This window comes from Schistocerca serialis, chromosome 2 (assembly GCF_023864345.2).
Source record: "Schistocerca serialis cubense isolate TAMUIC-IGC-003099 chromosome 2, iqSchSeri2.2, whole genome shotgun sequence".
Classification (NCBI taxonomy): Eukaryota; Metazoa; Arthropoda; class Insecta; order Orthoptera; family Acrididae; genus Schistocerca; species Schistocerca serialis.
In genome coordinates, this window is record NC_064639.1 from 437,944,336 (window position 1) to 438,016,424 (window position 72,089).

The 72,089-nt window shown below is 40.4% G+C and overlaps 1 protein-coding gene across 2 annotated transcripts; it reads right to left on the bottom strand.

Moving 5' to 3' along the window:
- Positions 1 to 5,915: 5,915 nt before the first annotated feature.
- Positions 5,916 to 52,237, bottom strand: LOC126457308 (translation machinery-associated protein 16 homolog). 2 transcript variants are annotated; one of them, XM_050093493.1, is made up of 7 exons: positions 51,463 to 51,505; positions 50,288 to 50,322; positions 48,444 to 48,535; positions 32,204 to 32,344; positions 19,425 to 19,573; positions 11,942 to 12,099; positions 5,916 to 6,330 (listed from the first exon to the last, which is right to left on the bottom strand). In XM_050093493.1, the coding sequence occupies exons 1-7, from the start codon at positions 51,488 to 51,490 to the stop codon at positions 6,187 to 6,189; spliced, it is 747 nt and encodes a 248-aa protein (XP_049949450.1). In that variant the 5' UTR covers positions 51,491 to 51,505; the 3' UTR covers positions 5,916 to 6,186. The 2 variants fall into 2 exon arrangements, with proteins under 2 accessions (XP_049949450.1, XP_049949451.1); XM_050093494.1 differs by lacking the exons at positions 50,288 to 50,322; positions 51,463 to 51,505 and adding an exon at positions 52,162 to 52,237.
- Positions 52,238 to 72,089: the final 19,852 nt, after the last annotated feature.

The following is a 72,089-nucleotide window of genomic DNA, read 5'->3' on the forward strand; positions in this document are numbered from 1 at the left end:
TTTTGAAACATACCACACAAAGAACTTTTAGCCAAGTTGCGACAGAAGCCCTTACTTCTGAAAAAATTACTTAAAAATTAAAAATATAAAAATAATTACAAAAATTTTAAAAAAATTTAACTTCGCCATTGCCGGTCCAAAGCCCGGATGAGAAAGAAGGATGGGAAATATAACTGTGCAAAAATCTGCAAATTATCTGAGCTTCAAGAGCCTCTCCAGATGAATTACTTTGCTGACAAACACCTTATGTACGAACATGTGAAACATCCAGTCTGTGCTGGCAAACACAGACTGGATGCTTCATATGTTCATCCAGAAGGTGCAAAAATGAAAACTTAATACAAATCTATGGATTCTTCCATAACTTTTTGGTAGAAGTTAAGCCTTAAACTAAGTCCAAATATCATTAATTAAACAAACAATTCTAGCATTATTATTACAACAAAATTGTAGCCTGGGTTGTGGTGAAAGATATTTATTTAAGTGGTAACTAAAGTGCGCATCATATATCTTGGCGGCCGAGTTTAGGTTCGTTCTGCGCATCTGACGTCACAAAACACAGTCAGCCAATGAACAGAGAACAACGTTGCCACATCTCGACTGCAGTGCAGAGCACGGACGAGTGTCTTCAGTTTTAGAAACGTTCAGTCATAAATAAAGTAATAGAACAAAAGCAGTGTCTTGATAGCAGACTTTCTTTTACAGAAAGTTTGGAAAAAGCATTCTTTATACCAATTGCTTCATATTCTATTAATTAAACCAAACAAGCAATAAGACTCCTAATTCAGGCGATAGCAAGGAAAGGTGTTTGTTTCAACCTCACGAACTGCTTTTTCGCAATAAACAACAGCGGTAATTGTTTATTTCCTATCGTACTTCGACGAAGCATGAGTAATTCATAGTCATACCAACAGTGTCTATAAGTAGTTGCGTGAGGTGTTAGAGTCCTTATGGACTTACACTGTCTGACGAGGTGAGATAGCGGAATGGTTATGGTGTTGGGCTGCCAAGTGAAAGGTTATGAGTTCAAACCTTGTGCGATGCTTAATATTTTCTTTATTTAAAAACAGTATTGGAGTGGCTTACTTCACGAATTTTATTCGTTTGAATGAAATTTCTAGTGCTTTGCCTCTTCATTAACTTTTTCGCTGCTGCAGACACGTGCTCCCCGCATTCCGCGCTGTGCGCGATTTTGTCATCACTGCACTTCTCGCCTGTGCAGACACATGGTGTTCCCACTGCTTTGACACACTTATCATTCGATTTCCAAAAACTATTTGGCCAAAAAATTTGATTTTTACACGTCTTCTTGACTGATACCTTCCCCCCATAAATGACTTAATTTTGTTTTGATGTGCAGCATTAAATGTAGTAAACCATTGCACGAAATTTTGAAGAGTTTGCAGAGGTAAAAGTCCATAGCGTATACTTTCCATATGGTCGATTTTAGTTGCCACAATGTTGAGAATGAAATGTGGACAACATACCTAAATTTCATATAATATTTACTGTATAACAATATCTCATTTAATTTAAGTACCACATAGGTGTTGTATGTAATATTGAGAAATATTCCATCTTTCGCGACTGTAATAAAAGTTTTATTTACACACGGCGCGTTTGGCTTTATTTTAAAGCACTTCCATCGGTGAAAGGTATGGCATATACACAATGGTATTCATGTTCTATTTCTTGTTTTTGTTCCACAGTCGCAGTTTTACCAATGGTATTGAAATATATCCCTCTTCTGCAACTGTAATAAGCGACTTATTTAGACCAGACGCGTTTCTCTCTTTTGAAGCATCATGTATTTTGTGTCCTCCATTGCCAAGTCACCTTTCGTAGTTTTGTGCTGCGGTAGCACAATATTCAACGTTTGTGTTGGCTCATCAGTGTTTTAGCAAATAAATGCTGTTTGTATGTGCCACAGACAAAATTATATTTGACATAGCTCTGAGCACTTCACTGACAGACGGTATATTCAAGTCCTAATGTTTTTGTAAGTCCACAGTTTTGTTCAATGTATTTTGTCTACTTCCTTTTGATTGATCGAAGTGCTTTAAAATAAAGCCAAACGTGCCCAGTGTAAGTAAAACTTTTGTTACAGTCGCGAAAGGTGGAATACTTCTCAATATTACATACGACACCTATGTGGTACTTAAATTAAATGAAATATATAGGTATCTTGTCCACATTTCATCCTCAACATTGTGGCAACTAAAATTGACCATCCGGAAAGTATACTCTATGGACTTTTACCTCCGCAAACTCTTCAAAATTTCGTGCAATGGTTTACTGTATTTAATGCTGCATAATAACTGCATTGAACATCGAAACAAAATTAAGTCATTTATGGGGGGAAGGTATCAGTCAAGAAGATAGGTAAAAATCTAATTTTTGAGCCAAATAGTTTTTGTGGAATCGAATGATAAAGAGTGTCGAACACAATGTGTCTGCACAGGCGAGCAGTGCAGTGACCAAATCGCCCACAGCGCGGAATGCAGGGAGCACGTCTTTGTAGCAGCGAAAGGGTTAATGCGGCCGTGGTGGATTTACTTCACGAACTGCGCGCTCCCCCCTAAACGTAAGCTTGCGAACTATGCTATACTATGGCGCTGCTTCTATTGGCGCGTGTCGTGTGCAACTGGCAACGCAGCAATCTCCCGCGTCTAGGCGGGCATGCGCGAGCCGCCAAGATAAAAGAATTGAACTATAGTTTCAAGCAAATCCCATTTTCAAACTACCATGTAAAACAAAGACAGTGACAACCACATTATAGCTGTTAATAAAACCATAGGAGATGGACAGCTATCGATATTTTATGGTTTTATTAACAGCTGTAATGTATTTGTCACATTCCTTTTTGATAGGGTTGTCTGAAAATGGGATTTGCCCGAAACTAGTTGCCGCTTAAATAAATATCTTTTATCGCAACCCAGGCTGCAATTTTCTAGTAATATTCAGTAATGGATTGCTGTCCTATTTTTCCAGGACACTGGATTTGTGAAAAAATTCTAGGCCTACACTTAGAAAGGGCGTCTCGGCACACGTTGGTCAGATGCACACACTCACCTGTTTCTGAAGCACAAAAGGTCATTAGGAATTTAAGGTGACATTTCATTACATAATTTAGAAATGAGTATTTCCTTATCTAATCCTTAAACAAAAGTTATAAATCATTGTTTATTTCTACTGTACAATAGCAATAGCATCCCATATAAAAAGAATTCAGAATTGAATTTTTGATTTTGAAGTTTTCTTGGGGATAATTTATTGGGTTAATGCTCTCAAAATATAGTGATTAGCTTCAAAAGTGTGTCTCAGCATCCAGACACTTCCCTCAAAGGTTGTTTGCAGGTGAATTACTGCGCTAGTACAGAAGAATGTCGACGTTTGGTCGTTACGGATTCTACAGTGTTTACATCGTAAGTTGCATACAAAAATCTGATAATTAAGTATCAGTATGCCAAATAAGACACAGCTGTATACTGAGACCTTATGACGATTCTCAAGAACTAATTGCAAATGAAAGAAAGCCTTTGATGAGTTACATGTTAGCAGTGTAAGCAGTTTCAGTGTACATTAGGTCTGTCGAGCAATTCATCTCCAGATTCAAAGCTATGGAATAAGTATCCAGATATCCTGCGTTTATTTCTAATGTTGGCGATCATACTAACTGCAAGACTGTCACGACCGCTGTGGTTCCAGAAATACTCAGGCCAGGGTGAGGATGGCTGATTGGAGAGCTCAGGCACACACAGTAGTCCGCGTAAGTTGCTGCCAGCGCAGGTACACAGATTAGGGACCCCAAGGGCATGCTTGACACGGCCAGCCGCACGCGCCGGTGCAGCACTCAAAGGGTTAATGATTTGCAAGACTCGGCCATAGAACCTAGCATCTTAGAAGAAAGACATATGTTTGTATGCTAAATAAAGTTCAAAAGTCTTTAATTGTTGTTGCATGAAATGCAGATAGAGGTCGGGCCTTAATATGTCATTTACAACACTGTCAACCTAAGCAAGCAAGTGTGTGGTAGCCATTACTGAATACTTTGTGTTGTGCTTTACTCCTTGTGATTTTTTTTTTACTAATCTTGGTCCATCACAGAGTTCAATTATGACCCTCACAACACCAAAACAAATCGACAATTCTTATGACCATCCGCTCTATCACTCGTAATTCTAGTTAGTTTACATCTGCAACCCACTGCCAGTTTGTACTGTCCACACACTGCTCTGTAGCTACTGGTAAACAAAACCTCTCCATGTATTTCAATCACACCTAAAGTCGTCCTGTAACGTGTGAATAGTTTTTGATTCTAGTTTTGCATTAAGTGAGTTTTTGATTCTACCTTTAGTATTGTGAAGTATGTGTCACTTGCCTATGAATGCCCAAGAAAGGTCCAAATTAATGTTTTTCAGATTCTGTAAATATCAAATTGGGTTGGAAAAGAAAAATAATGTCAAGAAACACCTTAAATCAGAGAAGCACTCAGTGCACTGGGAGGAAAATGCTGATGCTGCTCAACAGAAACAATTTGTTGAAAGCTTAAATGCAGCCAAAAAAAGAAAACCATCGAAGACCATTTAAAATAACTGTTGAACTTTTTGCAAAAACAAATACTCCAGTCAAAATACTTCAACACTTTCTTTTAATTTTTTTAAGAGTCATTTTCAAAGCACTATGGTAGTGTCTTCAAGTGTATAGTGTGACAAACTTTTAATTTTGTGCATCTAATCATTTATAAACACAAGTTACAGGCAAATTACGGCAAAAAACCTGTCAATTTTTGCCAAAAATAGATGTTAAATTTTCAAATCCTATATATACATAAAGGACTAAATGCAGTTTAAGCAGTTAATACCCAAGAAGATTAATCATAGGTATGGTAGCCCTACGTAAGAGGTTGTCTGCAAAACAGACAGACAGACAGGTAAAAAGCAATCATTGTGCAAAAGTCAGATGCATGTCTTTAGTTTTTAAGATTGAGTGAACAATAACTCTATAATGACCAAACCACGGAGGGCTGCCAGCTAGGTATGAATATTAAGAGTAAAGTCTCACGATTAGGCGGACGCATACAGTGTCAATCGCTTTCACCAGTTCAATATTGAGTCATACACATTAAGAAACTGCCGTTGATTGATGCTCACTGATTATAAACTGGATGCAAAAAGTGACACACAGGCGCAAAATCAGTATATAGAGGTCACCAAACGTCAAGCAGGACACAGTTACAGCCAGTAGCAAAGTTCGACCACACCGATGCCTTGGATGAGCAACAACTGACAGCAGAAACTATGTGAGTGAGTTTACACTGTCTGTCACTCCCAAGGTGGCATGCAACTGAACCTGAGAGTTCAATTAGAGCCATACAAACTGGCTCCTTTTTACAATTTGAGGTCTCTAATACCACTGTTACACGTTACTATGCGCAGAATGTTCAGCCAGTGTCTCTTTTTGTCCTAGTAACTGGCTACTATGAGTGTGAGGCTACACACATCACCTACATTTTACATGTTCATTAAGTGGGTCTTAGGACTCAAGTGATAACCTAGCATCTCTGCTCTTCAGCACGATCATCTAAACACATGAAGAAACATTAAAAGCAAACGAAAAATTAACACAGCGTATCATTTCCTTATTAACACCTTATCTACCTCCTTAGCCTGACATTCAAGTCATTTTGTACTTCTCCAACCACAAAAAATCTCAGCTTGACCTTATCAGTGTCTCACTCCCATTTCACCTCCAGTCAAATTGTGGGATTCAAATTAAGACCACCCCCCCCCCACACACACACACACACAGTTCTGACATTACATAGATAATAAACAGTAAGAACAGAGCTGTGAGTATAGTATTTTAAGCAATGAGTACAAGTTTAAAGGTACTAATAAAATAAAAGATATATAACATTTAAAAAATAAACATGTATTTACAGTAGCTATTAACATTTCAAGCTTGAACAAATAAATACTATATATATACTGAAAGCAGGAATCAGAGGACGCCCAGAGTCACAAACTCAAACATGCATATCTTTAATAATATCAAGACATTGTCTGTCCACAATGACGTGAATAATAACTGGACTGATGAGTTGTGTCTGTCTTCATGCAGCATACCAAGATTATCCTGGTATAACACAGAATGTAGCAGCATGTTTCATATCCTGCATAAGGTTCAAGTGTCAGTTTCCATATGTTCCTCTGCAGCCTCTGTTTTATTTGGTGCAATCTCATTTCCGTCATTTGCTGGTAATGTTGAATCTTTGTCTTCTTCAGGGAGGATATTTATACTGGTACTTTCTGATGAGTCACTTTGATTCTGCAACAGTAAGTTACAGAAACATGTTTAAAACTTACACATGTATGAACCTTAAAAGCTGAAAAATATTTTAGCATTCTACCAGGAATTGTCATATTTTCTACATATCTACTATTTTATGTAATTATAAAGATTATAACCTGGATATAGCAAAATAAAGGTCATTCAAAAACAGGAGAAGTGTTTGCTGACTGACCAAGATTTTGGCAACATGAACACATAGTAAAGAAAGAACATGGAAGAAAAATATGTTACACGAAAAGCTGAGTAACATCGTGTCTGGCAAAAAAGGAAATCTTAAAGTGATAATTTTTTAGTAACAAGCAATTTTTTGCTGTTTTTGCTATCAAGAAACTTAGTAATGGTTTTTTTGTTTGGTTGATTTTAGTGAGTGAAAACAACTAGAGTCATATGCGCTCATGTCAGAACTGTAGAACATGAAGACAAAGAGAAGAGTTAAAAACAACTACACGTTAACCCAAATCGATGGAAGAGAAGACAGATAAAAACAGGGACATGATGGAAAAAGGTCTATAAAATATGTCATAGACAAACGGAGGTCCTGAACTAAAAATCAAATGTCCTTTGCCATATTGCTACAATGGATAAAAAGTGGAACGTGGTCAACAGTGCAACCTAGCTAAAACGATCCCCTCACGGCGAGAGTGCCGAGTGGAGGTCGTCCATGCCACTGGAAGAGGCTTAGTAACTCTGAGCTTGTTCCCATGAAGGGAGGACCAATGGTGATGACAAGGCGACACCATCTGCTGACAGACGGCAACACAGAGACTGAAGGGAATGTAAGAATGTGACCAGGAACCCATAGAAACATCACAGTGGCTCCATCAAGACTGAGCAAGTGACAGCTTTCTTGAACCCGTTGCACTAAGGTATGCAAGGTGTACAGCACACAGAGGCTTTGAAGGGCACTGAGAGAGTCGGAACAGATGACGCAACTGAAAAGCCTGTGTCGCCAGATGTATAGTGTGGCCTAATACAGGGCAAAGAGCTCTGCTGTAAATACTGAGCAGTGTTCCAGAAGCAGACACTGAAAAACACTGGTGCCAATGGTGACGGCATACGCGATACCACAGTCAGATAGTCATCTGTGTACACAAAGGAACTATTGCCAAGTTCCACGCAAAGTTTGTGAAACTGAAGGTGATAGAGCGAGGCTGGAGTAGTGTCCTTAGGAAGTGAACGAAGGCCAAGGTGAACACAGGCTGCCGCATAAAGCCAAGGTGGTGAAAGGTTGCAGGTTGAGTGAAGTTAAGCTGCCGGAGCAAGAGCTGAAAGCGAACTCCAGGAAGTAACAGAGAAGAAGGATGCACCCCATACTGGCGATCAAAGGAGTCATCGAAGGAGGTGGCATAGGGTAGCTGGTCACGCATGGCAGATAAACTGCATGCATATCTGGTGAGGAGAAAGTAAATACACTACGACAGCGGTAGTTCAGCAGCTTCCGCATACAGACTCTCAACTGGGCTAATACAAAAGGCGCCAATGGCCAAACATGAATCCTACGAATTTCTTAGTTTCAACGAATGGAAGAGCAACAGACTCAAGATGTAATGATGGTGGAAGAAAGCAACTGCACCACCAGAAATTCATACAAATGGTTTTGTCAGTGGAAACACAAAAGCCACAGCCGATGCTCCATGAGTGAAGGCGATCGAGACATTGCTGAAGATGCTGTTCAATGAGACAAGTCTGTGGAGAACTGCAATAGATGGCAAAATCATCAATGGAAAGGGATCCAGAGATGCCCAGCGGGAGACAGGCCATTATAGGGTTAATGGCAATAACAAAGAGGACAACACTCAGGACAGAATCCTGAATTACACTGTCTACCTGGAGAAAGGTGTCTGACAAGGCAGAACCCACAAGCACCTTGAAAACTTGTTCGTTTAAAAATGCCTGAAGGAAACAAGGCCACGGAAGCCCCACAAGTACAGAGGATACCAACCCTCCAGCAGGGGCCGTAGGCTTTCTCCAAATAGAAAAACATGGCCACAGTCTGAGATTTCCGCATAAAAACATTTGCGACATTGATCAACAAAGTGACGAGATGGCAAACAGCAGAACGGCGTACTCGAAATCCACACTGTGCAGTGGTTAGTAAACTGCAAGACTTGAGCCACCAAAACAGCTGGACAGGAATCATATGTTCCATCACCTTGCAAAAACAGCTGGTGAGAGAACTAGTGCAGTAGCTATAAGGAAGGTGTTTGTCCTTACCAGGCTTTGGTATGGGTACGATAGTCGCTTCACACCAGTATCTGGGAAATGTGCCCTCTGCCCAGATCCGAATGTGAACATCGTCTGGATGATGATTTTGTGGGCGCTCAACTGCACGGTTATAAGCGCAGGTACAAATTCCCAACCTTCGCTCAGTCCATTCTCACCACTTTCATGAATGATGATGAAATGATGAAGACAACACAATCACCCAGTCACCTCGAGGCAGGTGAAAATCCCTGACCCAGCTGGGAATCGAACCTGGGACCCTGTGCTTGGGAAGCAAGAACACGACCGCGAGACCATGATCTGCGGACTCGTTTCCAATGGAGGAAGGCACAGTGATAGTGGGAGGAACTAGAAATCTTCAAAAAATGCCGGTCCAAGGTATAGCAACAGGATCCACAGTGATATCATCTGCTACTAGTGAATGAAATCCAGCTAGCTGTCCCAAAGAATGTAATGACACTGTGCAAGCAATTGTTTATAATGAACACAGTTTACCATCATAGGATGACTATTAATTTCAACATCAACCCTAAAGACTTAAATTAATCAAACTAATAACCTTCATGCATTAAAGTCACCAAGCAGCAGAAAGTGGTGAGGTAGCTCCCCAATAAGCTGGAGGAAGTCTGTCCTGATAACATCGAATGATAGAGGAATGTAAACAATACAAAGGGGAAAGGTCAAGTGAGGAAGGAAAAGGCAGACTGCAACAGCTTGAAGGGGGCTAGTCAGGGAGATGGGTCGACTATGAATGTTATCCCGTACGAGCAGCATGACTCATCCACGAGACTTAATGCTATCTCCGGTGTGGGGTGTCAAAATGGATTGGAAAGAAATGCGAGAGCTCAAAGCAGTCTTGAGGACACAATTTTGTTTCCTGGAGGCAGAGAACAAGCAGACACTGCAATTCTAATAGCAGCTGTAAATCCTCTGTTTGATCGAAGGCCACGAATGATCCATTGAAGGAGAGTCATAATGAGGAGAGGAGAGAGGGGAAAAGTTGAAGGGGTGTCACCTCAGCAGCTGCCGAGTGCCAGCCTTCAAAGACTCACTACCACAACGTGCAGAGGCTCGAGGATCCAGCACCATGATATCCACAGAGGTGTCTGTATTCTCCCCCTGTCTATCTGCAGGGTCCAGGGCAGAAAAACGGTCGGCAGTGCGCACCAGTGCCACGGAGTTGCCTGGGCAAGAGTATCACGTGACGACACCGTCAAAGAGGATCTCAGTCGGTGAAGGAGAAGAACTTTTGCCTTTGTTTGACTTCTTTGAGCCTTTCCAGTTGGTAGAGGAAGACTCATATGTTTGTTGGCTGGAGGGACGTAGAAAGTCTTCGTGGGAGTATTCCTTCTGTCCTTTCCAGCCTGCTTGTTATGTAGCAGGTGACTTCGCCCAGGGAAGCGAATGTTCGGTGGCTTGCTGCACAGCTGGAAGAGGAGACAGCGATGCTACCATGACACTGGATAATGCTGAATTTGAGGTCGCACATCTGCATGGCCATGTTCTTCATGGAGCAAGATGTAACAAGAACAAGAACAAGAACAATACTGTAAGTGCCAGATGGTAGAGTGCAGGGTGTGAGACTAACCAATGACCAGTGAGCGACCGCATAAGTCACTTTTTCCTTTACCCAGATATCCTTGATAGCCCACTCATCGAGATACATGGGCCAATCTCGAGAGGAGGCGGTATGGTCACCATTGCAGTTGATACAGCGGGGGCGGAGGGGGGCAGTTGTTCTGATGCACATCCTACCACAGGTTACACATTTGTTTGGCTGGGGTGTCAACAAGACATTTGAGTATGGTTCAAATAATGATGCAGGTAGCAGCACATTGTGTTCAGAATGTACTGTCGGACTGTGATAACTTCATAGCCTGGTTTGATCTTTGACAGAAGCACCACTCTATCAAAGGTGAGCAAAAGTGTGTGTGTGTGTGTGTGTGTGTGTGTGTGTGTGTGTGTGTGTGTGTGTGTGTGTGTGAGCACTAAGGATGCCTCTACCTTTTTCATAATCCTATGGACGGAATGGCACCCTGATTAGAGAGGTATGTTTGGATTTCTGCCTTGGTCAGACCATTGAGCAGCCTAGTGTAAACACCATGGCATGAATTAAGGGTTCTAAGTGGCTCAACATGAACAGGATAGCCATGGAGAAGTGAAGGGGCAAGCAGTTTTTGTACTTGAGAATCAGGAGTATTCTCCAAAAGTAAAGTGTCATTGTGTAAATGAGAGCAAGATTTCACAGGGCCAACAATTGCATCAACACTTTTCTGAATGAGAAACAGATTTACTGTTGAAAAGTAATGACCATGAAACCACGAGGAACCATGCTGCAGCTGGGAGGGTCTTTGAATTGGGAGTTTCATTTCGTTTACATTTGGTAGACATGGGCTGTGAAGACAATGATTGACTCATTGCGAGAAAATGCCTCATGATTGCCAGTGTCTCCCTCAGAGGGGGCTCATCCATCTTACGTGATTGTTCAAACCTCAGGTCACACCTGACAGAGGGACCAATCAGCAATTTTGGAAGGTAGCAGCTCAGGTAATCACCCCTCCCTAGGCCTGGCCTGTACCAGGGTGCGCATGCGAACCCTACCTGTTGACCCGCTGCTGGGAATTACGTGTTACCCAGTTACCTGTTGCATGTAGGAAGCATGGGCCAGCATTCAGGAGCGCACAGGAAGCATGAAGAAAAAGAGGAATCTCAAAGCCTAAAGCAGAGGAAGGATAGGAGAAGGTGAATCTCACCAATGAGCAGCAAGGGAAACAGCACTGTGTGCAACAATATGAAGTTGTACCACTCCTTGGGTGCTCCAGCCCCCCATTCAACGGCCCAAATTCCACGAAGTCTGGTATCAGAATATCACCAACTTTATCAACCTCTGTTAGTGGACAAGAGAACTGAGGTTATTCTGGATTTATTTCTCAATGGGCATATAACCTGAATGGCTTTAAGTGTACTCACAGTGAGATCCCATGTCCTCAGGATTAACTATGCCTCTGCAACCAGAGAGAATGAATTCATTCATTCATTGAGTCTAAAGGACATAAAACAGGCATCCTAGGTTGTCAACTCGCTTGGAACCATCAGTATAGATTAGTGTATTATGGCTGTGTTGAGAAAATAAAAGACTTTTCCGACTGTATCTCACTTATGGTACATTATATTTTTCATCCACATCATTCCGAGAAAAAAAAAAGGTAAAGTAATACTCATAGAAATTCTTATTTACTATCAGTGTGAACCTGGACATTAATTCTGACCAACCATTTCTACCTGTAATAACCGTAATATGAATTAAATGACCTCCTACCTGTAACTGAAAAATCTAGTAAAGTTAAAAATTTATTTGACATACCTCTGAGTTAGGTTTCTCCTTTGACACTGATTTTCCTATGATGGAGGACAAGAAACGTTTTGAAAACAGTCTAAGTCTGAACTTTTGTAGGAAGCGTAACTCGCCTTGCCACTGACGTAACAATGCCAACTGGCTGGTTGCAAGAATATCAGGTAGTTCTGCATCAGAAAGAAAGAAAACAATTGGATCTGTGAAATTATCACCACCAGAAACAGTGAATTCATTTGTACAAAATGTCAAAGACAGCACATTATTAACATCCTGTAACTCATCAAATATATTACTTTCATTGTATTACCTCGTCACAAACGGAAGGTGAATTTCAGCATGTCATTTCTGCTCATATTTTAGAAATACACTAAATTATCAGGTGACACAAGTACGAGTTTAATATTTTGTCATTTCTTTTAAAACACACGGTAGGCTCAAATAATATTACATTCTGCATTAATTTTAATCTTTATTTTATCAATGAATCCGATGTTGGCAACTACAATAACGTTCATTGAAATTACAATATCAAGAAGAATTCAACAATTGAAAAGAAAATTATACCACTGATTAATAACTTTGCAAGAGAATATTTTTTCGAACATTTTCAAGGTTTACAGATCCATACAATGAACAGTTAGTTACTTAGTTAAGTATTTCGTAGATCATTTGAACAATTCTTTTATCAAACGGATGTCAAATGAGTCACTTTTTCCTGCATGTCTCGCAGCAGTCCAAGATGCCAAAGGTGTTTTCTTAAAGAGTTTTGAAAGGTGGTCACATTAATGTGACAACAGGTTCCACATTGGACTCCAGCTGTCTGCTCATAGAACTGGTCATTGAATAAAAGGTAAGTGGAATACAATACATGTTGAAACAGGTTAGTTAATTCAATGCAAAACATAACCTCAATTAACTGTAACAAATTAGACAAAGGAACATGGAGATACATCAAAACTTACTAAGATGCCAGAGTAATTCAAAAGCAATCCATCTAATTGACATGAGTAGCAAGGTATTTTGCTACACGGTATGCTGGAATGCCAATGTTACTGACAACAGGCCCAAGAGGAACGCCTTCCTTGCTTATCTTTGGAAGGCCTTACAATCAAAGGGGGACAGCAAAATAAGAGCTAAGAGTCCTGACAGCTCTTGTAACATGGAACTTTTTTTTTCCATATTTTTTTTCCAGGAGATTGCCAGTCTTCCTCTTCACCCTTCTTGTTGGGTCGGCATAGTGTGATACACTGGAATAGATAGTAATCCCTGCATCTTTTGAACATACTCCTGCTTGTCAACACAACCACATCACTGCTCTTCTTCACATGTAAGATACCAATACTGTATCAGAATCCCCCTTAAGTGAATTGACTACACAGCTGCTGTACTATTTCTTTGTGTTGACTGAGGCATGTTCACCCAGGGGATAAATAAGACTTTAAAACTATACACAGTGTTGGAAAACTAATTTACAATGGAAATACATGAGTGGAAGTGTGTATATCAGTGTATTTTTATCCCTGTGGTGTTCCGTAACTTGGGGCAGAGACCTTTGTACTTCTTGGAGAAAATGGGGTAAGGTACATGAACTGAGCTGAGAAAGCTTTAATATTAATGAAGAAAATAAATAATCCCACCAATTAAATACCAACTGGCATCTATTTCTAGATGATGACATCAAATATAAAGTGTTATTCATTAGTGCCTCCAGGATTTCAAAATATGACTGCGCGAAAACTAAGAAACACACAGAAAATAAAGACGCATATCACTAGATAGAGCATATCTCTAAGTTTTAAACCCACACTGCAGTTGCTCAATATGGGCATCATTTGTGATGTGGCAGAAGGTAAGATGTGTGAGTAATTCATTGACACTGCTGTTGCTGCCGCCACCGCCACTGGTGTCGCGCAGGAGGTGCGATAGCAGCCCTCTTTGGAAACCTGTTCATTGAATTGCCTATCTGTAGATGCCAACCAAATAGATATGACATGTAGTGGATGGTTTGCCTACATGTTCTGACACACATATTACAAATTGAAACTTGGGGAGATGCTCTATCCAATAATGTGTTCCTTACTGAATGTCTTCTAGTTTTTGCACAATCATCTGAAACCTCAGAGGTACTTATGGAAAACCTCGTACATGCTAAAAATTTAATTAATGTCCCCAAGCAAATTACATCCACCAGTCAGTGCTGTACAAAGAAATGAAACTCTGGAATTCAAAATTCATTACTGCTGAACAAAATTTAGTGAAAAAATGATGAAAATGGAATTGTCTTGTAAATCGGACAGATTTTGTTCCCTACATTGAAAGTAAGATCTTTAAGGATGGGTGGAACATGTCAGAAAAACCAAAGTACACCACACCTGTTTACAAAAGAATTAGGTCAGAAGTGAAATGATCTTAAGTGAAAAGATTCTCAACGCTGTAGTTGAGACACACTTTTCTTCCTTTAATTCATGTCTATGGTCACTTTTTTTTTCATCAGACTACCGGTTTCGGTCTATAATGGCCATCTCCAGGTCTGCAGCAAAATATGGGAAAAAATACAAATACATTAGCAGATTGTATATAGCCTAAAACAATAAAATAAACCATAATGAAAAGTACTACTGACATACATGTGCATTTGTGCACTTCAAATATGAAGAGGCATATCTGTTTTACAAAAACACATCCTAATACACTGGAGCCGTAGAGAAAGTCTAATATTAAACACAAAATTAGCATTGTGTCATCAAATATGTATAAATAACAGCATATGCAAGATTCATCTTGACAGCAACACTGCTGTTCAAAACAAACAGACAAACAGCTGTACAACAGCCACAAAATGTTTGTGTTGCAAGTTCACCAGAAGTTGCTTCTGTAGGCACACACACTGTCTTCATTGATTAATTGTACAACGTAAAATAAAGGGGAATACAATCAGCAAAGTCTGTAATGGCCTTATAAGGTGCAAGATATATTACAGTAATAAAAAGTGATGAAATAAAACATGTCAAAAGTTATAATGTTAAATGGGGAAAAGCTAAGAGAAAGTAATTGACATAGGCTCAAGTGCCAAGATTATAGATAATGACATAAATAATGAATAGCTTTCAGAGTGCACAGAATAATACAAAAATTATAAAACAAATAGCTAAAGAAGCCACAATGAAATAAAAAAGACTGCCACTCATAATCAGTGCCCTCGGTTATTGCTAATGTCAGAAAGCTGCATAGATGAGAATGGATTAGAGAAATGTGAACGCCAGAATGACCCTCGTACCCTGCGGCACACTATTGCAAGAAAAGAATGATAAAACCCCATACCAGTGCAAGTGCAAAATTATCTAGTTAATGAAGTATACTATATAAAAACAGAAGGAACAAGAAAACACAAGAGTTGTGTGGACAATGTAAGAAAATTAAGTAAATATGTAAGGCACTCTGTACTGGGTGAAACTATCAGCAAACTATACAAAATGGAGGCATTCAGTGATTAAAGCAGAACATTGTCGAACAAAGCAAAGTAGGCAGTGGGCATGAAATTGCTCAGCCAATTAAGCAGTTTTGTTAATTATTTCTTTTTCGCTTTATAAATTTTAAGCTCTTCTAACAAATTAAGAATGTGGCCTTTTTCCACCCCAATGTTTCCTATATAATGACCAGTTTCAGATAAATGCTGTTCCAAAGCAGTTTTGTTCCATGGCTCTGAAAGCTATTTAAACCTTAAGTTAAAAGAGCAGAACATTTGACCGATATAATATTTGTCACAGTTACTGCAATCAATCCTGTATACTCCAGAGGCATCAAGTTTGTCATGCGTCCTTTTCAGTTTATGTTTTACTCGCAGTTTTAGGGTGGTGTTAACCTGAAAGCCACATCTGACATCAAATTTCCTAAAACATTTTTCTATTTTCAGGGACACTTTGCCATTAAATTTCATAGGAATGTTTTTCGTTCTTTCTTTACTGGTTCTATTTTGAGTGTGTGTGTGTGTGTGTGTGTGTGTGTGTGTGTGTGTGTGTGTGTGTGTGTGCGTGTGTGTGTGTGCGTGCCTGCTGTTTGTTATACATTTCTTCAACCTACTGGAAGGACACGTGACATTTACGGAAAAGCTGTTAGCTACCACAAAATGCTGAGTTCTTTACGAATTTCGCTTTTGGCCAAACGTAAATAAAGGAGCCGGTGAATCGTGGAGGTGAAGAAGGCCTTTTTTTGTATCAGGGAGGATGGCATGAACTGGCAATGATGAAACTCTCTGCACAAGTAGGTTCCCTGAAAATTGAAAACTAGTTTTTATAAACATTCCTAAGGGCAAGGTCATTGTACTTAATAGAGATCTCTTTTTCAACTTCAGTAGGAAAAGTTATTTTTGGGTGCATGCTAGCAATGGCTTGGGCAAATGCATTGACCTCACTGGTGTCACCTAAATGTCATCAACATAACATTTATAATAAATCACTTTATCTTTTAGATGTGGAAACTTGGCAAAAATTTACATTCTAAATCATTCACAAAAATATCTGTTTAAGTACCAGCTAGGATATTACCCAACCCAAGCCCATCTTTTTGAAAATATATTTTGTCATTGAAGGTAAAAAAATAGTAAGCTCAAACAAATTCTAGAAATTCAACTACTTGAGTACACTCTGCAGTACTAATCTTACTATGGGATAGGAGATTATGTCTGTGAAGTCAATACTTTCTTTTACTGGGACATTGTACATCCGTGATCGCATTTGCTAGCTCCAAACTGTTTTTGACCCCAAAATAATTATCTAATGAGTAAACTGATTTAAGATCGTTGTTAAGAAATTTATTTAATTTATAGGATGGTGATGACATATTTTTCACGATCAGATGAACCAGATTTCACATCTTTGTGAATCTTAACTTGAGACCGAAGCTAGGGAAGTTTGCAATTCATCATTTTAGGTGATTTCTTTCCATATTTGTTAAGAAGAAACTGGGAGCTGTCAATCTTTCTTCGCAAACCAGACAAACTTTTCAGTTGGGTCTCTGTGAATTTCTATAATATCGTTTTCTGCAAGAAGCTCTTCTGTTTTCCTAATGCAGTCATCTTCATATACAAGAACTGCCATACTCTCACTGTCAGCTCGGTTAACCAATGCTTTCTCCTTCTCTAACTTGATATTAAGACCCTTTAAAATACGGCTCTCATGATTCTCCATTTTGAACAGATAAAGCTTTATTGACCTTAACAGCGGTGTCCACAATTTCAAATTTTGTCATCCCAGCCACTTCACATGCCATTTTACTTTCAACAATTACTCACTGAACATCCGCCTTACCAACATGTGAAGTGATGTGTTGTAAACCTTAATTCAGTAAAATATTTTCCTCGGTACACAGAACAATGCTCAATAAATGAAAAGCACCAGTTTGCTTTTGTTCTACAATATTGTAGAACAAAAGTAAACTGGTGCTTTTCATTTATTATAATGTTGTTCTACCAAGAACCGACAGAAGATTCTGTTAACAAGAACTATTCTTCGTAAGTTAGCTACCCTAAGTTAACAACACCCTAAAGCTGTGAATAAAACACAAACTGAAAAGGATGCATGACAAATTTGATGGCTCTGGAGTATACAGGATTGATTGCAGTAACTGTGACAAATATTATAATGGTCAAATGGGCTTCTCTTTTAACTTAGGGTTTAAAGAGCTTTCACACCACGGAACAAAACTGCTTTGGGACAGCATTTATCTGAAACTGGTCATTATATAGGGAACACTGAAAAAAGTATGTGGATTCTCCACAGGGTGGAAGAAGGCCGCATTCTTAATTTCTTAGAGGAGCTTGACATTTATAAAGCGAAAAAGAAATAATTAACAAAACTGCTTTATAGGTAGAGTGATTCCGTGCCCAACGCCTACTTTGCTTTGTTTGACAATGTTCTGTTTGAGTCACTGAATGCCTCCATTTTATATAGCTTGCCGATGGTTTCACCCAGCACAGAATGCCTTACATATTTACTTAATTTTCTTACATTGTTCACACAACTCTTGTGTTTTCTTGTTCCTTCTGTGTTTATATAATATATTTCATTAACTAGGTAATCTTTCTCTTGCACTGGTATGGGGTTTTATCATTCTTTTCTAGCAACGGTGTGCCACAGGGTACAGGGGTACCTCTGGCAGTCACGTTGTTCTAACTACTTCTCGCCTATGCAGTGTTCTTTCATTAGCAATAATAGAGGGCGCTGATAATGTGTGGCAGTCTGTTTTATTTCATTGTGGCTTCTTTAGCTATCTGTTTTATAATTTTTATATTATTCTGTGCACTCAAAGCTGTTAATTATTTATGTCATTATCTATAATCTTGGCACTTGAGCATACGTCAATTACCGTCTCTTAATTCTTCCCCTTTTTAACAATCTAACTTCTGTCATGCTTTATTTTATCCCTTTTTATTACTGTAATTTCTCTTACACCTAATAAGCACTTCACAGACTTAAGTGATTGTATTCCCCTTTATTTTACGTTGTACAATTAATCATTGAAGAATGTGTGTATGCCTACAGTAGACACACCTGGTGAACTTGCAACACAAACATTTTGTGGCTACTGTACAGTCGTTTGTTTTGAACAGTAGTGCTGCTGACAAGATGACTCTTGCATATGCTGTTATTTACACATATTCGACAATGCTGGTGCTGATTTCATGTTTAACATTTGATGATGGCACTATGGCTCCAGTACATTAGGACGTGTTTTTATAAAGCTGATATGCCTCTTCATATTTCAAGTGCACAAATGTACATGTATGCCAGCAGTACTTTTCATTGTGGTTTATTTTATTGTTTTAAGCTGTAGACAATCTGCTATTGTATTTGTATTTTTTCTCATATTTTGCTGCAAATCTGAAGATGGTCATTCTAGACTGAAACTGGCAGTCTGATGACAAAAATTGTGACCATAGATGTGAAGTGAAGGAAATTTATTCTATATTTCGGTCACTGTTTTATTCACTACCATGTCACAACTAGTGAGCCGCACTTTTCACTTACATATTAAAAAGCTTACCACAAACATCTACACATTAGTTAGTTCTGTGATCCACAGATCATATTCAGTTTGAGAACTACTTTCCTTTACAAAAAGATTCAATATAGAATCTAATTCCAAATGAATTGGGGTGAAAGAAAACTGCACTGTATTCATCTTGACAGTAACAAATAGCTTGCAGATTATGGTTCAAATGGCTCTGAGCACTATGGGACTTAACTTCTCAGGTCATCAGTCCCCTAGAACTTAGAACTACTTAAACCTAACTAACCTAAGGACATCACACACATCCATGCCCGAGGCAGGATTCGAACCTGCGACCGTAGTGGTCGCGCGGTTCCAGACTGTATCGCCTAGAACCGCTCGGCCACTTCGGCCGGCACTTGCAGATTTACATATTATAATAAACAGGATCATATATGTGAAAAGCCAGCAGAATGGCTAGGACAGGTTTAGTTGTAAAACTCACCTATACCTCCAGTTTCATAATCCTCTCTATCTTTCAGTATTGTCATACGAATTATATCCTCACGGCTGGCATGCTGCCGTGATCTATGTCCACCAATGGTTCTTTTAAGTTCTATTTGTTCTAACTCATCATCAAATCTGTGAAGATACCTGCAAGTAACACTGCAGACATGTTATGTTCTTTATACTTCTGAATCATTAACATTTTTGAAGCCTTACAAAACACACATAAGCAACTTTTTCTATAAACACTGAAGTTCATTTTTGTTTTGAACAAACAGCTATTTTGCAGAATTTTTGAAGATGTTGGGCTTATTACAAACTGAAATACTAATGTAATACTATAAAGCACATCTCAGAATTTCTAGCTATGGAGGTATAAAGTAAAAGTATTTGTGAGATGAAGTAAAAGAGCCTTTTTGGGTGTGAGGGCTTGAAATAAATTTATAATAGGTAGACATTTTGATGTAGCAATTTTAGGAGAATGTGTTTTGAACTACGGTAAGATACTGGTAAATGTCTGGCCTGTGCTATTGTTTATGGCATTAATAGCCTCATGAAGCAGTTGCAGGAATCATGACCGAATTTGTTGTGGTGATCGTTGTTTTTTTTAAATGAATGCAGTGGCTACTCCAGGTCAATCATGGGTTTGAGTACTGATACCAGTAATGGAAAAATGCTCAGCATTCATTATGAGTGCATGTCAGTTCTGCTTTCGCAGAAGCATGGGCTAGGATGCAGGCTGTCAGCCCTGCAAGAGGAAGGTGGGATTTCTTTCCTGCACCACTCCTGTTCCTGTGGCAGTCCTAGCTCTCGTTGGCTTACTCTCATAGCTGACTGGCAGATTAAAGTGTCTGCATTATCACACTTACTCATTATTACAGAAAGAGTTACAAAAATTTATCTTACTTTCATGGTCAATGCAAGTTTGAACTAGTATAACTAGAAACCAGTATGGCTTCTCATTTTACATTTAATCTCTTTGATGTATAAAAGATTAAATGAAAACCATGACCATCCTTTAGTATATGGTAATTATTTCGGACACCAAAAAGGATGAGAAAATTTTATGAAATGTCAGTCAGACACTGCAACATTTGCATAAGCATCTGGAGAGAGACAAAGAGAGAGAGAGAGAGAGAGAGAGAGAGAGAGAGAGAGAGAGAGAGAGAAAATTCATAACAAGAGTCTGTTTGTAACCTTCTGCCTTTCTGCTTACTAAGAATCAATGGCACTATACACCGATAATTATCATTCCTGTCATTCATTCAGTCATTCATTCATTCATTCATTCATTCGGGGCATACGGTACAGTGATGGGACTTAGATAGCCTCTCTTAAGCAAATGTCAAACTCACCTTCCAGTGGCACACTCCATTACCACAGACAAGGCTATGACGATCAAGAAATGGCAGTATAACCCAATCACACAAACGGAATTTTAGGAAATAACATTCCTTCCCCTATAACACCTTGGTTGGGAGCAAATGCCAAGGCTCAGTGGTTGCAGCTCACCATGGCAATCGATAGTTGTATGCTGATAGCCCATAACTGCTTAAAATCTATATATCCAATAGCCCATACAGCTTAAAATCAATACATCCCCTTTGTCAGAAAAGTTCCTGGACTGGGTAAAAAAAAAAAGAAAGAAAGAAAGAAGAAAATTGGACTTACCAGGTAATGACCCAAACAACTATCAAAGTAGTCCCCTTGGATATCTATACACACACTTGCCAATGTTTCTGGAGATATTGGAAGCAAGTAGAGAAATTTTCAGCTGCAATGTTTGAAAAAATCATTTGTCACGGCTTTCTGGATATCTGTGATATCCTGACGAAGCTTTCTTTTCATTTGCCTTTTCACTCGTGAAAGCAAGAAAAAATATCAAGGCATGAAAGGTCAAGCAAGTATGGCTGATGTGAGATGATAACAACAATGTCTGGCCAGATACTTGGTAACAGATAACCAATATGGGGTCTTGCACTGTCATGCAGTACAAAACAGTCCTGAGAACACCACAAATCAGGGTGGTGACACCTAACTGCTTGTCGTAAATGTTTCAAGATTTCAATGTAAACAGTTTGGTTCATTGGTTCACTGCTTGAGCTGGAGGAAAATACTCTCGGAGACCTAATCCTTTCCTATCAAACACTGTGATCAACATTGTTTTTGTTCTCTATGGTTGTCATTTGACTTTTTTTCAAGGCTGGTGAGCCAGGACTCCGCTATTCAGCACTTTGACACTTCGTGTGAGAGTCATACCTTTCATCCCCAGCAAAAAGTTTTGACAGACATGAGGGATCATGTCTGGCTCTATCCAGTACTTCAGCAAAAATTCTTTGTATTTCCTCTTTCTGTTTATCCGTTAGTGCGTGAGGGATGAGTTTTGCATTACGTTTCCTTAAATCTTAGGCTAAAATCTTATGACATACATTATGATTCAAAGTTGTTCTTATATAATACATCATCTGATATCTGGGATCAACTTGCACTGAATCCCTACCCTCACAAAACATTGTGTGCCACTCGAAAAGCTGACTTCTTGGAAGTGTCTTGTCTGCATATGCTTGCTTAACCTTTGTCCTTTTCCTGAGATTAACAGAGAAATTATTGTTCAGGCTTTGCTCACAAGCAGCATCAACTGTGTCACCATGAATAATGTGCCAAGAATCCAAACAGTCTTTTACGAAGCATAGCCCTGCCACCCAGTGAGTTCTAACGGAAACACGGCCCAGTTCATTTCAAGAACACACACATTCAGGTAACATGAAAAAAACATTTGTTCCTTTTTAGTACTGCAACACAGACACAAAAAACCTGTCCTGGAACTTTTCTGATAAAGAGAGTATTAAAGAAAATAAGAAGCAGCCAGGCAGACCTAATAACAACCTTTGTAAATAGAATGAATTTGGAGAACTGGAGACCTTGACTGCGCATATATTCCTGTGTTCTGAAAATCCAAATAATGATGATCCCTCTTTGAGGGATTGGGACTGCTCTTAGGTAAAAGAAATGAAGAAACTATTGAAGAGTTTAAATCCAACGTCTATGCAGAACTCCAGAAAACAGTCCAGAACACATGCAGGAAAGACATTTTAATTACGATGATGATTTTAAAGTAAAGGTGGGTGCAGACACTCTTGCTCTGAAGGAAGTGATGAGATGATATGGTGTGGACAACATGAATAATGGAGAACTTTTGTGGATTTCTGGTCCAATAATGGTCTAATTATTGGTGGGTCATCTTCCCTCATAAAGAATGTCAAAATGTCTTGCATGTCTCCAAATAGTTAAACTCAAAATCAAATTGACCATTTTAGGGGGAAAAAAATAGGAGAAAATCTCTCAAACGTGAGAAACCAAAGGGGAGCAGATAGGCAGTGAGCACTGTCTTGCGTCTGCACATGTTTGCATCAAGATACTTCAACATCTACATGGATACTCTGCAAATCACATTTAAGTGCCTGGCAGAGGGTTCATCGAACCAACCTCACAATTATTTCAATCTCGTATAGCGCACGGAAAGAATGAACACCTATATCTTTCTGTAGAAGCTCTGATTTCCCTTACTTTATCGTGGTAATTGTTTCTCCCTCTGTAGTTCAGTGTCAATAAAATATTTTCACATTCTGAGGAGAAAATTGGTGATTGGTATTTCATGAGAATATTCCATTGCAACAAAAAACGCCTCTATTTTAATTATGTCCAGCCCAAAACCTGTATCATTTCTGTGACACACACTCCCATATTTCGCAATAATACAAAACGTGCTGCCCTTCATTGAACTTTTTCGATGTACTCCGTCAGTCCTATCTGGAAAGGATCCCACACCGTGCAGCATTATTCTAAAAGAGGATGGACAAGCCTAGTGTAGGCAGTCTCCTTAGTAGATCTGTTACTTTTTCTAAGTGTCCTACCAATAAAATGCAGTCTTTGGTCAGCCTTCCCCTGGAAACATTTTCTGTGTGTTCCTTCCAATTTAAGTTATTTGTAATTGTAATACGTAGGTATTTAGTTGAATTTACAGCTTTTAGATTAGACTGATTTTGTCATGTATCGAACTTCAACAAATTCCTTTTAGCACTTATGTGGATGACCTCACATTTTCGTTATTTAGGGTCAACCGCCAATTTTCGCACCATTCAGATATCTTTTCCAAATTGTTTTGCAATTTGTTTTGATCTTCTGACGACTTTATTAGTCAATAAACGACAGCATCATCTGCAAACAACCTAAGACGGCTGCTCAGATTGTCTCGCAAATCGTTTATATAGATAAGGAACAGCAAAGTGCCTATAACACTACAATGAGGGAATGCCACTAAGAGAAATTGTTTCCAACTCAAAAGAAGAGATTTTACATTGCAAAGTTGAAAAATGAAGAGGTCATGATGAAGAGGACATTAATGAAGTCTGGGAGAGGATCAAAGCTGAAAAAATTATTTGCTTGAGGAACCCAAGAAGAAAGGAATAGATGTCAGAAACAATTTGAAATTGTATCAGACAACGGACAGGAGTAAAACTAAAATTAAACAGTAACAAGACATGGCTCTGGAGAATTAAACTACAGGAAGAACATAAAGATGATTACATGAAGGTGAAAAAAAGTGTTACAGCCAATCACGCAAAGTGGGTCTCAGAATTGGCAGAGAAGGTACAGATAGCAACTGCTGCTGGAGACATGAAGGAGCTCTACAATGTCACAAGGATCCTTGACAAAAAGAAAGTCACCCACAGTCAACCTGTAATAAGCAAACAAGGGCACCTTGCCAACAATGACACACAACTTTCAAGATGGCTATGCACCTCAAGGTGATTCGCAGAGTATAGTTGCAGATGCAGAACACTTCATGGAGGTGCTGAATGCACACGATAAAAGGGAACCCGAATATGAAGGTGATCCTGAAATGATAGAAAATATGATTAGTTCAGAGCCACTTTCAAAGGAAGAGATTAAGTTAGCAATAAAGCAAGTAAAGAATGGAAAGGCCCCAGTGGCAGAAAACACTGCTCCATGACTTCTGACCACTGACCCAGGCACAGCCACTGATCATCTTTACCCTCTTTTGATGAAGAACTACAATTTGAGGAGTGTGCCACAGGAGTGGAGAGAAGGGCTCCTCGTCAAATTGCCCAAAAAAGGAGCCATCACCAACTGCGATAACTGGAGGGGAATCGGCTTCCTTACGATTCCAAGAAAAGTGTTTGCACAAATTATCCTTAATAGAATCAAGGTGCAAGTTGAACTTGCATATGAGAAAGTAACAACCCAGTTTTAAAAGTAATCATTCTTGTACAGATCAAAGAAACACCCTTAGGAGTCTTTATTAAACAATCAAATATACACATCACTAGACTTCAGTGTCTTTCTTTAGACTTTGAAGAGGCCTTCAACTTCATTAAAACAAGTCATATGTGGAAACCTATGAAGTAGTATACAATAGCAGAAAAGATACTAAAGGTTAATACAGAGACTTACAATAACTAAAAATGCTGAATCATTCATGAGGGTAAAGTTATGGAGCCATTGCCAGTTAAGTCTAGAGTTTGATTCTTTATCTCCATCTATCTTTTTACTTGTACTGGATGAAGTTATGAGAAAAGTGGCAGAGGAGGAGGAGGAGGAGGAGGAGAACAAGAAGAAAGGATACAATAAGGATGGACTGAGTGGTTGGATGATCGTGTGTTTTCAAGAAACATCTGCCTCCTCTCGCAGAACCATACTGACATGGAAGGAAAGCTGCAGGACCTTGGATATGAAGCCAAGATTGTTGGATTGAAAGCGAATGTCACCAATACAAAGATTATGAAAAGCAATACAAGGGGTACAAGAAAGCTGAGAGCAAACAACGAGGACGTTAAGAACATGAAGGAGTTCACAAACGTTGGGGGGTGTAGTTACTGAAGAGAAAAGTGCAGGTGCTGATGGCAGAACAATAATCTGAAAGGCAAATGGAGCCTTCATCCAGCTGTATGCATTACGGAGGGCAAGAGAGATTTCCATAACAAGTGAACTGTGAATATTTAGAAGAAACGTGAAAGCATTGCTTCTATACAGATGTGAAACTTAGAAGATTACCTCTACAATCACCAAGAGTTTGTAAGTCTTTGTCAGTACATGTCTTAGAGAAATGCTTAAAGTCTTTGGAACAGAACTAGAGATGAACAAATCACCATCCAAATCAAGAGAAGGAAGTGGAACTGAATCAGACACACACTCTAAAAGAGCCCTGCATAAGAGCAAGAGGAAATAAGTCAGTAAATCATTCATTCACTGACACATTCATGAATCCCATCATAGGACGGGGATGTGGAGCACATCAAATTCTGTATCAATTAGCTGGTGCAACCCCTGCATGCTCCTTCTGTAACCCACACTACAGTCCAATTAAAATTACTTGATAGTCCACACTTCAATGAACTGGTTTCCTCCAATCAGAGTGCTCAATGTCACACTTGAGCTGTACACCGTTGCCAAACTGTCCCAACAATTGGCCAATTCACCTTGTCCAACTTTCTTTCTTATTGTGTTCAAATCCCAAAACTTGGATATGGCCCTTTAATTTTGTATTTCATCACAAATTATGAAAACCACACAACACACACACACACACACACACACACACACACACACACACACACACACACACACACACACAAATGATGCTAATGATACACACACATTTCATACACAACACTAACTAAACACTACTTCCATACAAGACAATTCAGTGTCACATACCATTAACACGATCACAGATACTGGTTTAGATTTTAAAAAATTTCACACAATATTATGCGAGACCAAATTTTTGAAGACTGCAATTCATCGTTGCTATAGGAGTATATTAATCGTAAATATAACAATTTGATGCACAACATTGTAGCATACTGGTTAGTGGATTAACTTGTCTTGTAGAATTTGAAATTCTTACCACCCAGTGAATTTTTTTATTTCTAAATCTAATTAAAAGATTTTCATTATTATTTTTATTCAATTAATTGATTCATATGTATTTTTTATTTAATTTCTAATACTTTGCCACGTCATTTTCATTATTGCATTGACTTTTTTATTTGCCCTTATTTTTCTTCCTATCATTCTTTTTTTCATGCAGAATCTGCCAGTATCTACAACCAAGTGCCAACCAGGATGCTCATTGGTTGCGAAAGTGGTAGTTCGTGTAGCCAGTGTGATAACAGTTTCAGATAACCAGCAAATGATAGCGAAAAATTACATTTTGTTTCCTAGTACTGAAACAAATTTTTCTGCCTTGAGTTTGCTCATACAGGTTGGCTTTAATCACTGTGAACAAAGCAATTGTGATTTTAGTTCTACCGCTGATTGTTAGGCACTGTTTTGTTGGATACATTACACATTACACAACATATGTTGTCTGCCACTGTTCAAGCATAGGTCACTTAAAATCAATTTTTGACAGAGTATCTTGCAATTCCGTCATACCTCACGGCAGCCGCTTCCAACATTCCTCTGTGTTACACATCAACAGTATATGTGAAGTGACCCGCTGTGTCTGTGTGTCACCTATAACTGAGCAGTAGCTAGCAGCTGATGTGGCAATACAGTAACGGCAACTGACAGCTGTCAACTATCAAGTAATTTTAATTGGACTATAGTACCAAATTACAACTAAAGTTAATCTGCTTACATTGTAAGTAGAATTTTTTTTAGTCTTTCCTAAAAATCAACCAGTGGAGTTTCAGAAGATGTTTATTATTTTGTTTTTACAATGTGTCATATTTCACACAATGTCCAATGTCAAATATTGGTTTGTGTTTTATTACAAACAAAATGTATTTAAACTAGTGTTCTGAATGCACATTCAACAAAATGGTCTTAAATTGATATAATAAGATACAGGGTTTAGTGACATTTAATGATAATTTAAAAGGTGTAGCAACACAAGAAGAACAATTAATAACTGAGAAGCACACCTGCATCACAGCAGCAGACAGCACAATGTGGAGCACAACATGGGGTGTGAAAGGAAGGCACAAGAAATAAAGTATTTACCAATCTGAGACGTTCCAGAGATCACTGGAGGTGGCTGTTTTTCTGTTCTTTGTAAAGCACAGTAAAATGCAGCACACATTATTGTGTTAGGGATATGGAAATAAATACCAGATGGATCTACAAAACATCTTTAAAAATTATACAGTACCAGGCTGTATTACTACTGCGAGAAAATGGCTTGCTCCACTCAGTCTCAATGGAGTCAACAAAAAATACACAGCAAAATATTAGTACACACTTTTTCACCATGTCTTGTTTGCCAAACATACGCCACCTCATGTACCAGCCTGCAGATACTAACAGGGGTCAATGCTACAAGTATTTGTTAGAGTACTGGTTACTCTCCACATTTGTGTGTCCTTATGAACTTATGTCACTAAGCCAAATGTCACATATGACAAACTGAAATGATTCTATTGCACAGGTACAAATACTCCACTTTAAAAATTTTCTTGTTTGTAGTGAGAAACAAACTGATCTTCCCATTGATTCAAGGTGTTACAAACACCTTCAGTTCGAAATGGGAAACTTAATAAATTCCGTCTACAATGTTTACAGTGTTTTTACTATGCAAATGCAAGTTTAGAAGTCACAGAATCATAAAGCCATGATCATAAAGTGACTGCAATGTGCACTGGCATCAAAAAGATGCTATAATGACAGCAGATGAAATTTATTAAGGAGTTTTCCATTTCTTTCATTGCCTCAGTTTACCTAGAATAGTTGCTATGACTACAAGGGAAAACTGTAGTTTAACAAAAAACTAATTTAGATTATTGTCTCAAATAATTCTAGATTGTGGTATCAATTGTAGTGTTCTATTTTAAAAAGTTTCACCAAAAAAGTTGCAACACAACAAAAAGGAACAACTTTCATTAGAGAATTTCTGCACAACAAACACACACAAAATAGGCATCCAAAAACATGCTGATGAGCTACACTTGTAGTAGCACCCACCATGTGTAATACCTTCAGTACAACATTAAGTCTTAGAACATTTTCATGCTCTGTAGTGCCATAATAAATCTTAATTTCCTTTACAAGCAACACAAACACTACACTATAAATACAGGGTGAGTCAAAAAGAACTTCACAACTTTGTATACTCTCTTGACAGACACTCTGGTACAGGTAAGAGAAGTAGAGGATAGTAATGAAGCTATAGCTGAGGGGCACAGTACGCAACTGACAAACTCGGAACAGGGTCTACTGAATAACACTCTAACACTGTGGGAGCTAACTGAGGAATTGGTGGGATGTGCGTGGACGGCTACTGACTTAGTGAATCGGTACATGAATGTTATACAGACCTGGTAAGATGTGTTAAGACACCAGGGTAGCTGTCACAAGTGTCAAGTGTTATTTTGGTTTGATGTGACTACCATTTGCGATGCGGCAAACATCCTACTGGTAATAAATTTGTTTGCACACTCATTGCAGCATTTCAGGTGTAACTTGTGCAATGGCAGTGTACATACGATTTTTCAGGTCTTTAATGGAACTCTAGAAAAAGAAATCAACTTGTGTCAAGTCTGGGGAGTTAGTTGGCCATGCGATTGATTCTCCCAGGCCAATCACTGACCTGGGAAGCAATTATCAAGGAAATCTTGAGCTCCCATGAGGAAATGAGGTAGTGCACCACCTTGCTTGTAGTAAACTGTCCCATCTCTATAATCTTCATTGAGCTGCGGAATAAAAAGTTTTCAAGCATGTCCAGATAAACAACACGAGAAAGTGTTTTCTCCATGGAAAAAAAGGAGGCCATACAATCAATTTGCTAAGGGCACAAAGCACTAACTCTAGGACTATCACAAACTTGTTCCAGGATTGTCTGTAGAGTTTTACTGCCCCATACTCTGAAGTTGTGGGTGTTCACCATGCGACTGATACGAAATGTTGGCTCATTGCTGAAGATTATTGTGCTCACGAATGTCTTGTCATTCTCTATCCAATGCAACATTTCCGCAACGAATTCCCCATGGGCAAGCTTTTGCATCGCTAATGTGCTGCGCCATTGTGAATCTGTATGGTTTCAAGTGTAAATGACTATGCAGTACTCACCAAAGTCTTTTGTGGAAGGTCAGTGTCGTGAGACAAGTCGCGTTGATTTTTATGAACCGCAGGAAAAGCTCTACCTAACCTGTTCGATGTAATCAATTACACAAGAGCGATCTGGTGATTTATAATGTCACAGTAAACAACCCACCTCAACAAAGTTCTTGTGCCAAGAGTAAACTGCAGGCCTGTTTGGAGGCTCTTTAGCACATTTGGTGTGAAATCTATGCCGAAGGGCTGCAGCAGAATTTGTTTTACGCTCCACACCAGTGGGCATAGCAATTTTAAATGTGCACTGTGCTGGTGCTCCTGGTGGTGGAATGGGATACTGATGCACTACGTGAATCAAACTTTGAGGCTGTTTGCTACAAAATGACACATCTACCAATTTTGTAAGGTATCTCAATAAATTTCTGTATCTTTCCAAGGTCGTTAAGTCCTCCTTGACTCACCTTGTATTGGATGTATTGGACAATCATCTACCTTATTAGCAATTATTTGTATAAAATTAAGAAAAATATACATAAAGATTAGATCTTCCCCCATAATGCAATCACTACTGCCGAGCAAATACAGATAACAGTGTGAGAGCTACAGATCTCTAAACATAATACTGCAATGTACCCTAGCAGTCCAAAGAGTTTTGAGACTATCATCTTACCCCACTTGAGTCCAATGCACAGCATGTTCATACACCCACACCCATATGAAACTGTCAGGGTGTCTGACAGCTTTCATGTAGTTCGCAAATGAGAAAAACACACACACACACACACACACACACACACACACACACACACTTATTTTTCATATTTTTATTTGTCCACACCAGTACAGAGCTACACACTCGTCTTCTGCTGTCCTATAGAAGATACATATTAATACCACACGTAATGCTATAGGCATAAGAATAAAATACTACTACGCACCAGGCATTCAAATGTAAAATCATGAACACATCCTAACTTCCAGAAGATGTAACCTGTAGCATATAATATTATGTATTAAATTAATACGTATCTTCTATGGGACCACTGGCAATGAGCATGTAGCTCAGTACCGGCCCACAAAAATACAAAAAAAGCAAGTAGCTTTGTCCTTGTCTATAGTGGGTATTTCTCCTATGTGCTATCAGGCACATTTTCTCTGGTGTTTCAGCAGATATCTGCAATTCCATTTTTGCAACGTGTAGCTGTAGTCAGCCTAACAGGTCTTTCATACAACAAAAGTGTCAACAGAAAGTATCAGCTTGTGTCTCATTACCAACAAAATTATCTTAAGGTGGAATTTTACACGCTCATTTGATAGAGCATGTCCTAAATTAGTCTAGTGCATTACTTGTTTTATCAAAATGTATAAATAGGAACAGTAAAACAGGAAGAAAAAGCAATACTCCAGCAGCACTTCTGCATGGCAGTAGCAGTCATGCATGGGCCAGTGCGGTGCTGTCACTGCTGGAGTACTGGTTATTCTTTATGCTTTCTTGTCCCCGTTAGTTCACATCTATCAAAGGAGTATCACTCTAGACTAATCTGGAACCATTCTGTCAAACTTACAAACACACAAAATTCCACTTTAAGAATCATTTTGCTTGTACTGGAAACAAATTGATGCTTTCCAGCAACACTGGATGCCGCAAGGAAAATGTGAAGAGTAGCATTTGGTGTGGCTGACTCCTGCTACAAGTTGCAAGAAAGAAATTGCAAATATTTGCCAAAACACGTGAGACAATGTGTCTGATGACTTTCCTAAGACACCTGGTATACACAAATAATGGTGTTTACCAATAAAAGCCTCTCTTTGGGACGTACAACTTGTGTCTCTCAGTGGCTTAACTATAGTAAGGGAAGTTCTGGCAGAACATAAATAATTTGGGAGTAAAGGTGAGCTGTCTCCTTTACATTGACCTGAATGTCTTATGTTGTCCAAGCAATGACACATCAAATGAATTTCTGCATTTTGCCTTTGTGGCAGGTTCCTACTGATACCCAAATCTCATCAGCTTTAATGATGTTTTTGAGGAAACGACGGTCCACATTTTGCATTTCAATCTAGTCGCATCAGGCACCCACAAGTCATTTTTGTATGGAAGTCAAACCTTACAGACCAAACCTTGCAAACAACAATTTTCTCTTCTTGAAACTATTTTGAAGAATGTATTTACCATTTGATTTACAGACAGTTCATTGTTCCACTGTGATTTGTGATACAAGAGCACTCTCACACTATGACTGGTTAAATTCACATCTATTGTTTACTGTTATTGGTTTAAGCTGCAATCACAGTTACTGCACTGGCGTCCCTTGTACACCAGGGATAAAATCAGTGTCAGAACTTTTTGAAAAGACTCTGTACAACTCTTACACCAAACAACATTTATTGACAATGGCAACCATGGCCAATACTACAGCTGTGCTTCTTATAATCTAATGTGTACTGCATGCAGCAGGTTAACATGCCATATTCCACACCCAGTTCATGTACAAATGGTTTCTATTTCATAGCTATATGGAACCTCTGCACAAGGAATCTGGAAGAGGTTCCTTCTTATTGTAAACTTTAATTACAGTTAACTGAACAGTATAGAGTGTACGATGCTGGTACAGTACAGAAACCATTCACCAAGACAAAAAAATATGAGTGTCATACCATATACTACACATTTCATTTCAACTACAAATTAAACAATACCGTTCAATAAGTTCCATAAGCATTTCCGCTGTACACAGTGCAGCATTTGCATCGAGGTTGTCTTTGAACCATTGTAACTTCTCCCCCAGCAAATTCTGCCTTACTTGATGTATTAACTTAATCTTCTCACGTGCTGAGATCCTGTAGGATAAGAAAAATTATTTCCTCTTAGAACTGATGACAGTTATTCATTCTGAACACCAAAAAACAATCTGTATCTTAAGCTTCACTGTATTATAGACTTCATATTAGTAAAAATAATTCATTCATCCTCTGCTGAAAGCTGAGTGCCTTCTCCTGCCATGCTACTATACTTCCAAATGAAGCTATTAATATAAATTGCAGTCTTTACTATTCTTCTATCTTTTGGTAGACACCTCCACAACAGAAATAAAATGCATACTATACAAATTAGTAGTTGATTAGTCATATGGCTAAATCTGAAGTAAAACACATATAGCACTACGATACAATAAAATGTACTGTCTTACTATAAAGACTGAAACAGCCACTATGCTAACAAATAAAAAAAAAAAGAAAGAAAAAAAGAGAAAATCTGATTAACAGAAGTCTTTGATACTGCTCTGCAAACTCTCAACCAAACTTTGCGACTTAACCAAGACCTCAGGCAATACTACAAATTAGTATGACTGATTCTGAATTCACATTTGTTAGCTTCGCCAACTTAAACCAAACTATCACCTTTAAAACTATCCTACACTTCTCAGTATGCTACAGATTAGTCTGTCACAAAAACCTACATTACAAAAAATACAGAGATAAAAAAAATATAACCAGTGTTCTACTTGCACATATACAATGTCACATGCCACAACAGCGTCACATCAGGAGGAGATGACACATGCTACCATCAGGTTCAGTTGACACAAAAAATTTGTAGCCTCTCACATGACACCAAAGCAACCTCTTTTTATTGAAACAAAATTCGGTCATACAGACAATACCCTTTAACAATTTTCAATTCAAGAGAGGGCTAGTACCAAGCCCTTCCTCAAATGACAGTATCACACTTCACACACAGTGTAACATACTAAAGTACACATTATTTCTTTGTTTTCTGAGAGCACTAGAACATCACATAATTATCCATCATTAACTACATAAATAGAACAATGACTACACTAGGTATTGCTTTCAAATTGCTAATAATGGGAAGGAAAGTGACAGTCATGGCATATTATCATAAACTGTCAAGATATTCACCAGAAATGACCAGACAGACCCATGGAAAATCTAAATCAAAATGGACAACTTTATAATTTAGATGCTGAACAAGTACTCATTGATACCAATACAGCATTCAACTGAAATCAAACTGTGCAGGTGCACATAATTCACCTACCCCCAGCTTACAGGCTCCAATTACTGCACTGGGTAGTATTTACAGATCAGAGCGAAAAGCCCCTTAATTATAGAACTGTTGTCCAATTACAAAATACTATCACTCTGAAAAAGTGAGTGTGTCCAATTCGTACCCTAACTTTGTTGGTTTACAACATGAAGATTACAAATCATTATAGGATATAATGAAGTTCATGGTACAACTGTTCTTTGACCATCACCATTATCACTAAATTGAGGTTGTAGTGACAAGACTGATCTGTAGTGGAGTCTGAGTTGGGAAAGGCAATGAATATGCCATGAAAATTTTACCTCTACATGATGCATTCTGTAGTAATATTTAAGTACCATATGAAACCCTACTTTCCCATCGCAGCCTGATATTTTTAAGTCTGTAGTATGTTTGGATGTGATTAATAACAAGAATACACTCACCTATATACTTCATTTCCTGCTGGAATCCCAACACTTTGATAGTTAAAATATGTGAGACTTCACAACAGTCACAATACTGCTTGAAAGCATCACTGGTTAAAATGGGCAGGTAGTATCATATTCTTCAATATTTCATCCATGTGTTTCAATTACTTGAATGTGTACCAGTAATTAACTATTGAGATTACCCTGTAAAAGTAGCAAGGCTTTTTCCATGTCAGGTGGCACAAACTGGAAGATGCTCCCAAATTGTCCGACTTCAGTTTTGATTTAGTTTGTATGGAATCTATTTAAGGGATCTGAATGCCTTTTTGCCAAGTTTCAATTCATCTGTACCTTGTGGTAGGCACTACAGTTGTTTTCACAATGGCCACTTTCTTTAGTCTATTGTTCTTGAAGTAATACAGCTGATTGTTTTTGCAACATTCCATACTGACTAAGTTTGATATTGACACAGAAATAACATAAATGAAGATCAAGCCACAATCTCTTTTCAAACTTCCTGAAAAAATTTATAACAACCTATTTTCCACATATTTTAACAAAAAATACATAGTGAGCAAAAGACACTGCAAACACAATCATTTATCAGAGTATATGTTAGGGTTCCACATCTACCTCTACGTGGATGTTCTGCAAATCACATTTAAGTGCCTGGCACAGGATTCAATTTTCTATTATTCCAATCTCAAACTAAAAAAACTCCTCCCGAACAGGCCATGAAGGCCCAACGGTACTGACTGGCTGTCGTGTCATCCTCATCCCATAGGTCTCACTGGATGCAGATATGGTGAGGCATGTTGTCAGCATACCACACTCCCAGTCGTATGTCAGTTTCCGAGACTGGAGCCACTACTTCTCGATCAAGTAGCTCCTCAGTCTGCATCACAAGGGCTGAGTGCACCCCACTTGCCAACAGTGCTCAGCAAACCGAATGGTCACCCATCCAACTGATAGCCCAGCCCGACAGTGCATAACTTCGGTGATCTGACAGTTTTACCACTGCAGCAAGGCCATTGGCTCCAGTCTCTAACAGCACGCGGAAAAATGAACACCTACAGCTTTCTGTGCAAGCTCCAATTTCGCTTATTTTATTATTATGATCATCTCTCCCTGTGTAGGTCGGTGCCAACAAAATATTTTTGCATTCGGAGGAGAAAACTGGTGATTGAAATTTTGTGAGAAGATTCTGCCACAGTGAAAACGTCTTAGTTTTAATGATGTCCACCCCAAACCCCGTATCATTTCAGTGACCCCTCCCCTATTTCACAATAATACAAAATGTGCTCCCCTTCTTTGAACTATTTTGATATACTCCGTTAGTCCTATTTAGGGAGGATCCCACACCACACAGCAGTATTGTGGAAGAGGACAGACAAGCATAGTGTAGACAGTTTCTTTAGTAGATCTGTTACATTTTGTAAGTGCCCTTCCAATAAAACACAGTCTTCAGTGAGCCTTGCCCACAACATTTTCTGTGTGTCCCTTGCAATTTAAGTTGTTCGTAATTGTAATTCCAAGGTATTAAGTTGAACTTATGGCCTTTAGATCTGACTGATTTATCACGCAACCAAAGTTTAACAGATTCCTTTTAGCACTCATAAGGATGACCTCTCTTTTCATTATTTAGGGTCAATTGCCAATTTTTGCACAATACAGATATGTCTTCTAAATCATTTTGCAACTTGTTTTGATCTTCTGATGACTTTACTAGACGATAAATGACAGCATCGTCTGCAAACAACGAAAGATGGCTACTCAGACTGGCTCCTAAATCATATAGATAAGGAACAGCAAAGGGCCTATAACGCTACCTGGGGGAATGCCAGAATCACATTAGTTTTACTCTAAGACTTTCCATCAATTACTACAAACTGTGCTTTATCTGACATGAATCCATGAATACAGTCACATGACAGACGATATTCCATAAGCACGCAATTTCACTACAAGCTGCTTGTGTGGTAAAGTGTCAAAAGCCTTCTGGAAATCTAGAAATACAAAATAATTTCAAATTCATTATCAATAGCACTCAATACTTCATGTGAGTAAAGAGCTAGTTGTGTTTCACAAGGACAATGTTTTCTAAACCCATGTTGACTGTGTGTCAATACACGAAGTAATTCATCATGTTAGAACACAATATATGTTCCAAAATCCTGCTGCATATTGACGTTAATGATATGACCCATTGCTTGTGTCTTGCTGCTAGCACATTTCACATACGACTCGTTGGATTTTCTGTCAGGTTTCGAGACAAAGTTTCGTTGTGGAAATTATTATAAACATCTCACATTGAAGTCCGCACTAAATTTCGAACTTCTGTAAAAGTTCACCAATCTTGGAGATTTTGCATCCATTTAAATTTGGCATGTTTGTCTCGTTTCTGCAACAACATTCTGATCCATTTTGTGTACCAAGGAGGATCAGTTCCATCGTTTGTTAATTTATTTGGTATAACTCTCAATTGCTGCCGATACTGTTTCTTTGAATTCAAGCCACACCTGGTCTACACTTACACTGTTCATTTGGGAGGAGTGGAGATTGTCTCTCAGGAAGGTGTCAAGTGAATTTTTATCTGCTTTTTTTAAATTTAATATGTATATTTTTCATTTATTTTTGGACGATTTGGGGATTACAATATTCAGTCTTGCTACAACAATCCTGTTTTCACTAACCCCTGTATCCACTTTTTATGCATACCTCCAGATTTAAACACGTATTTTCGCCAACATATTGAGGATAAATTAAAGTCACCACCAACTATAACTGTATGAGATGGGTACTTGTTTGAAATTAAACTCAAGTTTCCTTTTAACCTTTCAGCAATTTTATCGCCTGAATTGGTAGGTTGGCAAGAGGATCCAATTATTATTTTATTCCAGTTGCCAATAATGACCTCTGCCCATAGTAGCTCACAGGAATTATCTGCTTCAATTTTGCTAAAAGATAAACTACTAACAGCAACAAACATGCCACTCCCAACTGTGTTTAGCCTAGCCCCTCAGAACAGTTAGGTTCTTTGCAAACATTTCGGCTGAACTATCTCTGGCTTTAGCCAGCTTTCAGTTCCTATAATAGTTTGAACATCTATTAGTGCTTGGAGCTCTGGTAGCTTCCCAAAACAGCTACAACAATTTACAACTGTTATACTGATGGTTCATGTATCTACGTTCTTCATGTATTCGGCCTGCATCCTTTGAGACTGAAGCCCTTTTTGTATTTTCCCACGATCTTCTAACTTAAATACCACAAAGTCCATGCCCCACAACCCCTGCTACCCATGTAGCCACCTCCTGCAAGTAGTGCACTCTTGATCTATTCAGCAGAACCTGAAACCCAACCATCCAATGGCGCAAGTCAAGGAATCTGCAGCCTATACTGTTGGAGAACCACCCGAGCCTCTGATTCAGACCCTCCAGTCAGCTCTGTACCAGAGATCTGCAATCGGTCCTGTCAACTATGCTGCAAATGGTGAGCTCTGCTTTCATCTATCAAGCAAGACTGGCAGGCTTTACCACTTCTGTTAGCCGCTTCAAACCAGAGAATCTCTTCCAATCCCAAGTGACATCATCGGTACCAACATGAGCCATCACCTGCAGTTGGCTACACCCTGTGCTCTTCATGGCATCCGGAAGGACCCATTCCACATCTGGAATGACTCCACCAGGTATGCACACTGAATTCTATCATCTATCTGTAATGGCCCATCTCCTGTAACAACATACTACCACTACCACGTGACTCAGTTCTCAGCTATCTGGATATTAAAGATACAAACCATATCAACAATTTTTTATCTGTAGGAAAGGGCCATAAGGATAATAATTATATGCGGTAGTTGGCCCATGGTAAAGTACTTTTTAAAAAACTGTGTATCCTTACTGCAGCAAGTGAACAGTATGTACCAACCTGTTGAGGAAACAAGGGAAAATACTACTAAGTTTTTCAACAATATTGTAGTTCTATACGTTATCATGAAACGAGAGCAAGTTTGGCCTTACAATCATGCAGAAAAAAAAAATCTACACAAATTTTATATCATGGAATAATATGGTACAATAAACTGTTTGAGGAGATGATAAAGAGTACTACAATACATCATTTTGGATAGGCAGATAAAATGTTCTTCATAAGCAATGCATACGGCACAATTTGAAGGTTACTTAGAGGGCTCAGGATAGTGGTTAATAATGAAAGTGGACAACTACAACACCCTGTCACATTACAACACATGATCAAAATGTAATACTTTTACAAGGAACTTGTGTGCCAAGATCTACAGGGGTCAACTGAAGACTGGTGCCACCAGACAGCTTTGATCCATGCCATAAATGTAATGTGTTGTGTGTGACATCACAGTCAGTCAAACAATGTATTTAAAATGGATTGTGTTTACAGAGAATGGGTTGGAGTATACTGTGGCGCTCTCAACTGTGGGATATTCATGGTTCTAAATTAACTGTAAGTGATTCACTGGACTTCTTTAATGCTATTTGTGAGAACAATACTAAAATGTTGATGGCAGTTTGTTAGTGAGCTGCAGTTATCAGCTACAGACTCATTGCTGGATTTGGAATAATTAGTGCAATGTGTTGTTTATTTTATGTTTCATTTTCTGTTAATCATAGATTTGACAATGAAGTTCACAAGCAGGTTGCTTTGTCCAACATGAGAGATGACTTGTTAACCAAAATTAAATTGCTACAGTTGTTCGGTTTCACTGCTGAGTATGTGAAGTGTTATGTTTGTAGATGCAGTATAAGAATGACCAAAGTTGCTGTGTCTTAGATCAAGGACCAACAGATGTGGCATTGTCAGCAGGACAAGTTTTGGCTTGCTATTCAAAGGGGTTCTTGGTTTGAGAAATCTAGGTTGGTGATTCTTGAAAATGTATTCATTGCATTATTTTTGCTGTCACTCATTGACAGAATTTTGTACTCAAGGGAACAGGCATTAGTGACCGGACTAGACGGGTTTCCTTTCTGAAGAAAGGTGTGCATTGAATTAGTTAAGTGTAGGGGAGAAAGGGTTAGTGCTGTAGTTGAAATTGACAAGTCTGCATTTGCAAAGGTAAAGTATCACAAGGGTAGGGCATTGTGCAATCATGAATATGGGGTGATGTTATCAAGAGGACTGTTTCTTATGATGTGTTTTTTTAATACTGTGGATAGAGGGACAATCAGCCTTTAGCCGTGAACCATAGTGTTGTAAGAAAGGATTGTGGACCTGAGCTTGTGCTAACTATCAGTAAAATCCACAGTAAACATGGGGAAGAAGCACTCCTCCACCTTGCAGTCTCATGTAGATGAGTACTGCTGAGCAAGAGTGTTCCACATATTTTTCTCCATTTAAAAGTTTGTTGAGGGTTATTTGAAAAAGTATAAACCAAAGGTTGTTAGCTGAATTGGTTGGGGGTGGGGTGGGGGGAGTATTGTTGATTACAATTGTGTGGGGGTAAGAGAGATTTTGGCTTTTTTTTACTTTGGCTTTTTTTTACTTTCCTGTGTTTTTTAAATTTATTCTGAAGGAACGAATTACGTAATTTTTTTGTTATTTGTATTTTCGTTTACAATGGGTATTAGTTTGAGGTGCGCAGTGGATTTGCGGGGGGCGAGGGGGGGGGGGGGTGAGAAATGGGTGGTATTTATGTTTTTTGTTATTCAGCAGAGAGAGAGAGAGAGAGAGAGAGAGAGAGAGAGAGAGAGAACAACCATGTGTTTGTGCCGCCAGCTAAGATTTGTGTGTCACCTGACTGGTTGGTATGTGATACATGCAATACATGTGTTTATGTGCATAATTGCATTTTTCTTTTATACTGAAATTTGAAATTGGTGTTAATGTAATTTTTTATGAGTCTTTGGGTTGTTACGTTCACTGTAGGTAATTATATACGAGTCTGACTGGTGCATATGTGGCGTCTGTTTCACCAACACTGGCAAGGATAAGCTTTCAATATTAGCTGTATCAGCAAGTTTTGGTTTTGTGGTACTGTGAATTTCATTTTAGATATATAGATCCAGTAAAATGTCCAATGCCAAGGTGCCGAGCTATGTGTAGTTTTGTGAAATTTGTGTTAGCTATATACAGTTCTTGCAAAACAATTAGCTCTTTAGGTGGTGGTGGTTGTTGGGATGTTTAAGGGGGACTAAACAGCGAAGGTCATCAGTCCCACATTCCAAAAACAGGCGAGCCGAAAATCGGCGGAGCAGGTAAAAACCCAAGGGGGGAGGAGACGCCCCCCCAGGCGCTAAGAGAACACAAATGCAGCAACAAACACTACAGACAAGAAGAGTACAGATGAACACCAGACAGAAAGAAACAGAAGAAAAGAAGATGGTCGGAGACTGGTTGACTGACCACGAGAACAAAAAAAGGGAAAGAGTCAACCATCCGACGACCACCAAAACAGCAACAAATATGGAGAGACGCGAGGACAAAAGACACAGAAAGGGAAAGGTGCAGGACCTCCCTAAAGGGAACCATAAAAAGGACTACCACGGATAAAATTTAAAATGTCATCAGCTATGGAGGCATCGTCACATAAAACCAAAGGCAAAGTGCCCGGGAGATTAAAAGACTGCCGGAGGGTGCGCAGTCGGGGACACTCCAACAAAATATGGGCGACCGTCAGCCGGGACCCACACTGACACAGGGGGGGATCCTCCTGACGCAAAAGATGACCGTGCGGCAGGTAGGTATCGCCGATGCCAGCCGACACAGGATGACAGAGTCCCTGCGAGAAGCCCGCAGGGAGGAGCGCCACACATCGGTCGTCTCCTTGACAGCCCGCAGTTTATTCGGGGATGTCATGCCATGCCACTCAGCAGTCCACATCCCAAGTACCTCACGGCACAACACCAGCTGCTGATCGCGAGCCGTGAGGCCGATCTCCAAAGCTGGGGCGTCGATCGCCCCTTTGGCCAGCCTGTCAACACGTTCGTTCCCCGGGATGCCAACGTGACCTGGCGTCCAAACAAAGACCACCGAATGAACAGAACGGGTAATGGCGGAAACAGACTCCTGAATAGATGATACCAGAGGAGAAGAGGGATAGCAGCGGTCGATGGCCTGGAGGCTGCTCAGGGAGTCACTGCAGATGACGATGGACGTACCTGAGCAGAAACGCATATGCTCAAGAGCGCGCAAGATGGCCACCAGCTCTGCAGTAAAAATACTGCAGCCAGCCGGCAAGGAGTGCTGCTCAACATGGGCAGCGTGAGCAAAAGCATAGGCAGTGCGACCGTCAACCAGGGAACTGTCAGTGTAGACAGTCTCACAGCCCGAAAATGAGGCGAGGAGCGCAAGGGAAAGGCGACGGAGGGCCACAGGCGGAACCGAGTCCTTGGGTCCCTACGCCAAGTCCAGACGGACGGACGGCCGGGGCAAACACCAGGGAGGCGTAGGTGCATGGACTCGGAAGGGAGGCAGAAGAGGGAATGACCCCAGTTCTGACAGCAGGGACTGGACGCGGACAGCTATGGAAAGCCCAGACCTAGGTCACCGTTCGGGCAGATGGAGGACCATGGCAGGGCAAAGCAGGCGACGATTGGGATGGCCCAGCGAGCAATGCACATGGACAGCACAGTCAGCGAGCAGTCGATGGCGGCGAATCCGCAGCGGGGGAACCCCGGCCTCCACCAGTAGACTATCCACGGGGCTCGTACGAAAAGCGCCAGTTGCAAGCCGAACCCCACAGTGGTGTATGGGGTCTAACAACGTCAACACGGAGGGTGATGCAGACCCATAGGCCAGGGTCCCATAATCAAGCCTGGACTGCACAAGGGCCCTGTACAATCGCAACAGTGTGCAGCGATCCGCACCCCAAGATGTGTGGCTCAGGCAGCGGAGTGCGTTGAGGTGCCGCCAGCACTTTTGCTTCAGCTGAGTAATATGAGGAACCCATGTGAGCCGGGCATCAAAGACGAGTCCTAAAAAGCGGCAAGTGTCCACCACTTCAAGTAGGTGGCCGTCGAGGTAACGTTCAGGATGAGGGTGGACTGTCCGACGCCTGCAGAAGTGCATAACTCTAGTCTTGGCTGCAGAGAACTGAAAACCATGAGTCAGAGCCCATGATGCTGCCTTGCGAACGGCTACTTGCAACCTGCGTTCGGCGACTCCCGTAGTCGTGGAGCTAAAGGAGATGCAGAAGTCGTCGGCATACAAAGAAGGAGACACCGACGACCCCACGGCTGCAGCCAGACCATTAATGGCCACTAGAAATAAGGAGACGCTCAACACCGAGCCCTGCGGGACCCCATTTTCCTGTGTATAAGAGGAACTAGAGGTGGCACCGACTTGCACCCGGAAAGAGCGGCGCAATAGAAAGGTTTGAAGAAAAACTGGGAGCCAACCACGAAGACCCCACTCGTGCAACGTAGCAAGGATGTGATGCCTCCATGTGGTGTCATATGCCTTCCGCAGCTCAAAAAATACAGCAACGAGATGCTGACGTCGGGCAAAGGCCGTACAGATAGCAGATTCCACGCGCACCAAATTGTCCGCTGCAGACCGTCCCCAACGGAAGCCACCCTGGGATGGAGCGAGGAGACCGCGCGACTCAAGGACCCAATACAAACGCCGCCCCACCATACGTTCGAGCAATTTGCACAAAACGTTGGTGAGGGTAATGGGACGATAGCTGTCCACCACCAGTGGGTCCGCACCGGGCTTCAAGATGGGGACAATAAGACCCTCTCGCCATTGCGACGGGAGCATGCCCTCGCTCCAAATGCGGTTAAAAATGGTGAGGATGTGTCTCTGGCACTCCCTGGAGAGATGCTTCAGCATCTGCGCGTGGATGCAGTCTGGTCCTGGTGCTGTATCAGGGCAATCGGCGAGGGCAGCGAGGAATTCCCTCTCGCTGAAAGGAGCATTGTATTTTTCAGAACGATGCGTGTGTAATGATAACGGCGTCTGCTCGGCTCGCTCCTTTAGAGAGCGAAAGGCGGGGGGATAAGTAGCAGTCGCAGAGCTCTTAGCAAAGTGCGCAGCAAGGCGTTCAGCGATGGCGGCAGTGTCCGTGCAGACAGCGCCGTCCAAGGAGATCCCAGGGACACCCATAGGGGTCTGGTATCCATAAATCCGCCGGATCCGGGACCACACGAGCGAGGGCAAGACACGGGAGCCCAAGGATGAGACATACCTCTCCCAGCACTCCTGCTTACGACGGGCCAAGGCACGGAGCCTCTTAAAGGCGATGAGGGTCTCCTGAGACGGGTGCCGCCTATGACGCTGGAGGGCCCGCCTACGGTCGCAAATAGCCTCAGCAATCTCCAGCGACCACCAGGGTACAGCCTTCCTCCGAGGGAGTACAGAAGAGCGGGGGATGGCAGCCTCTGCCGCCGAAATGATTGACATGGTTAAGACACGGACCACCTCGTCAATGTCACCCTGTGGGGGAGACTCGATGGTTGCAGCGAAAGTAAAAGCCGGCCAGTCAGCCCTGTGGAGGGCCCAGCGGGGCAGGCGCCCAGAAGAATGACACTGGGGCAGTGACAAATAGATGGGAAAATGGTCACTACCACACAGGTGAGGATGCACTCTCCAGTGGAGGGATGGGACAAGTCCGGGGCTGCAAAGAGAGAGATCGATGGCCGAGAACGAGCCATGGGCCACACTGAAATGCGTGGGAGCACCGGTGTTCAAGAGGCTAAGGTCGAGCTGAGCCAACAAATGCTCCAAGGCACGACCGCGGTTATCGGAGACAGTCCCACCTCATAAAGGGTTGTGGGCATTGAAATCGTCCAGTAACAAGAAAGGTGGCGGCAACTGGGCCAGCAGCACAGCCAGCTCATGCTGCATGACATCACCATCCGGTGGAAGGTAAAGACTGCAGACGGTAATAGCCTGTGGCGTCCACACCCTAACAGCGACAGCCTCTAAAGCCGTTTGTAGAGGGACAGACTCACTGTGAAGAGAGTTAAGGACATAGATGCAGATGCCACCAGACACCCTTGCATAAGCTGCTCGGTTCTTATAATAACCCCGATAGCCACGGAGGGCGGGGGTTCGCATTGCTGGAAACCAAGTTTCCTGCAGAGCAATGCAGAGAAAAGGATGAAGGCTGATAAGGTGTCGGAGCTCAGCTAGACGGTGGAAGAAACCGCCGCAGTTCCATTGGAGGATGTTATTGGCCATGTCTGAGAGAGGCGTGACGGGACTTGGAAGGCAGATTACGCCGCTGGGTCACCTGCTGCCTCCAATTGAGCACCGGTGCTAGCGCTATCCATGGCGTCTGAGGGACCAGCAAGATCGAGGTCCTCAGTGGACGCCAGAATCTCCACCTCGTCCTCAGACGCAGAGCTTGTAGGAAGCGGTGGGACGGGTGCCACCGCAATGTCGGTATTCTTGGGGACTTTTTTCTGCTTCTGTTTCTGTTTCTCGCGTTGTGCCTTCGGTGGTTCAGGCTTGGAGGGCTTCACAGGGTCAGTCTCAGGGACGGACGACGACTGTGAGGCCCTACGACCAGGGACTGGTGGTTGTTTGAGCCACTTGCGGGTGTCTGCTTTTCCGCTGGTCGGGAGTTGCGAAGGGAGGTCCACAAGGGACCCCTTCCTTGCGAGAGGAGCCGAAGAAGACTTACGTTTCCCCGGCTGGGAAGGGGGAACTGATGTCCCCGAGTGTTGGGGGGGGGGGGGGGGTGTTGCTCCTGAAGTAGATGGAGCAGGAGCAACAGGTTGTGAAGGGCCCCCCACACGAGCAAGGGGGCTGGTGGATTCTGACCGACCTTAGAGCCGATTCGGGACGACGGGAGAACCGTCGTGGCAGCAGCGGCGTAAGCTGACGTCATTGCCAGGAGCCACTCATATTTCCGCCTGGCCTCGGTGTAGGTCAGGCGGTCCAGAGTCTTATATTCCATTATCTTCCTTTCCTTCTGGAAGATCCTACAGTCCAGTGAGCAGGGGGAATGGTGTTCTCCGCAGTTAACACAGATAGGAGGCGGGACACATGGAGTATCGGGACGGGAAGGACGGCCACAATCTTGACAGGTGATGCTGGAAGTACAGCGAGATGGCGTGTGCCTGAACTTCCAGCACTTAAAACAACGCATCGGAGGAGGGATATATGGCTTCACATCACAATGGTAAACCATCACCTTAACCTTTTCGGGTAAGACATCACCCTCGAAGGCCAAGATGAAGGCACCGGTGGCTACCTGATTATCCTTTGGACCCCGATGGACGCGCCGGACGAAGTAATTCGCTCTTTACTCGCACAAAGTATTGAGTGCTACTGACACGGGATTTCAAATTGATTCCATATTTTTGTATTTCTGGAAGGCTTTTGCCACTGTACTGCACAAGCAGCTTGTAGTGAAATTGCGTGCTTTTGGAATATCGTCTCACTTATGTGACCCTGGATTCGTGATTGCCTGTCAGAGAGGTCACAGGTCATAGTAATTGATGGAAAGACATCGAGTGAAACAGAAGTGATTTGAAACATTCCCCTTTGCTGTTTCTTATCTATATAAATGATTTGAGAGACAATCTGAGCAGCCGTCTTAAGTTGTTTGCATATGATGCTGTCGTTTATTGATTATAAAAGTCATCAAAAGATCAAAATAAATTTCAAAATTATTTATAAAACATACCTGTATGATGCAAAAATTGGAAATTTACCCTAAATAACAAAAAGTGTGTGGTCATCCGCCAAAGTGCTAAAAGGAATCCCTTAAACTCTGGTTACAAGAAAGACCAGTCAAATCTAATAGGCCGTATTTTCAACTAAATACCTTGGAATTACAATTACAAACAACTTAAATTGGAAGAAACACACAGAAAATGTTGTAGGGAAGGCTAAGCAAAGACTGTGTTTTATTGGCAGGACACCTAGAAAATGTAACAGATCTACTAAGGAGACTACCTACACTACACTCGTCCGTCACCTTTTAGAATACTGCTGCACGGTGTGGGATCCTTACCAGATAGGACTGACAGAGTACATCGAAAAAGTTCAAACAAGCACAGCATGTTTTGTATTATTGCAAATTAAGGGAAGGAGTGTCACTGAAACATACAGGGTTTGAGATAGATACCATTAAAACAAAGGCGATTTCGCTGCGGAGGAATCTTCTCACGAAATTCCCATCACCAACTTTCTCCTTCGAATGTGAAAATACTTTTTGACACTGACCTACAAAGGGAGAAACAACCACCATAATAAAATAAGGGAAATCAGAGCTCATAAGGCAAGATATAGTTGTTTGTTCTTTCTGTGCATTGTCCAAGAGTGGAACAATAGAGAATTGTGAAGGTGGTTCGTTGAACCCTCCGTCAGGCACTTAAATGTGATTTGCAGAGTATCCAAGTAGATGTAGATACAGTGGGTCAAGTGAAATTTTCAGCGTTGGTTTTTGATGCTATGTTTGGGTTTGCTGTCTGTATTAACGCTATATAGGTCAAATGAAACTTCCTATGTTATTTTCTCCCCCTCCAAGCTTTTTTATTGTGGTTTTGTTGACAGTTGAGCATTTCATTTGCTTGATTTTTGTGTATCTGTTTCAGTATGTCTTCATTATTAGGATTACCATATATAGTTTGTCCACACCTAAGACCCCCCCCCCCCCCCCTCCCATTTCCTGCAACTATCCCATCATTTTCTTGTCATCTATATAATTAAATATGTTTCATATTATTTGTGGCTGTTTGTGTGTGTCATGTGTGACACTGTCACTATACTGTGTATGCATGAAATAGTAATGTCAGCCACCTCGACAACATCGTAGATCAAACTTGATGGGTGGTATCATAAGCTTTGGTTAGCCCATGTATAGTGGATGACAAAAATTTATTATTCTCCCGAATTAAACATATCACACACCATGAGGTGATGCTGACTCAGTTTCTCAGGCAGACTGAGAGCAGGACAGACTGAGGGCATAGCTGCACCTTTACTGTCTGAAGTGAGTTTTCCGAACAGACTGGAGGGACTGTAAGGAGCATAACAGCATGTTTGTGATCCCGGAATCATCAGTGGGTGTCACTAGTGTGTGCAGCACAAGACTGTTTTATAATATAAGTTATCTGGTGCAAATTAAAGAACACTGTACAATAGGAACCAAGCAAATGAAGCAGTGTAGTTGTTGGAACTCTAAACCCATTCAGGAGGATGGCAATTGCTCTGTCTAACCATCACGATTTTGGTTTTCTTTAATTATTTCATGCAAATGCTGGAACTGTTTCTTTAGCAAGGCCAAGGTCGACTACCTTTCCTACACTCACATAAAAATACTTATTTATTCTATGTGCATGTGTATTTTGAGTTATTGACTTCCTCTGTATTTTGATGAAAAATGGTGTATCACTCTGACAGCGTCCTTAAACAAATAAATAGATCAAAGTTTAGTGTATTTGGAACTTTTGAAAGCTATAAAAAAACAAACATCTTAGAAATGTTCAGCATTCAACCATATTTACAAATTAATTTTGTGATGTGAATGTAAAATGACTCGTTTCACATCACTGTGATTTATCATGCAAAATAATACGTGGAACATGAAACTAACATACAAACTCTAAAAGTTTGATAGTATAAACATAGTCCATGCATTTGTAGGAAAGTTCAGAATTCACTAATTTTCTGACAGACGTATACACAAACACTGATAAAAGACCTTTATCTAGTGCCTTTTAGTATCTACCTGGTTGTCGTCAAAATGCAGGGACAATTTGTCATGAGAAATGTTTTCAGTAAGTATGAATAGAGACTGTGATAGTGGCAACACATTCTGGTTTCCATTTATATTCGGTGAAAAAAATTTGCATCACAACAGCATTCTGAGGGCACTATAGTCCATATGATAGAACATGAGCCCTGACATTTAAAGTGGGCTTCTTAGGGCTGCTGCTTTGCGCACCTATCGCAAACAATCATGTAATGTCATTTTGTATTAATGTCTATAAAGTGCTGCTGTTTTGCCACAGTTCTATGCGTGACAATTTTTAGTCACATAGCTTCAGTACCACATGCAGCCTTTTTTTGCTTTGCAACCGTAAGCTGGCAGAAGTCAGCAACAGTGGCCTACAAAACTTCAGGATTCCTTCGAGTGCTTCCAGTTACAAAGAAAGTGGCCCTTGTGAACACAGCTCTGGTAATTACAGAAACAGATGGAGCTGAAACAATTCCATAAGGATTCTCCATGGCTACACTACTGCTTTATCGAAAAAATCTAAGTGTGTGTGTGTGTGTGTGTGTGTGTGTGTGTGTGTGTGTGTGTGTGTGTGTGTGTTTGAAAGACTAGACTGCACTAGTGACGTATGAGAATCTCACACCTGAAAGTTCATTAATTTCACACTTATAAATTTGGTCACACTGTGAAGAGAGACGCTAAGAAACTATTCTGATTTTAAATAAGTGGCAGGTCCAATAATTTGTGCAACACAATAACAACAAAAATAATAATACATTATAGTGTTGACACTGTCAATAAAAAAGTGGTTACCTGCTTATCTTCTTTGTAAGCTGCTGGGCTTTTCGGCTTCTTGGATGGATAACTTTGGTGAGCTTCTTTAGATCATTCTGAATTGATTTAGGCTGAAAGAAATCAACTCACTTTGTATTTTTGACACTGCTGCAGTTTCAGACTGACGCATTCACAGAATGAAAGACATAAAAAAAATGGTGTGAAGGTGAAGTAAATTAGTTAAATGAGTCAGCATCTAGTAACAGCAGTAGGAATAGAGAATACAGAATAACAGTGGTTAACTAGCATCCCATTTACAACGAAGCAGAAGCTTGGATTTTTAAAGGAAATTGGCCGTCTCCTTTTCAAACATCCATTCTTGCATTTGCCTTATGATCTAGGAAAACCACATATAATCTAAATTTGGATGACTGGATGGAGATTTTAACGACTTATTTTCATTGCAGATCTAGAGTCTTAACCTCGTTTCATACATAAAGCGACTGAGTCTCAGAAAGAAAGAGAGAGAGAGAGAGAGAGAGAGAGAGAGAGAGAGAGAGAGAGAGAGAGAGAGAGAGAGAGAGAGAGAGAGGGGGGGGGGGGGCGGGGGGGGGGGGGGGCGGGGGGGGAGAGGATAAATTCTAGTGTCCGATTCCACTTGTCGGCTTTGACAAATGACATCATACCTAAGACAAAGACACTGCATGGAGGCAATCTATGACAGGAACAGATCATACTCATATACAAATGAAGCATGTGATAAAATTACTCACATTTAACGTGATTATTATTTACACACAATTACATCCAAACGAGTTTAAGATAAAGAAAATAAATAAGAACAAGATTAAAAAAATTATGTCAGATTAGAATTATTACCATAACTGATGTGAGTAGAGGGCTGCAGACAGCCACTAAATGCATTACAGAACAATGCATGGTGAAATCATACCATCATAAAATTGCATTAATTTTCGTATTAAGCATTCATTCAAATGGAAGAAACACAGGAAAGTTGGGGCTTTGGACAGGGAGAAACAAAATTGCAACAGAAAAATGGGAAAATAAAGCAAATGATAAAATAAGAATTACTAACATGAAATATGGAGAAACCAGCACCCTAAATCCTAAAAGAAGCAGTTACACAAGCAAGGAAAATCCATAGAACGTAACAAATACTGGAATCAGTAACTAGAATTGACCTATACAAGTCATCAGTTCCAGTTACAGACTTCAACTATTCAACCGTAGAATGGTGGGAGTTGGTAACTGGAATTGACCTATATATGGAAAAACAATTTACATAATGAACCATGGACTGTTTGGAATCTGTAACTACAACTGACCTATATACCTAAATTCCAGTTATCAGTTCCACACTTTCCCTGGTAAATAACATATCAATATGTTAATTACAGTCACTGATTCCACAAACCATTATTTTTCAACGTTTTTGCAGTAATTATGTGCAGTATTACATTGTAGGATTTCTACTTCACTGTTACTTTCTGTACTACTGCAATAAATAAATTGTTGGACATGGCAGTACATAGAGGAAAGAAGCAATGGAAAGAAACAGACAAAAGAATTCTACTATGTAGGACAAATTTACTAATCCATTTCAAAGAACTTATTGTCCAAAGTAGTAAAGAAAACATTTCCAAAAATGAAAAGCTCTAAAAACACACTTAAATAAATAAAACATAAGTATAACAGAACCTTGGAACCGATAACTATGCTAAAAATAATTCACACCAGCTGCAATAGCTCAAAAATGACTAACGATAGAATTTGTACCTCAACAAAGAAAGTAAAATTGACAGAAGTACAGCAAAAACATCGAAATTAAAAACGTAAAATTGGCTACATGAAAAGAAACTTACCACATATGAACTTCCAAAGGAGTGAAAGATCAAGGCTGACAAGAACAACAAAAAATTGACATAACAAGAAATAATTATATTATGAGATCAAAGTATAACAAAATACGCAAAAACCAGAATAACTTGTAAAAAATTAATAAGAAACACTAACTGCCAGCCACGAAAGAAGCACCACCTAAATCAATTCATCCCCACCATCAGCCCCTAACTGTATGCTAAATTTTAAAATAAAACAGCCAAATGATATCACAAGTCAATCATATAAAGCTGCAGGCACAAGGTACAACAAGCCGACCCTTGCCACACCATTGTACCTAAAAAAATATTAACACAACAGAAAACCTCCCCCCCCCCCCCCCCCCCCAGAGAAACCAGGAAAGTACCAAACCCACAGATCATGGGAAAAAAAAAAGAGAGAAAGAAAGAAAAAAAACCCACCCACACCTAACTAACAACACAAGCGTTGCATATTTTACTGACCATTTTCATAAATACTAGAAATACACAATAACCTTTAGAAGTGCTCTTCCTCCAACAGTATTCATCCAAATGGCCATGCAACACTGAAATCTTTCTCTTTCCCACTCGACAAGAGATTTTACAGCCCCCCCCCCCCCCCAATACCCCTCAATAGTATTTGCAACTGCCCCCATCTTGTAGTCTTTAAACTCAATGTAGTGATTTACAACCTAATGATAACGCCTGTCCCCAACTCATAGGAAACAAACCCTTCTAACATTACCATTGAACTTTCTCCTACAAATTCTTCAATTTAAGAGGCTAACACTGCGTTCATACAATTTGGAATGACCCTAAATACAATATCACCACAATCCCACTAAGAAATTATTACTCCAAAAAACCAGAACCCAACAACCTCATGCTCCCTTTCATACTTTTTCTTTCCAAAATGTGACTCTTTTACTTCAACTTTAACCAGGATGGCTACACAAACTTAAGGGCGGGGGGAATTCCCCAGAACTCCAGGAATGGGCAACCAGATAGAAACGGCCTCATAAGAAGTCCCTAATAAATTAATGTTGAGCATGTAGGTGGGAGGAGCAACACTCAGTAACTAAAAGTTGGCGGAGGAAAGGTCGGATGATGTGTGTCATGATATATAACAACCTTATTCCACTAGTACTACAGTGTACAGGAAAGTAATCAATTAGAACCTGGTCTGATAGAAACTGAAGAGCACATGAAGGTATGGTACAGTTACAGTGTGTGAATGAAATGCCACTTAATAGGAAACAAAGAACATTTTTCGAAAGCTCTATAATGGGTAACGTGCTTCAGAGTGTTTAATAGGAAAAAGGTCTTCAAGATTGTGGAAAGTGCACAAAACATTACGATTCAAAACAAATGCTTGGACAGCGCAAACTGGCAGTCTCAAAGCCAAAAACCATTTATGGTAAAACTTACGAAGGCAAGACTACCACTATTTCTGCGGAACTTCTATGTCACACAAACCCCGGACTATGTCACACAAACCCCGGAAACAGTTAAATCGCTACACTGCTCCGTATAATACTGACATTAACTACCACCACTCTGGAGAAATTACTACGAAAATGGGTTGTACATCAATACCTTGAACATGATACGAAATAAATGCTTCGACCAATCACTTCCCATTACATGCAAGAAATAAGTGAAAATAGCAATAAAGACCATGAACAACCATGAATATTCCATGGAAACGTTTACGTCTCTTTCTTCTAATTTGACATCAATAATCACAATCATTTCTATTCAGCTAGCGCTACCAGAAACCTTCAGCTTAAATTTTTCATTACTAAGCAAATATTTCAGATAACTAATTAACAGAGTGTGTTTGAAAATGAATTGTTTACACGCTTTCAGCAACATACCATTTTCACAGTACTTAAATCACGCACGTACGACACAAACACACGTGACTCACATTTCATTAAGTCAGAGACTATATTCCATTTCGGACGTAGACTTTGGAATTATAATTTATGGGTGTTTACTCCAATATTCCTGGCAAAGTTACTGATTTTAAAATAAATAGAGACCTAGGTTCCATCAAGCATCACTGCTATTCCATTTCAAAAACAGTAAAGCAATATTGCACTTCCTTAAATACAATTATTTAGATTTGCTACAATAAAACATTTTCAAACGAAATGTATCTATGAAATTATATTACGATAGTTATTACTAAATATTGCCGCATAAGTATTTGTATATGACTTTTTCCATGAGATTATGAGACTATGAAGGCTGGAAACTTGCCCTATTACAAACTGAGTTTACCATGCGAATTTACGCAATACTTGCAATTGCTTACGTTTCGATATTTTTGCTCATATATATAATTATTCAGGGAGTCCTGATTTATATCTGGTTTCATCTTTCTCACAACAATCGATTCTAACATCAGAGCGAACGAGGCAAAGTCAAATCGGATACCGCTCAAGACGTTGTTTCGCATTGGAAGAAACAGCTTTTCCGCGGTAAAGGTAAGCGATTTTATTTGCTATATGTCTATATTTGCTAACTACAATCCAGTAAGTGACTTATTCTCTACTGCGTGTAGCAATCGTATGTAAAAATGAAGCTAGTCTGTGGCATTTGCCGTACGTCTTAAATTTACGCGTCCCTAGTACATTTTCGAGCGAAATTAATTTCCACATCTTCATTTCATCAGGTAAATATCTATGGGCATAAAGAAAGCTTCGGGTCAATCGTAGAAAAAGGATATCGATAATCTACATTTGCAAAATGCAAAACGAAGTAGTCTCACGAGATATTTCGAATCTTTCAAACAAATTTTGCCTTTTTGAACACAAAAAGCAACAAATTTAGTTTACTAACTCTGCAGCAGAAGTTTTGTCTGAAAACGCTCAGTATTTCGAAACCTCTAACTGATTACCGGTACCCTGAATGAAATATATGTGTCCACAGCTGTTCATATTGCGTAATACATGTAAAATGCAGTAGTTTCAATATCAGTTCAGTACAATGGTTTCTGCATTTCCTTCGCAGCTGAGCCATGTGAAAAAACACTTGCCCTTTTGTGTATTTTTTAGTCTGAGCTATTCAAATAATCAAAATTTCCCGAATCTCGTGCAGTAATGTCTGACAGTGCAATTTTTTTAAAAGGAGGGAATGTCTGCAGTTTAAAATTTCCTTTTTGAATAAGAGATATAAAGAAGGAATATTTGTAGCTACGCAAGCCACACATCTTTTTGAACATTAGAAACGTAGTAACAATGTAAGAGAGCGCCCTCTCCTTTGTTTTATGTGGAAAATAAGAGCAGCTTACTCTTAAAACAAATTAGTTATTCGAATCTACTCAGTACCAGTCGCAAAATATTAGTGAATTTCTTTCAATTTGGGACAACTTTAACGTAGATAAAAAACTATTTTAAAAATTTAATGATAAGAATTTTACTGTAACGCAATTTATAATTCCTCTGAGTGAAAGATGGGGCTGAGGAAGGATGTGGTAGCTTGATTTCGACGTTCATTGAATATTTGCACATGTATGTTGGGTACACTATAGTGGTATAAGCAGGTGGGTGGATGGTACGATGCGTAGGGGAAGAGTGCGACAAGCCACTAACATCATTCTGCTGCTTCAGTCTTTGCCGTGAACTGCAAGAAGCACAAAGAACGTTAGCCATTGATTTTCATTTTTGTGTATGTATGGAGAGTCGATTTCACTTTTGTATGTTGATTATGGGTAATATAAAGTGAACAACTACTGTTAATTGACCAGCATTAGTAAGATGAGCGTGTTTTCTTACCCACGTTCAGGACACACTAAAAATTTTGATTTTTAATAAATGCAAACTATGTCTTTAATTTGTTACAAGAAGTAACATTAATTTAATTTTACACTGACAATTACAGATAAAAGTGAAGTAAATATCTAATTTTGCACGCATCATTTCATAATTGGGAAATACAGAAGCGTCCGATCTTACCCGTCGGCTTTGACCCATGACGTCACAAATACCGCGGAAACGACTATAAACAATTCCAATATGGCGGATATAAAAACATCGCATACGTATTGTAAACACTGAAATACACAAGTTTCACAAAAAGCCTAATGACTGTAACGGGACAAGCGTGGGAAATTAGGGGTTTTTGGGTGCGGAGAAACTAAATATACAGAAATGTAGCCACCGACCGCCATTCAAAACCACGCAAAACAACGAAATAAATAAACATCACAAAACTGACCAAATACCAAAAAACACATTCCTATCCATAATCGGACACTTCCCTTAACCTATATAGCTCAACAGAACCTACCGATCACATCCCCCAATAGAAAACTAAGAAACGAAAGCTTCCCTTACACCTACATACATCGGCACTTATGCAGTTTAGCAGGTACGGAAAAAATTTTTAATTTTTTTTCAAAATTTGATCATCATGTGTCGTTATGCGGTGGGGGGAGTCTGCAGTGCCCCCCCATCCCCCCACAGGCTTCATTAGTGTCAAATCAATATTTTCGAATCATAGGCGGCCGCTGCCGCGGCCGCATTCCAAAAAAAAACTCCCAACCTAACCTCAAGTGGGCTACGCTACAGATCAATATGTTCATCAAATTGCTTCATATTACGTATACATGTTCATTAGTGTCAAATCAATATTTTCGAATCATAGGCGGCCGCTGCCGCGGCCGCATTCCAAAAAAAAAACTCCCAACCTAACCTCAAGTGGGCTACGCTACAGATCAATATGTTCATCAAATTGCTTCATATTACGTATACATGTTCATTAGTGTCAAATCAATATTTTCGAATCATAGGCGGCCGCTGCCGCGGCCGCATTCCAAAAAAAAACTCCCAACCTAACCTCGTATTCAGGGCTACGCTACAGATCAATGTGTAGGTCCCTTACGTCACGGGTCAAAGCCGACGCGTGAGATCGGATGTTTCCAACCTATACCCAATACACAAAACATACATAAATAACCAAAAAAAAAAACGGAACTTACCTCAAAAAAGTTCCAGCTCCACAAACTAGATTGGCCACCACAATCACACACAAATGCACACACGCACACACGCACACACACACACACACACACACACATACAAAAACACACACACACACACCAACGAAAAAATACTGAACTAAAATAAAAACCCAACCCACCCAAACGTCAACCCCCTCCCCCACAACTCCAAAATACAACACACAAACACTATACAACAAAATAAACCACCCACCCACCTACCCAGCCCACCCTAACTAACCACTTTCGGTCTATACATTTTACCCACAGCCCTTAAAAAAACCCGAAGAATGCAATAGCCCTCTGGGACACTCTTCCGCCAACAGTACTCATCTAAATGAGACTGAAGGTTGGAAGAGCGCCTCTTCCCCCTCCCAAGAACTGACTTAACCGCTCCCCACATCCCCTCAATTGTGTTAGTGCAAGCCCCAGTATCATAATTCTTAAACTCTAGACTGTGGTTCACTACTAAATGATTAAATCCCCTCTCACCCAACCCCCTATATGAAGAAAACGCATCTGAAACTACTGTGGACCCCGGCTCTACATACTCCTCAATTAACCCCACTAATTCAGGCTTCGACCTCCCCTCCACAACCCTAAAAACACATTCAGTACCCCCACCCCCCTGAACAACAGCCCCCCACACCCAAAGACCAGCCACAGACTTCCCCCTCCCATACTTCCTTTTACCAAACTGCGACTCATCCACCTCCACAAGCACCCCATGCCCACCCAACTTACCCCTGTACTTAATAAATTCGGAACACACCTCACGACAAAAGGAATACCAGTCTAAAACAGTCCTCTCACTCACACCAGTCTCAAACGCGCAAAAACTCTGCCCGCAACTATAACAAAAATAATACGTAATAAGCACAATCTCACGCATGGCCAATCTAGACTTCTCGAACCAGGTACCACGCCTTACAGAACGCCATACGCCATCTTTCCGGCAACACCACATGTATCCGTCCCTGGTCCGAGAGTCCGGAACTTTAACCAATTTCATAGGTTCACGGCACACACCGCACTTCACGACCTCGGCAATTAAGCCAAATAGCTGAAGAAATTTAATCAGCTCTAAAGCTGTCTCCCCCATCATCGCCCTCAACCGAACACTGTTAAGGCGGTCTTTCATATCCATTCCTGAACAAAAAACCACAACCAAATACACTCAATAACAAACTCACCCGACGTACAGCAATGAGCATTAAATTAACCATTAACTCACTAATAGAAATTCCGCTTCAAATCCAACACCTGAGCAACAGAAAACTGACCCCACCACACGAAACAAACGAAACAAACGAAAACCATGAACACACCACCAGAGAGCACGACAAACAAAAACAAGACATCTACAAACACGCCACAATCGCAAATCAAACTCCGCGCCGTAATGACGTCACACACCACAACACGCTTACGTCACGGGTCAAAGCCGACGGGTAAGATCGGACGCTTCTGTTGACCCCATAATTGTTATATCTGCTTAGGACAGAGCTACAATAATCGTGAAAGTCCCAGACCAAAAAAATTAAATTAAAGGTGGATCGATTGGTCACCTTAGCAGTAGCTATAGTTTTCTGACTACCAGTATCTAAATTTTTTTAGATTGATTCTCAAGCAGAAATAAGTATCCCCTTTTGTAGCATACCCAGCATTGCAGATATCAGAGTAGGAAATTTAGGGAACGTGTGGTGTGGAAAGAGCATGTAGAGTGCGTTGGAATATTGCAAAGTATTCATCGCCTGTCTCTACACGGAATAAATCGTGAAGACACTTGTAACTCGCACAACACTGCAGAATTCAAGGCTTGTGCCAAGATGCTTACATGTGGACGTATTCTGCTGGCTCTGCCCATCAGAATCTGATATAGCAGAAAAGTAAGAAACTTATAAGAATCATATCATTTCCTCATTCCCATCACCAACAGACAGTCATGGAACCATATGAAAATTCGTTCATGTTGTTTATGTTTAATCATTTGAACAGTTCACGATTTCTGTTATATTACAACACTTGTATTCCACAGATCTCAAAGAAAGAGATCTCTTGAATCTGGAAAGAAGTCAAACATGTACATGTAATATGAGTACAATACACTGAAATGTCTTAATATTTCAAAACATTATTGTAATATAGCTATAATGAACATATAAAATAATGTATAAACATTAATTTTACGATTTGCTATCAAGTTGCTAAGAATGGAGAGCAGTTAGCCAACAGAAGTTCTTTGAGTCTTAAACTCCATCCTACATGACATTTCAAATTCTCGTTGAATACATGTGCACCCAAGATGTCTGACTCCTTTCTGAACTAATATTAACTCCTTGAAGCCTTTTTATAAGTAATTATGGTTCTATTGTTAAATTGATGTGTTTCACTATTTTTGAGGACAGATAAATATTGATAATGATGAAATACATTAATGGATATCATTTAGAAGAAATGTGTGCAGTATATTCTAGCGTTAACACAAAATATAATTCTTATAATATGCTACTGTATTCTGAAAATGGTATCTCTGTAAAATGAGTGGCTCCAAAAACACATTCTAAATGCACTGTGGAATGGAAATATGCAGAATAAATTGGTTTATTTATTCTTAAATAACTTACAGCAGGCATAATGTCTACTGCAGATGTAGATGAAATAGGGTACTTTGTTAACTCTAGGCAGTGCGTTTTTCAGTTAACGTTATGATGTACCCTTTCTACTTCTTATGTTTCATTGTTTGAGAAGATAATTTTTGTAGTTTGTGAAGTGATCTGAGAAGCACTGAACTGTATGTACTTGTAGCAATTCAGCTATCGTTGGACCACCTTTTGGTGTTTTCAAATATTTTGTTAGCTACGTTTTCAGTAAGGGACCTGTTACTGTATTTTTTCCCTAAACTTGTATCATCTTCAAAAGGAATAAAATTTGCGACTTTTGAATTTACAATGGGAAGAAGCAGAGGATGAAAAAAGAATCATGTGGTACATCACATTTGATTGCTTCAAATTCTGGGTACCTGTTATTATTTGATCGTCATGGAACCAATATACTTTGCTTTCTGTCAACCAAATAAAATAAAAGCCATGAACCTGGTGTGTCTACTATTCCACAATATTTTAACTATTGCCTGAGTATATCATGCTTCACACATTAAAAAACTGTATCCAAGACACAAAATACTTCCATTGGTAATAACTGATAAATTTATTGATCCCAGTATATCATCTATCAAAGTGAATAGCCTGTTCAGTTAATAGTCTTGTTTGTCACTGAGCATGTTTTCTACTACTAAGTGCTTTAAAGCCTATTCTAAACTTTTAAAAATACTGACAATGATGAGATAAGTCAATAACTTGTAGTAATTTTTTACATCCTTTTTTAAGAAGTGGCTTAAAAGGAGCAAATTTAAATCTCACTGGGAATGTATCACTGTGAAAAGATTCATTACATAAGCAACTTCATGTATTGCAGAGTTCAGCTGAACAACATTTGATTATTTTACTGTTGATTTCTCTACAACCATCCACTTAAACAGTCTACAACTACAGCAAGGAAAGGGATTTCACCTGCTACTATTTAGTTACAAAACTTGTACAAGGGATGTCTTTTTATTGTCTTTCAGAATTTACCCAAACTGCCATCTCACACCTAGTTTTGTTGTTCTTTTATTCTGAATGGTTCAAAATTATATAGCGTTTTAACATTTGTACAGTTCAAAGTTATATAAAAATATGAATTACATGTAAAAGTTTTTGCATACAAGATGAAGGATATATCACATATGGAGTAGTCTGAGCTGCAGTGCAATATAAAGTGATAAAACTCTTGTTTCATATTGCCGAGCTTTTTCCATCTCAGGCAACAATAAACCAAAATTATAAATCTATCCAATATTATAGGAATGGTTCTGCTTCTAAAGACATTACAAATTTTAGTGAGCATCGCAATTTTTATTAGTTTAGTAGTCCAGTTTCCTTTAGTGAGATGTTTGCATTGATTACAGTCTGCATACACTGCAATATTGTTAGGAACTAATTGGTTGTAAATTGAAGACCAAATTCTCTAAAATTATTATCAAGTATTTTCATGTTCTTCCTATTCCTAACACATTATAAAATTATATTTATTTTGATCCTCTTCTTTTCACATACATATGGAATGTAGTCCTAAGACTGATTATATAGAGGTGTATCTTGTAGTTCTAGTGATTAACCTTTAGTTTTTCAAAAGCTGTTGCAAACTTTTGTGATTTTTTATCTTATCAAACCATTGTACTGATGGAATTATTTAATGAATTAATGCATTTGATTACCTTTGTTTTTAGATGTTTTATCCATTTATTGTACCAGTCTTATGCGAACTGCTTTCTCAGTGTGGATATAATTTCTGTTACTGGGATTTTTTCATACTTAAGAATCCCAGTGTAGGTCATGGATGTTCACTGATCCAAACCCTACTGTACTGCAGATGTAACTTTTGTGATATAAGAATCAACATGGCACACAGAAATACTGTGAAAATAAGCTCTCACTGCTACCTGCCCTGCAGGACAGGTGTTGCTAATTGGCTAACGTTCAGGAGTCATAGGAAAGGCAGTTTGGTTTTAAGCATTAACCAATAGATATGTCTACGGTCAGGGTATCATTATCCTAATGGTGGTAGCCATTCTAGCAGATAAAGTACAGCAGCAGCTCCTTATAGTTTCTAGCGCCACTTCCAGTTCTGAAAAGTGTTGTTGCCTTTCCTTACTTCATAACTGAGATCCTGCTGGCTTCAATCTTGTGACTTACGTGAGATTATGGTTTGAACAAATTCTTCATTAGCAAAATTCCCTAGTTGTATATTTAACTGATGGATTTCGTGGTACAGTCAGTAGATACTGGAAAATTAGCTAAAGGTCTTCAGTTAAATCAAACATTCATGCTATGATATATTTTTTGTCATTTATCTTGTCTTCCACCTCTGGCAACAATTTAATAAGAAAAATGACGAGCTGCACCAGGGTACAGAGTCCTCATTAAACTGGACACGTCAGTTGTAAGGTTAGGTTAATATCCCCTGTTAGTCCTATGTGGTATCAGTCCCACATGCTCAACGAATGTACGAAGATGGAACACACAGGTCTCTTTTGTAAGTAGATGTGTTCTTTAATTGCTCTTGAAGCATGCTGCTTTATAAACTCAGAACAGTATCATTTTCAATTTGGGCCTTCCACTTTTTGAAGGTTGTACTGTCTAATCTCAAAGCCTCTGTCTGCATTTGATTCGATTTGATTTATTCAGGGAGACAAAAGAGCAGTGGTCTTAGCCTGTTATTTCCCAAAACTGAGTTTACTGTGTGGTTTTCCTCTCTCTGTCATCATAGTGAAGCCAGTCAGTATCCTTAAAGAGTGGTTGGAGACCCTTTACTAATTATTTATTAGACACAATTTCTTCAGGAATTAATTACTCCAAATATTCATTCTTGAGGCGTTTAGTATTTCACATTGGAAGATTAAATGTGATGCAGTTTCATCCCCCTCGCCTCAACATTTACGATTAGGAGCTTCTTCCTCTATACCCATCGCTTATAGGTGTTTCCTGAAGTTCCTATGGCCTGCCAGTAGCCTTACCACTATTTCAATCTGTCAGCTGTTCAAAGCTAGAATTATAGAACTTCAGCATCATTAGGCTGCCATGTCTTTGTTTTTGGATCTCAGTCCAATATCCTGTGTTGTGCTTACTGATTCATTGACATAGTTTTGATTTTACCATCGCCTTTGTATGGTTAGGCACCTTCTGCTCTAACAGATGGAGTCATCGGTCCTGTGCAGTCAAGCCTGTCAGCTTATTCATTGCTGCTAATTCCTGAGAAACCAGGAACGCATAGCAGGGTTACCCTGTTGCTTTTCCCTAGCTGCCCAAGGGCTTCATGACATTTTGTAAGGATCTTTCGATCTCGTTGCGAAGGATAACAGATTTTCGAGCTGCTTTGTTGTCTAAATGAATATAGATGTTGCGATCCTTGTAACACCTGCACAGATTCTCCTCCTTGCACACTCTGATAGCAAATATCTCCGCCTGGAATACCGTGGCCGGCTTCTCTAGAGAGATTAAACTCTGTATTCTAGACTGTACCCTGTATACCTGAACCCAGCACCTTCGTCTGTTTCCGGCCTGTCAGTAAACCAGATTATGTCGCCGTAACGGTATTGTGGTTCATTCCTCCATTGCTCTCCAATTACAATTGTTACCTTGCAAGGTTTATTGAAGCAGCTGAAAGTTATCATATAGTCAGCTGCCATTTCCCCAACTATTCCATTATTTACCACTTTCATGATAATGGTGTGGGGTTCTGGATATAATAAAGGTTTCCTATTACTGCTACTACCACCATTGTAACCCAAAAACGTAATGGAGACATGTCCAGCATGATCTCCATTCTAGCAGTAGGTGAAATTTCGCTTGCTGTAGCTAAGCAGGCCAGTCTCTCGACCTTTCTAAGCTCCTTAGTGGCTCCCTTCTGCTGTACTTAATTTCACTATACTGAGCCCCATAATTATCATAGTTCTCCAGAATGAAATGTTCACTCTGCAGCGGAGTGTGTGCTCATATGAAACTTCCTGGCAGATTGAAACTATGTGGCGGACTGAGACTCAAACTCGGGACCTTTGCCTTTCATGGGCAAGTGCTCTACTGACTGCGCCAACCAAGCACAGCTCTCGACCTGCCTCACATCTTTAATTCTGCCAGTACTTCGTCTCCTACCTTCCAAACTTCACAGAAGCTCTCCACAGTGCAAGTTCCGAAGATACGTTAATTTTGCACGACGTTCAGGGAGCATTGAGCCATTGTTGTAGTGGTGATTGCTAATTTTCAGATAATTACTATGACTAAATAGTCTGTGTATTCTTGGCAGATGCAGTCTCTAGTATTTAACTCTTCAATGAGTTCATTCACCACTAGGTTGCACAGTATTGGGGACAAAACCCCTTGCAGACACCTGCTGATGGTAGTGATCGCCATTTTCTCATTCATCATGGAAGTTCCTACCTTTGGTCTACTTAGCATTTTTATAATCCAACTGCATATAGGCCTAATGCTCTTAACGCCACGCTCTTCTGCAGTTCTGACCATAGATGCGAAGGTCGTATTGCTAATAGCCGCCCTAGCATACAGGAAGAAGCAGACAGCAATTTCCTGAAAGTGTAGAGCTTTTTCAGCGAAGAGCTTTTTCATCTGTCCAACAAGTTGCTGTTTCACACGGTTTGCCTGGTTGATAGGCTTGTTGGTTTTCATGTTTAGGGACCAAAGTTAACCTTCTGTTCCTAATGCGCACATTAACCAGTTTTTCTAATGTCTTTTGGGGAAAGGAGGACAGACTGTTCTCCACAGTTTAGGAATGAAAACAAACTTCACTCTCCTCCAAGCATTAGGAATGACCCTTACATAGGAATCTGATTAATCCTTCTCCTGTTTGTTTCAGTAGAGGTGGAAAGATTCTATCTGGGCTTGGTCTCTTGAATGGTTGAAAAATTCCCACCACCCAATGGATTTTTTTTAAATCAACACATTCTCTGCCATATTCCCAATTCTTTCTTTTATACATTTAAACCAGTACCTCTAAAAGACTGAACCTTGGTCTTTTTCTGTCAGAGTAGACTGAGGGACGTGAGTCTTGAGAAAACAACCAGTGTCCCATGCCATAACCCTGTATAACAGCCATAGCACTTCTTTAAAATATCTCCTGGATTAGTCGGTACTCATGTTAGTACTTTATGGCCCTAGTAGCTGTACCTTCCACGTCCTCACAGAATATCTTTCAAGATAATGGTTTTGCTTGCTTAATCACAAGGCAGTATTCGGCAAGGGTCTCGTGATGTTTTGGCCACTGTTGTTTCTTTCTTGCAAAGTTGAACAGTCTTATTATCTACTCCCTTTGCAATTCCAATTTATTGTTCCACAAGGTACATTCATGTCTGTGCACTTTTTGGTGATTGGGCAGTTTTCTAAGTACAAGGTCATAATGGCAGAGTTCACTTCACCTGACATTTCCTCAAGATCTACTGGATTTCTTATCGACGTTTCGACTTCAGATAGGCGTGAGTTTAGGTCTTTACTATATTAGTCCCAGTCTGTTTTCCTAGGATACCTATAGGTCATGGTCTTTTTAACACCCAACAACTCCAAACTTAATTTACATGTGGTCAGGTAAGGACAGCTTTAATGCAACATGCCTTTATTGATATAGCTACCCATTACGATAGACCCAAAAGTCATGTCAGTTACTTCTTTCTTTCTTCTATTCCTGTAGGTAGTTTCCCACACGATTCAAGTTCTCTAAACTGCTCTCAAATATATATTCAATTAGATACTCACCCCTGCTGTTAGTGTCGCTGCTCATTTGCATCACAACCAACAAACGGTTGTCATTCAGCTGCGACCGGCAGCCTACTAGTCTCCTCACTTCCTCAGAAGAAGGAGCACTGTGCTCATAAGGAAGGTAAGCTGAGACCAATACAAATTCCCTTCTGCTTCCTTACTTATTCTGCTTCACCTTGACGATTCCTGGAACAAAAGTACACCATCGACCTGAATGAAATTCTCCATTCTTGATATAAAAACATATTCTGGGATTTTTTAATTTCTAGGATATATCGACTTATCTCCAGTTTCTCTGAGAGTTGGCATGGCCTCTTTATATAAACAGGGTTTCTGAATAACGGCTATGTCCACTTGCTGTCTGCCCAGAAAACAACTTAGGGTGACGCTTGCCCCTTATTGTGTTGCAGTTTTGTCGCTTACGATGTCCTTAATTACCTTGACAGTAACATGTGAGAACCCTAAATACGGTTTCAGGTCCTGTTCTTGCAGTTCCCTCAGGGGTTCTTCGCCGTCTTCCACCGCAAGCGTTTGGCCTGCAGATACAACCTTCCACTTGATTACCCTCCAGTCCTTTGTCGAGACGTTCTACCTCTGCAACCGTACTTTTTCAGATAGAGTCTTTAGAGAAACATCCGTAAGAAGTTTTGGAACCTAAACTGATATCATTGTGGTCTTGGAGAACACAGCTGCTGCCTTGATCAAAAGCTAAGCATCTTTGTCCAGACAGACCTTCCTGAATTTGATGCCTATCCTTGTGCAATATTCTGAAAGTCATCTGAACTAGCTCCTCCTTCTGCATGGTGACGTTGACTAGTGGATATCCTCGCTGGATAAATGCCATCCTAAAAACCTAGACCGCACTTCTATAAGTTCCTTTCCCTATTTCTTGCCTCAGCGTTTTCAGGAGCTGATTACGCTGAAAAGTGGACGTAATAGACTCCTCCCTTGTTCTCTTGCTTCCTGTCTCAAAGATGGAAGGGATCTGCGTACCCCTATCATTCTTAGACAATTTTTTCTGGAGATCCTAAATTCGAGACCTTTTAATTTCCACCATTTATATCCAGAAATCCCTTCTTTGTCTTCCTTTTCCTTTTATTCTCTGAAAATTTTCTCCTTTGGCCCCAGACAAGCCCCTGATCTGATTCAACTTCCTTGTGACGTTTTCATCTTCTTGAACTGATCTACCATCCAATTCAGTTGTGGTCCCAAGAAAATTAGGGATATATCAGGTCAAGTCCTTTCTTCAGGCAATTTTCAGTATCTGATGCATGTTTCAGGAAACTCATGGCACTTGACTGCATTAAAACAATTTGTTAATTTGCTACCAGTTTCAGTCAATGACTATGCCACGAAAAATTGACTAATCAAGTCACATGTCAGTTATGTCGAACCACAAAATCGCATTAACTGTCGAATACATTAACAATAATACAGAAGAACAGTAATTTTCCCGCGTCAGCAACCTTCGTCAGGCACACAGTCTAGGAGGATTTCTCATAAGAAAACTCCCAATGTCTTCTTCTCTGGTTCCCTGAGCATGACCCTGCCCTCCTACGATTTGAAATTGCACTCTGTGAATCATCTGATGTGTGGCCATACCTCCTGTATGTAGGTATGAATTTACTGCAAGGTGCACTGTGACCTGTTAAACTTGAAATTCTGCAACGTGTCGGAACAAGATGCTCCTCACAACTATTTCCCATAAACTGAAACATATCCACTGGTTCACTTGTCCTTGCAAAAATTGCTTTCCAGTCCGTGAGTGCTATTCTGGACATGGCAAAAACACAATTTCTTGTGAACAAATAACAATGATTCTTTCCAACTCACCGTATCTGACTGTCACAGCTGTTGGTTGCTGACAATCCTCCATTGTTGTGTTGGGTCGCAACCACTTCCAGGGTTGAAGAGTTTCTTAGGCTAGTTCAACACTGCTTGCCATCTAGTTTATACCAGTTCAGGGCTATAACACATTTGACATTCAATTTGTGGGAGTTGCCCACTTCGTGGCTGGAAGCTCCTACTATTTTGTCAGGATGGGTGGTCCGAGAACTTGTGTAGCGCCTATTGACTCCAATAAAACAAGATTAGTTATTATTCAATTAATTGTTCAATGTACATCTCATAGCTGTGGCCTCGGCAGTGGCCAGTTGCTATATAGGCTTTAGAGGAATCTGCTGTCATTGTGGCAGGCTCAAGGCTTCACAGAGGTCGCTGCATCAGCCCATATCATAGGCGGGTGACCTGTGTTCCGCGAGCTGCATGCACCAAGCCATAGGTACTTCCCATGTGGCAGATTCTGTGAAGGGGACGTGACCACGGTGCATGCATGATTATCACATGCTGCCCTGAGAGTGCTGTGTCCCTTTCTGCTACTGCCCATGTTTTTTCATCAGGTGGACTGCAGCGCCAGGTGCCGTGATATTTGATGTCGTGATGAATGCTGATCTTCGCATGCTGGTTAGGTAGATCCTCTGGTCTGCACTGTGCCGGAGTATCAGAGCAGCTTGAGCCCTGATCTGGAACAGTGTCGGTGGACCAATGGACTAACCATCAATGGTAGTTTCCACTGCGGAATGCAGAATCCGTTATCCATGGTCACGGAATTACTGTCATAACGCCAGGCAACGAGAGTATGACTGGCACAGAGTGGCAGTACTGGAAAAGCCTTACAGAAGACGGTATAATACAATAATCAGAGAACTGATCATGAACAACATGCATGCCATCGATCCTATTGATCGACTGCCTTTAAGCTAGCTGGTCGGCTTATTTATATCGAACTTTGGAGAGAGTATGTTGTGCAATGTCATTCGTAATGATCAAATCGGTCCAGTTTATTACGACCGATCAGCACTCTCTAGTCCTGCTACATTTGCTTAATAGGTTTGTTTCAGTACCGTAACTGCTCTGTCAGGTCTGTGATAGGCATTTCTGTATCCTATCTATAGAGTCTTACGTAATATGATGAGGGCAATGAAGGCAGTACAGTGTGCGCCCGTCTTACACTTCTCCAATGAGCTCGCTAACACTCTTGCACAAAAGTGTCAATGTCACACTCCTGGTGACCAACTAACCATGTTGTAATGTTTACACCTTATGGTTGGCTTCTGTTGACACATCCCTACGCTGAAACATTGCTGGAATTTGGGCACTTAGAAAATTTTTTACTCTCCCATTCCCATACTATCTCGATGTGCAACAGCACTAAGACAAAACCAAGACCTGCAAACATCCCAAAACCATCAATTTACCTTTACAAATATGAGAATCTGGTATGATAAATCCTCCCCCACCCTCGCCTCATCCGAGAAACAACAGATCGATTCACATTAAGTTTGCGACTCCCCCGCTTCCACTCTTCCTGTGGCCCTCCGCAACAGTCTGTAGGCATCTTCTCTGTGCCATACTGCACCGTCTGTGACTGCGTACACAGCGATTGTGGATGTATCACTACCCTGCAAACATTACCCCTCTTGATAGATGCCCTGGCGTCATTGCTGGCGTTCTTGTCTGTTGATTGAAATGCCATGTTCCATGCAGGACACGATCGTAACGACATATGTTGACAGTTTGTACGATTGTATCTTGAATTAGACACAGGACCGGAAAATAGCAGTTTGTGGTTTTAATTTTGGACACCAGTTTTTTCCCCATGAATAGTGAGTACAAAATTTATAATACTTTTGAACTCCATCTGTCCGAGCTAGCGAGGTAATGACGTTAAAAATCTGCAGGACGCTTACAGGCAGACCTTAACATTATTACACAGTCTCGTGACTTGGGAGTCAGTTGGGGAATGTGAAGATGTAGCTGATTAACATGCAGTCAAGATCAAAGTGAACACTACGCAATACAGCGGCTTTTCTGCGTGGCATTGGTTTGACAAGCTTTTGAGAGGCTTCCAGAGATTTGTAGCACCAAATGTTTACGAAATTCAAGTAAATTGCGAGTGTTAAGCTGATATCGCACTGGGAGCAGATCCGGTGAAATTGGTGGCAAAGGCACCAACGTGAGTGCTATCGTTGAAGGATTCTGGCCTTATACTACAGACAGTTGTCCTGGTGGAAGATGGCTCAAATGGCTCTGAGCACTATGGGACTTAACTTCTGAAGTCATCAGTGCCCTAGAACTTAGAACTACTTAAACCTACCTAACCTAAGGACATCACACACATCCATGTCCGAGGCAAGATTCGAACCTGCGACCGTAGCTGTCGTGCGGTTCCAGACTGTAGCGCCTGGAACCGCTGGGCCACCCTGGCCGGCTTGGTGGAAGACATCAATCATGAGGGGATTTGAGCACAACAATTCTGATATTTGAACACCAGGATGGAGATCAGCCAAAACGAAGAAAGACAACTACCCAAAACAACGTAAGACGAAATTGACATACACAGTATTGTGCATACACTGATCAGGCAGAGCATTATGACCAACGATCTACTATCGATATAAACCCGTCCAGGCAATAACAGCGGCATCTGGCGAGGAATGACTGCTAGTCAGACACACGTAAGGTGCGTAAGTATCAGTGAGCGTGTTGTTCGTGTGTAGAATGGGAAAGGCGTGCGATGTATATATGAGTTTGGCCGAGGACAGATTGTGATGGCCCAGAGGCTCGGCACGAGCATTTCGGAAACTACACGACTTGTCGGGTGTTCGAGGAGTGCTGTGGTGAGTGTCATCGACACGTTGCGAAACCAGCGTGAAACGATATCCAGATATCGTGGAGTTGGAGATGTCGGACGTAGTAGGCAGGGCAGACTGGTAAAACAGGACAGGTGGCGAGATGTAGCGGAACCAAACTCAGAGTTCAATGTTGGACAGAGTACAAGTGTGTCTGGACAACAAGTGCACCGAACACTACAAACGATGGGCCTCCACAGACAACGACCTAAACATGTGACGTCGTTAATTACGAATGAAATGGGCACGTGACCACCGGCACTGGACGTTGGTGCAGTGACAGAGCGTTGTATGGTGTGATGTATTCCAATACCCTCTTCATCATGCCGATTAGAGGCGCGAATCCATCGTCTTCCAAGAAAACAGCTTCGTGACACCTGGATTGCGAGACGGAGACGAGATGGCAGCTGCTCTATTATGCTCTGGAGAACATTCACGTGGGCATAGATGGGTCCAGTAGAGCTCGCGCAAGGCACCGTAATGGCAAAGGTGTATCATACACGGGTTGCAGTACCCCGTCATGACGATCTTGTTTCTCGACAGAAGTGGCATTTTTCAACACGATAATGCGCCATGTCACAACGCCAGGAACGTATTGGAGTGGTTCGAGGAACACAGTGGCGAGTTGAAAGTGATGTGCTGACCACCACCCCCCCCCCACCCCCACCCCTCCCGCCGAACTCACCAGATCTGAACCCTGTCGAAAACATCTGGGATGTGACTGAGCGTGGCATCAGGGCTCATCACCCTCCTCCCCGGAATTTACGGGAATTACATGACTGGTGTGTGCAGATGTGGTGGAAACTCCCTCCAGCGACCTACCAAGGCCTCATTGCTTCCATGCCACGACGCGTCGCCGCTGTTATCCGCGCCAAAGGTGGACATATCGGCTATTAAGTAGGTGGTTATTATATTCTGGCTGATAGCAGTACAGAACACGTGTCCAAACTCTCAATATGGACGTGGCGATTATTTAACTTCATTCTGCAGTTATTAGACCTAACGTAAAATGAGCCTTGCAGTACTGCAGTGGTCTGGTAGAGACACACCTATAAACGCCATACGGACATCACACGTTTCCAAAGAATTTCTACATCATTTCTTACAAATGCCCGTGTTGTTCCTTCAACTTTGGTAACTACCGATTTATGTCCTCGTCATAGCGAACTAGCGCTATATCTCTAATGACCTGACTGTCAACTGTAGGTTAAACTCCACTACTCCTTCTTATAAGCAGAAAGCAATTTAGTATTTGGGCCAGTATTCCAGTTTTATGTTATTTTTAAGCGATTCTTTACATAAGTTCTAATAACCGATTCAGTTTCTGTGCATGCTGCTCACAAATACGCCAGACCCAACAGAGAAATAGTGTAGTTTACATTCCCACTATCACTTCTTTGTCTGTCAGACTCTAACATCAATAGGGAGTGTAGCTTGATTTGCACTTCTTTTTATGGAGTTGGTTTAATAACTGTCTCTCAGCCTTTTGAATATCTTAGTAGTTATATGTAATTCTTCAATGTTCATGTTTGCACAACACTTTTAGTATTTCCACATCATCTGTAGTTGTGGTCTTCAGTCCAAACACTGGTCTGATACAGTAGTCTGTTTCCCACAAGTCTTGTCATATACTATACATAACTGCTGCACCCTGCATCCACTGGTATGTTGTTAACGATGTAGGTAACAAAGACGATCATAAGTTATGACTGTATGTATTAGACTGATGTTGCTATGAACTGTATACACCCTTCGACCAATGTAATACGATTCGGGTCCTGTACCACATACAGTTATTTTGTTGGAAGACATCAGGCATGAAGGTATGTGAAGATCAGGTGGAAGATAAGCGTTACCAGTAGGAGTCACTACAACTAGTGTGACTACAACTATCCAAAACGAAATTGTCGTACACAGCATAGTATGTAATATAACTAATTTACTACAAATTTATGAAATTTCATCGCATTTCCTCTGTAGCTGCAGTGGTACGTAGAGAACTCTCAGAAATGGCTACTGTCGAATATGTACGTACATGGTCATGAGACGAAGGGTCAAAGAGATAAGTTTCCTGGTACATTTTCTCCCAGTTTCATCCAACAGTTGACCATTGTTGATCTCTTCTCTGGAGTGTAATTTCTGATTGCCGCGCTGACTTGGCCCTAATGCCGTCCTTAGCTGTCGGTGCATCTGCTGCTATTATGGTGGTGTTAATAAGCCGTAATATTGGACCTAACAGACTATGGACGAGAGAAAATCGTCATTAAACAGGAGGCAATTCCCTCAAATCTACTAAACGTATATAGACACACTATATCTAATGTTGCAGCAGCATACGAGGCTCATGGAGAAGTTTCATCTGTTAAATGTAATATTGAAAGAGTAAACCGAATTTAGTTATAGCCTGCATTAAAGACGATTGCGACTAACCTATGCCATGAAGATAACGGCTAGTCTTAATATGCGTCTAGAGAATGGTGAACTGCAGAAAGCATACACTCAGTCAGTAAGAAGACTGTCCCTGTTTTCCAGTAACTATTACCCATATTCTAGCGGAATTTATGTATAGAAAACCAAGTTTCTACCGCTTTGGTAAATGGCTGTTAAATGTACGTATACAGCTAGTTTTTGAACTCTGCGAATGGACCTTTTGGTGCTAGATGCACAATGTCGAGATAACCATATTTAGATGTAATGTGACAACCCTTTTTAAAACAGATGTGAATGCGAGTGGAGGTTTATAAACTGTTATTTTGTGATGTAGTGTACGTTAATGAATCATATGTTTGCTGTGAGTGCTCCAACGTGTATCACTTTCTATTGGTAAATGTATTTGGAACAAAACACAGTGTTTTTGTACATCAGTTTAATGTGACGATACGTGTATTAAGAAGTACCTTTATTATGGAAAATACAGAAGTACAGGCAACTATGCAGGCTGCGCCAGCTATCAATAGCACTCCTATTTTCTCATACATTACTAGGCCTACTGCTGTATTATCGCTATTTGATTTTGTATTGACAAGCCCAGTACTGATCTGACCAGAAGTGCTGTTCTTCCTGTCACCGCACTTTACTAATCCCCACTGGAACTAACTTAAACTTATCCATTTCCCTTTTTAAATTCTCTAACCTATCTACCCGGTTAGGGGTATCTAATCTGTAGAACCTCAGTTTTGTTTCTCGTGCTTAATGGCATCCTCCTGAGTAGTCTTTGCCTGGAGATCCGAATGGATAACTATTTTACTTCCGAAATATTTTACCAAAAGGATGCCTTCATCATCAAGCTATACAGCAGAGGTGCGTGTCCCCGGGAAAATAATAAAAGCTGCAGTTTCGCCTTGCCTTCAGCTGTTTGCAGTCATCAGCATAGCAAGGCCACGCTGGCTGAAGTTACAAGAGAAAATCAGTCACTCATCCAAAATTTTGCCCCTGTGACTGCTGAAAGGGCTGCTACTCCTCTTCAGGTACCACGAGTTAGTCTGGCTTCCCCACAGACACCCCTCCATTGTAGATGCAACTACGTTACGGCTATCTATGTTGCTGAGACACACAAGCTATCGCACTTTGGAATGGTCCATGGAACTAGGTGAGGGCTAGGATTTCACAGTGTATACAGCACTCAAAGAAGTGGATATGATTTTAATTCGAATGTCACCAATCTGTTAGAACAGCGATGAGGCTGTAGGCTGAAATGTATCATGATCGTGCCAAGCTCTCATGATCTATTTTTGTAAATA

What these genes read in the sequence shown, in the direction of transcription:
- LOC126457308 (XM_050093493.1), bottom strand. Translation starts at nt 51,490, where the DNA reads ATGTGCTCTTCAGTTTCTATCAGACCAG. An exon ending in TTCAGTTTCTATCAGACCAG is followed by an intron (nt 50,323 to 51,462) that starts GTTCTAATTGAT and finishes TGTTCTTGTCAG; the next exon opens with CCTTGATCTTTCACTCCTTT. An exon ending in CTTACAAAGAAGATAAGCAG is followed by an intron (nt 32,345 to 48,443) that starts GTAACCACTTTT and finishes CTTATCCTACAG; the next exon opens with GATCTCAGCACGTGAGAAGA.